Below are 72,089 nucleotides of genomic sequence, written 5' to 3' on the forward strand. Positions count from 1 at the left end.
TTTTCACCTTCTCAAAAAGTTTGCTCAATTCCCAATGCATTATCACTATGCTTTCAACCATCTGAAAGCACAAGCAAATTCCAATGGGAAATCCTGTCTGATTGTTGGTTGAGTTGTCACCTATAGTAAAACACTGCACTTTCAACCATTCCAAATCACAGCAAAGTTCAAATGGGAATACAATCTTAGCTATTTCGTTTGTTTATACAGCGACGTAATGCATTATCTCTGCGCTCCGTCTAATAGCTCAACCAAATGACCTGGATTGCATTAAAGTGCATGGTGCAAGGGATCTCGTTTGAGATTCTGTGCAGATTCTTATAGCAATTGTGAAGATTTCCACAGACCTGCGACCCTGAACATGCACCCTTTCTATGACTACATTAAGACGATGTGTTGTTACAGTAACCTCAAAATGGGGCCATGGATGTGTTACTTGTTTTACGGTTGAATAAATACTGTTACATTAGTTTGTAATAGCCTCAACATTAAGCAATTTACCGTCTTACAAAAGTCATATTCAATTGTATTTGGTTGACAACCCAACCAAATATCAACATTTAATGGAGATGTATCTACTGCTTGTATTGTTAGAGCTGAGCTGCTGGCTTAGTCTAATTATTTTATTTCTTTAACCTTTATTTTTGGTTGAGATGGAGACGTGAAAGCAACAAATCACTTGTTAACTTGTTGCGAGTTAATAGGCTATTTACCTTATTGCAAATGTGATATTGAATTGCCTTTGGTTATCAACGCAACCAAATATCAACATTTGAAGGAGAAGATTATTCTGCTTGGACATCTGTGCTTTAATTCCAGTTTGTCTAGAAATGAATCATTTATATTTGGACTCACGTCTACATTTCAAACACAAATCAAAGTTAAAGAATAGCACTAAATCAAGTCAAATCCAACTTCAAATGCACTTTAAAACAGTTTGACTTGATTGAATCATATTCTTTAACTTTGGTTTTTGGTTGAGATGGAGACGTGAATCCAACACATGTATTATTAACTTGTAGATTAGATTGAAAATCAAACAAAGCTTGAAACCCTAGGCCTATATGTATTGTCTATTTACAGTTGAAACCCTGGGCCTATATGTATTGTCTATTTACAGTTGAAACCCTGGGCCTATATGTATTGTCTATTTACAGTTGGAAACCCTGGGCCTAAATGTATTGTCTATTTACAGTTGGAAACCCTAGGCCTATATGTATGGTCTATTTACAGTTGAATCCTGGGCCTATATGTATTGTCTATTTACAGTTGAAACCCTGGGCCTATATGTATTGTCTATTTACAGTTGAAACCCTGGGCCAATATGTATTGTCTATTTACAGTTGAAACCCTGGGCCTATATGTATTGTCTATTTACAGTTGAAACCCTGGGCCTATATGTATTGTCTGTTTACAGTTGAAACCCTAGGCCTATATGTATTGTCTATTTACAGTTGAAACCCTGGGCCTATATGTATTGTCTATTTACAGTTGAAAGCCTGGGCCTATATGTATTGTCTATTTACAGTTGAAACCCTGGGCCTATATGTATTGTCTATTTACAGTTGAAACCATAGGCCTATATGTATTGTCTATTTACAGTTGAAACCCTGGGCCTATATGTATTGTCTGTTTACAGTTGAATCTTGGGCCTATATGTATTGTCTATTTACAGTTGAAACCATAGGCCTATATGTATTGTCTATTTACAGTTGGAAACCCTAGGCCTATATGTATTGTCTATTTACAGTTGAATCCTGGGCCTATATGTATTGTCTATTTACAGTTGAATCCTGGGCCTATATGTATTGTCTATTTACAGTTGAAACCCTAGGCCTATATGTATTGTCTATTTACAGTTGGAAACCCTAGGCCTATATGTATTGTCTATTTACAGTTGAATCCTGGGCCTATATGTATTGTCTATTTACAGTTGAATCCTGGGCCTATATGTATTGTCTATTTACAGTTGAATCCTGGGCCTATATGTATTGTCTATTTACAGATGAATCCTGGGCCTATATGTATTGTCTATTTACAGTTGAAACCTTGGGCCTATATGTATTGTCTATTTACAGTTGAAACCCTGGGCCTATATGTATTGTCTATTTACAGTTGATCTTGGGTCTATATGTATTGTCTATTTACAGTTGAATCCTGGGCCTATATGTATTGTCTATTTACAGTTGAATCCTGGGCTAAATTTTATACAAGGAGTGTCCATGTTGAAAATGAGTTACTGTGATGACATAATCCTGTGGTTGAAATTGTACCCTCAAAACAACATGTCAATCCTTTTTTCAAATCCAATGTATTTGCCACCTTGATTCCACGTCATAATGAGTTGACAAATTACTTTGAAACAACATTGGTAATAAATCCAGTTCGTGCCCAGTGGGAGTATATTGTTGAGAAGCAATAGTCTTGTATTAAAGTGGAAGTTCAGTATTTTATAACTTAATGTTAGATGGTTCTTCACCCTGAAAGTAGTCTATAGGTCAGGAGAAACTGTAATACATGGTTCAATTCTATTTTAACAGCCACTACTAACTTTAGCCAACGCTAGTTAAAAAACAATTGCGGTCTCTCTCACCTGTCTATTCTCCAGCAGCTGGCTCTGTCTCCATCTCTCTCTCCTCCTCTGCCTTTTCCTCAGACTCTTCATCCTGTTCCTCTCTCTTTTAGTCATCCTCCTATCCATCGCTGCTGGAGCAGGGGACAAGGGCACAGCTGTAGTCAGCGTCTGAGTCACCACCCCTATCACACCACTACCCCCTGCCTCTCCTCCCTCCTCCTCTTCCTCTTCTTCTCCCTCTTCTTCCTCATCCTCTTCCTCTTCCAGCTCTAAGCTGCTGTGGGAGAAGAGGCGTGTTTGAGTCCTTCTTCTCTCGGACAATTGGCCAATCCCAATCCCGGGCTCTACCCAGAATGCACCTGGCTCTCTAACCGTGTACATGCCACATCGCGTTTCCGTGATGTCCATCCTTTGCGGCAGTCTCCTTGGTGACAGAGTGGAGGTTCTGATTCGGATGGATGGGCGGAGTAGGGTGGGAGAGATGGAGCCGGAGGCTTGGCGTGGAGACCTGAGGGTGGTGCTAGATCGTTGGTAACTGGCGTGGGGTTGTCCAGGTGAGGGTAGTCCTCTCTGCAGTCTCCCCTGACCCTCTGGAGCCTCCATGGTGTTAGTCTGAAGAGGGTTAGAGTTACTGTTTGGAAAGCTTTGTGTCCTGCCCCTCCGGTCCTCTCTGTCCCTGTCCCTGTCCCTGTTTCTATCCCAGTCACTAGCTCTCTCTCTCTCTTGGTCTCTGGTCTCTCTTTCTCTATTTCTCTGGCTGTCTCTTTCTCTGTCCCTGTCCCTCTCATGGTCTCTATTTCTCTCACCTGCACTCTCTTTATCTCTATCCCTCTCTCTCTCTCTGTTTCTATCTTCTGCAGTCCCTCGTTCTCTGTCCCTCTCCCTATCACAGTCCCTATTCCTCTCTCCTGCTCTCTCTCTGTCTATCTCTCTGTAGTCCTCACTACGAGCCGTTCGATGTGCCTTTCTCCCAGGTAGCGTCGGCCTTGATATCTGCTCCACCCCGGCTGAGCGAGCCTCGCTCTCTGGTCCACCTGGATCTACGTACCTTAACCGAGGCCTGACCTCTAGACACAGGGCTTCAGCCACACACCCCAGCTCACAATCACTGTCTTCTCCACTACCACCACCACCCACGTCATCACCAGCAGCAGCACCATAAAGACTAGTGGCTCCCACACGCGAGCACATGACCCAGCTCTCTCAGCCCTCACCAGTACACCTGGTATATGCCCACCCAGACTACCCTCTCTTCTAATCCAATCACTCCAGATGGCCACCTGTCTCTCTGGTCCTCTCTCCCTCTCTCTCTCTCTCCAGTTGATATTACTCCCTGTCCCTCTCCCTGGTCTGGTTGTTGGTGGTTCTGGATGCCCGGGCCTATAGCTCTCTCAGGGCTCAGGGGAGCGTTCGAGCACACCTTCGACCACCAGATGTTCACAGATTTGAGCAGAGCAGAGTGGCCACCTGCCCTACTCTGGTGACCCCCTGGGACATACTGCACTGTTGACAAAGCTATAGCCCCCCTGGTGAGCCCCAGCACAAAATGGGTGCATTCAGTCTCCCAATTGTCCTGTGGGGCCTATAGAAAAACATGCAGTCACACAGCACAACAATGCAGCCATTGAACACAAAAACAGAAGGCAAAATAACCAGAGTTTTTGTTTTCAACAAACTTGGTCAGCTCTTTCACTTTCTGGTTAATCAGCAGTGTGTGTGTGTGTGTGTGTGTGTGTGTGTGTGTGTGTGTGTGTGTGTGTGTGTGTGCGCGCGTGCGTGCGTGCGTGTATATGTGTAAGTACATTTTAGTGGAATTTCAACAAGGCAGAAACAATAAATAGATGAGTACATTAACTTGTGTATTTTAATCGTAATGGTTCATGTTGCATTACCATAAATACTTTAATCAATGAGTAACTGGTGATCTAATAACTTTTGAGGGGGGAATAATCTATTGATTTAAGAGACAACATTTCTTTAAATAGCATTTAAGTGGGTGATGTTAGTGGGTGGTGGGCAGTCAAGGTGTTTGTTTGGGAAACTGAAAATGAAAATTGCCAATATTATAATCATAAATTAGAAGGTGCGATTTGAAATGGTTATATTTTTGTAGTACATGTAAAAGCAATGAGTGAGAGGCCCATTCAATCTGTGAGAGAATAGCCCAGCCAGTTCCTGTGCAGCAAATCCTCGACGATGTAAAATGCAAAGGCTACCAGCGTAGAGGGCCTACCACATGCCACCACTAGTCCGTTGGTGGGAAACAGAATCAGAATCGTTCATAGTGTAACGTACACAAAGTCCGCGTGTTGGGCAGGACTTTATTTTACGGTATAGACATTATGTAGGCCTACTTAACGACATGGTGGAATGGTAATTACACAATAATAATTAATGTAGGCCTATTATTACTTGTTTCTATGGGATTTACCACTTGACACTCATACGATCCCATCTATGAGCAGCATGTAGGCATTTAGCCTATCGGCAACAGACAGTGAAGATGACTACCACGACAGAGAAATTACAAAGTAGAGAACATTCAAAAGAAAAGCTTGCGTGTTCAGAAGGTGTGAAATGTTCATCTTACTTCAGCATTTATGTTTAAGCAGAACACGGGTATGGAAATCATAAGTAATATAACAGGCTAATATAACACTGTTGAAAAAAAATCGATTCCAGGTCTATCATTGGTTTAATAGGCTATTGAGTATGTTTGGAAACATGAAAACTCATATGCGGGTGTTGGTTTGTTACACGACCTTGGCTAAAGAAAGCATGGGATATTAAGAAAAGCGCGTGAGCGAGTTCTCGCTCTCTCTCTCTCACTCTTTCCTCAATAGTGCTTTAGAAACCACACTGAGCTCTGGCATAGTTCTCCTTCCTTGCAGAAGATGGCAGCAGATTTCTGTTCTGGACTCGTGCATGGAGCTGTCCATGGTCTTTGAAACACCACGCGGTCCACTTATTTTGAGGATGGACCATTTTTTTTCAATCACACTATTAAGAATTACATATATTATGAATTAAATACCATTTATACTTCAATTATTATATATCACATTGTGGAATGTTCATGTTTTATCCCAGATAATTATGTCTTATTTTTATTTTGTTGTCATCTGTTGAAGAGAATTACTCCCCCTCTATCCAATGTCCGATGAGATGAAACGCATTTTCAGTTTGGATTCAATAAAATAAAAAATCAATCGACAAAAACCAAGTTACTTGTAAATGCAGAAATAGTTACTCGTAATGCAGAAAACGGCTTTAGTTGCTTGCATAATTTGATGAGGCTACAGAGGTAGATAAGAATCGAAAGGCTATGAGAATAGGTTCAAAAAGAAGATACACAAGTCGAAAATGAAACAGAAGAGGAAGGAAACCAGGGGAGAAGCTTTGCTTTTTATCTGTCGTCTGCCACCACCGAGACGAAACACTGCCAGGGAGAGCAGGGCAACAAAACTCCGCGGCGACCTCATGGCAGTCTGACGTACACCTACCGCTGCTGGTATAAATGAATTCACGGCGTCACCAGGCGCAGATGATTTGAAGGACCAGTGAGCGCCCCGGCCGTCAACACACACATGCAGACACACACACACACACTCACACACACACACAGCAATCTGCGTCATGCGTCGCCGGAATGAAGGAACGGGCACGGGAACTCCGATGGACCCCGTTAGTACCCACACCGGCTGCAGCACGAGGGACTGACCGAGCCTCCAGATTCCCCCCTTTGGCTCCCCTGTCCTATCCTACCGGGCGCGCCGTGTGTGTCTCGGACCCTGAAGAACTATGGATTTTATCAATAACGGCAGTGAAAATAACAATACGACCACAGCCTTTCCCGATGTTGTGGATGTCATTCCAGAGTGGGGTGACAATGACAAAGAAAAGGGGTCTAGAAGTGTTCCCGAGGTGGAGCTGAGTTACCAGGTGATCACCTCTCTGCTGCTCGGCGCGCTCATCCTCTGTTCCATATTCGGCAACGCGTGCGTTGTCGCGGCCATCGCGCTGGAGAGGTCTCTCCAGAACGTGGCCAACTATCTGATCGGCTCGTTAGCCGTCACGGACCTCATGGTATCAGTTCTGGTACTACCCATGGCGGCCCTCTACCAAGTCCTGAACAAATGGACTCTGGGACAGGAGATATGTGATATTTTCATCTCTCTGGACGTGTTGTGCTGCACGTCGTCCATTTTGCATCTGTGCGCAATTGCCCTGGACAGGTACTGGGCTATCACAGACCCCATAGACTATGTGAACAAACGGACACCCAGGCGAGCGGTGCTGCTGATCAGCGTGACTTGGCTGATTGGGTTCTCAATCTCCATCCCGCCCATGCTAGGCTGGAGGAAAGCCGAGGACAGGGCGAACCCGGACGCCTGCACCATCAGCCAGGACCCGGGCTACACCATCTACTCCACGTTCGGAGCTTTTTACATCCCGCTTATCCTCATGCTGGTCCTCTACGGGCGGATATTCAAGGCAGCCAGGTTCCAGGTTTGGAAAACTGTGAAGAAATCGGAAAAGGCAAAAGTGTCGGACAAGTGCTTGGCCGTGTCGCCGGCTATTTTCCACAAGAAGGTCAACGTAGATGCGGGGGGAAAGAACTGGAAACACAGTGTGGAACCTACATCCAAGCCTTCGTGCGTAAACGGCGCGGTGAACCACGGGGAGAACTGCGAGTCGTTGGAGATCATAGAAGTTACCAACAATTCTAAGAACCACCTGCCTCTCCCCAACACTCCACAGTCCTCACATGAGGTTGAGAACAGGAACGAAAAGAACGCTGAGGCTAAGAGGAAAATAGCTCTGGCCAGGGAGCGGAAAACGGTAAAGACGCTCGGTATCATCATGGGGACTTTTATTTTCTGCTGGCTACCGTTTTTCATCGTGGCTCTGGTCTTGCCTTTCTGTGCGGATAGCTGTTACATGCCAGAGTGGCTGGGTGCCGTCATCAACTGGCTGGGCTATTCGAACTCTCTCCTAAACCCGATCATTTATGCCTACTTTAACAAAGACATCCAAAGTGCTTTCAAAAAAATTATAAAATGCAAATTCCATAGACAGTGAGCCGTTCATCAGTAAAGTGTTTACGTTTACTTCATTCCAATGATGGAGTTTATGAAACGCACAAAAACAACGTGTTATTTTCAGGGACTGTCTCTAGCCGACGGTGTGAATTAGAAACAGAATAGCCTATGGGTCATATACAGTGAGACGTGGAGAGAGACATGCAGTATATTTGTAGGCCTATTATGCTGTGTACGCTGCTCCTGTGTAGCATATTCGATGTTGTAGATATCTGCAAGGCATCGTTGTATTCCCATGTAAGACGTGTTATTCAAATACAATTCACAGAATTCATGCATTCCATTCACGTGACCTGGTCTCAGAGCATTTCGTATTATTCTGTACGTAAATCCGAGACACTATATTTAGTATGATATGTTACGTTTCCGTCCTACATCATACCAGCTTTGTAGCACTGAAACAATAAAAAACTATCGAAATACTACAACTTCTGCGTGTAATGTCCACTCTTTAAGCACAAACATAGAGGTAAGCTTCCAATGACAGTTGAATAAGAAATCAAAGAAAGACAATATTTGAGATTAAATTATTTGAATATAATCTGTTATTCTGGAATTCAGGTGATTAATTTCAAGCACGGCCAATTACGCACAGACAGCCAATTAGGCATTAGGCATTTTTTAGGCAATGTTGAATGAAGCTTAGCTCTAATACCAACACGGACAGTTAACGCATAAGTATATATGAGACAAATTTAAGAATATAGTTGACTGAATATGAAATTATTTTCAGAGGTGTGAGATATTGATGTTATTGGGTGAGAAACCTATGTATGGGTGTTGCATTGATCTGCAAAGTAAATGGGTATCGAGCTAAACAGTTGCAACAGTTACATCTTCCATCAACTCCATCTAATGCAAAATTAGATGTGCAATTTTCAAAAACGGAAACAGCCATTACAGTTCAGATAAGGTTAAAAGGATGGGATCTTTCTGTCGCACGCACACACACACACACACACACACACACACACACACACACACACACACACACACACACACACACACACACAGGGGCTTGTGCCATTGGAATGGGTTCAGAGCTAGCTATAAAGGTAACAATAACTTGAGGCACCTTGAATTGCATTACAATAACGATTCTAACCACATACATAATGCAGTACATTGATTCTAACCATACATTTAAATGTATTATGTAGATCAGAACTTTTCATATAAATATGTAACAGATCCTAAAATTACTCCGAAATGCATTGCGTTCGAATCACAAACTCTCTATGGCACCTAAAATGAATACATCAGAAAAAGACAAACAGTGGAATAGGTTACACATTATTTTACAGAACCATCACTAACTCCCAGGCAACACAGCTGTTTGGCCTATCCTCATAGCAATAAAGCTAGCAGCTGTAGTCATAATGTGGGTGGAGGTGGTAGACTGGAGGAGCATGGATCATGTCTATTCTCCCCCTTACATTAACCATAAGGAAAATATACACCTGACCTCAGGGCAGTGAAGTAACTTAAAGGTCCAATGCAGATGTTTTTGTCTCAATATCAAATTGTTTCTGGGTAACAATCAAATACGATTGTTTTTTAGTAAAAATGGTCAAAAAGAAACAAAGCTTCTGTCTCAAGCGATAATTTAGCTAGGACTGTCTGGGAGTGGTCTGAGTAGGGAGGGACTGAAAACTAGCTGCTATTGAAACTGGAACTCTCTTTCTTATTGGTCTATTTACTTACCGCCTGGTAATGTCACCAGGCAGGCAAAACTCCATTCTACCAAAACAGGCTGACATTTCAGCCAGTCTTTTCAAACAGCTCTTACACTAAAATGGCATTATCATAATTTTCACAATTTCACAGTATTATTCCATCTTCATAGTGTAGAAAAATATATATACAGTGGGGAGAACACGTATTTGATACACTTACGATTTTTGCAGGTTTTCCTACTTACAAAGCATTTGTCATTTTTATCATAGGTACACTTCAACTGTGAGAGACGGAATCTAAAACAAAAATCCAGAAAATCACATTGTATGATTTTTAAGCAATTAATTTGCTTAAAGTATTTGATCACCTACCAACCAGTAAGAATTCCGGCTCTCACAGACCTGTTAGTTTTTCTTTAAGAAGCCCTCCTGTTCTCCATTCATTACCTGTATTAACTGCACCTGTTTGAACTCGTTACCTGTATAAAAGACACCTGTCCACACACTCAATCAAACAGCCTCCAACCTCTCCACAAAGGCCAAGACCAGAGAGCTGTGTAAGGACATCAGGGCTAAATTGTAGACCTGCACAAGGCTGGGATGGCCTACAGGACAATAAGCAAGCAGCTTGGTGAGAAGGCAACAACTGTTGGCGCAATTATTAGAAAATGGAAGAAGTTCAAGATGACGGTCAATCACCCTCGGTCTGGGGCTCCATGCAAGATCTCACCTCGTGGGGCATCAATGATCATGAGGAAGGTGAGGGATCAGCCCAGAACTACACGGCAGGACCTGGTCAATGACCTGAAGAGAGCTGGGACCACAGTCTCAAAGAAAACCACACTACGCCGTCATGGATTAAAATCCTGCAGCGCACGCAAGGTCCCCCTGCTCAAGCCAGTGCATGTCCAGGCCCGTCTGAAGTTTGCCAATGACCATCTGGATGATCCAGAGGAGGAATGGGAAAAGGTCATGTGGTCTGATGAGACAAAAATAGAGCTTTTTGGTCTAAACTCCACTCGCCGTGTTTGGAGGAAGAAGAAGGATGAGTACAACCCCAAGAACACCATCCCAACCATAAAGCATGGAGGTGGAAACATCATTCTTTGGGGATGCTTTTCTGCAAAGGGGACAGGCCGACTGCACCGTATTGAGGGGAGGATAGATGGGACCATGTATCGCGAGATCTTGGCCAACAACCTCCTTCCCTCAGTAAGAGCATTGAAGATGGGTCGTGGCTGGGTCTTCCAGCATGACAACGACCTGAAACACACAGCCAAGGCAACTAAGGAGTGGCTCAGTAAGAAGCATCTCAAGGTCCTGGAGTGGCCTAGCCAGTCTCCAGACCTGAACCCAATAGAAAATCTTTGGAGGGAACTGAAAGTTTGTATTGCCCAGAGACAGCCCTGAAACCTGAAGGATCTGCTGCCGTGTGTGCAAACCTGGTCAAGAACTACAGGAAACGTATGATCTCTGTAATTGCAAACAAAGGTTTCTGTACCAAATATTAGGTTCTGCTTTTCTGATGTATCAAATACTTACAGTGCCTTGCGAAAGTATTCGGCCCCCTTGAACTTTGCGACCTTTTGCCACATTTCAGGCTTCAAACATAAAGATATAAAACTGTATTTTTTTGTGAAGAATCAACAACAAGTGGGACACAATCATGAAGTGGAACGACATTTATTGGATATTTCAAACTTTTTTAACAAATCAAAAACTGAAAAATTGGGCGTGCAAAATTATTCAGCCCCCTTAAGTTAATACTTTGTAGCGCCACCTTTTGCTGCGATTACAGCTGTAAGTCGCTTGGAGTATGTCTCTATCAGTTTTGCACATCGAGAGACTGACATTTTTTCCCATTTCTCCTTGCAAAACAGCTCGAGCTCAGTGAGGTTGGATGGAGAGCATTTGTGAACAGCAGTTTTCAGTTCTTTCCACAGATTCTCGATTGGATTCAGGTCTGGACTTTGACTTGGCCATTCTAACACCTGGATATGTTTATTTTTGAACCATTCCATTGTAGATTTTGCTTTATGTTTTGGATCATTGTCTTGTTGGAAGACAAATCTCCGTCCCAGTCTCAGGTCTTTTGCAGACTCCATCAGGTTTTCTTCCAGAATGGTCCTGTATTTGGCTCCATCCATCTTCCCATCAATTTTAACCATCTTCCCTGTCCCTGCTGAAGAAAAGCAGGCCCAAACCATGATGCTGCCACCACCATGTTTGACAGTGGGGATGGTGTGTTCAGCTGTGTTGCTTTTACGCCAAACATAACGTTTTGCATTGTTGCCAAAAAGTTCAATTTTGGTTTCATCTGACCAGAGCACCTTCTTCCACATGTTTGGTGTGTCTCCCTTGATTGGTGTGTCTCCAGGCTTGTGGCAAACTTTAAACGACACTTTTTATGGATATCTTTAAGAAATGGCTTTCTTCTTGCCACTCTTCCATAAAGGCCAGATTTGTGCAATATACGACTGATTGTTGTCCTATGGACAGAGTCTCCCACCTCAGCTGTAGATCTCTGCAGTTCATCCAGAGTGATCATGGGCCTCTTGGCTGCATCTCTGATCAATCTTCTCCTTGTATGAGCTGAAAGTTTAGAGGGACGGCCAGGTCTTGGTAGATTTGCAGTGGTCTGATACTCCTTCCATTTCAATATTATCGCTTGCACAGTGCTCCTTGGGATGTTTAAAGCTTGGGAAATCTTTTTGTATCCAAATCCAGCTTTAAACTTCTTCACAACAGTATCTCGGACCTGCCTGGTGTGTTCCTTGTTCTTCATGATGTTCTCTGCGCTTTTAACGGACCTCTGAGACTATCACAGTGCAGGTGCATTTATACGGAGACTTGATTACACACAGGTGGATTGTATTTATCATCATTAGTCATTTAGGTCAACATTGGATCATTCAGAGATCCTCACTGAACTTCTGGAGAGAGTTTGCTGCACTGAAAGTAAAGGGGCTGAATAATTTTGCACGCCCAATTTTTCAGTTTTTGATTTGTTAAAAAAGTTTGAAATATCCAATAAATGTCGTTCCACTTCATGATTGTGTCCCACTTGTTGTTGATTCTTCACAAAAAAATACAGTTTTATATCTTTATGTTTGAAGCCTGAAATGTGGCAAAAGGTCGCAAAGTTCAAGGGGGCCGAATACTTTCGCAAGGCACTGTATGTCATGCAATAAAATGGAAATTAATTACTTAAAAATCATACAATGTGATTTTCTGGATTTTTGTTTTACATTCCGTCTCTCACAGTTGAAGTGTACCTATGATAAAAATTTACAGACCTCTACATGCTTTGTAAGTCGGAAAACCTGCAGAATCGGCAGTGTATCAAATACTTGTTCTCCCCACTGTATAAAACACAGGAACAATCAAGTTGTTGACTGCACTGGGCATTTAACCTAACTTTGGGGCTATATGTGTTCATCCTGTTGTTGCCACCAGGGTTTAAACTACTCTGAGGGGGTTCCCTGTAAAAGTGTAGTCTGAGTACCAGTCTTTTCAGCTAACATTCCACTCCTTGCCACTCCTGTCATTAGCTTCTTAGAAAAAATAGCCATGTCATTTTTATTCTAGCCTTGAAAATACAGTATTTCAACATCGTGTCTAGACGATAAAAGGCTACTCTAATCACTTGTGCTTGGCTGCCAAACCTACAGTAGTCCCCATAGGCCTAATATTTAAACTGAGGAAATGTTATCATAATCATTATTTTAGCGATCCACGTTAGACGTCCCTCCTAATGAAAAGAGCCCCCATCCTGCTGATGGACAGCTCACATCACTTGAAATGTGCTTATGTATGAGAAAGTGAACATGCAATTTCCAAATAGAAGCTCAGTGGGGAATCAGGGATTCCTTTCTTTGCGATCTATTGCCTACCTCAACCGCCAGGATTTCATTAAATATGCCTACCCACTGGGCATACCACGTCACTTCAACGTGGAAATATGGTTCATATTTGGTTGAGATGTCGATCAAAGAGATTTCAACCTTTATTCACCCACTCCAAAAGACAGCCAGGAGTTTGTTGAATTCCCATTGTGTTATCACTGTGCGTTCAACCATAGTCCGAGTCGATATTCATGTAATAATAAGGAATTCCCCTCGACCACGCCAACAAATGTGGGAAAACAAACATTCTTTCTCATTGATCCCCAGTGTAAAAGAGGCAACTTTGTAGTTGATTTTAAGTTCTACAGAAATAACTAAACATGCCGAAAAGATGTTGTAACCAGGTCAAAAATGTCCAACCTACAGTTTGGAATGCTCCCACGTGGGGAAATAGAGCCCGCGAAAAGAGCCCTGTGGCATCAGGCTACTTCTCGGAGTGGAAGAGTGGTACATTGTTGAGAACTGGTATCCAAGTAGGCTACACGTAGCTAGCTATGTCTGTGGAAAAGGTTTCCTCCCAGGTAAGACATTTAACTTGTTTAGAATAGTCCATTTGTTACTTAATTCACTACTTGTAGCTGTATAGTCCGTTTGTTTGTGTTGTTTGTCTTTGGCTAGCTTAACCCTCCTGTTGTGTTCGTTTCAATTGAATTAGTTCTGTGTTCCCGGTCCAAAATGGCCACCCCATTATAGCTGATTATACATCCATAACAATAGAGTACATATATTATCACCTAATGTTGTGTTACATATTTTTTTTATCAACTTAAGCTCTTGTGAACATCACAAGTTTTGAACTTCTATTTGCTATCAATGGCGTGTAGGCCTCATTGACCTGAGCTCATACAACTTGTTTTTGAGTTTAAAAAAAAACAATGTATGGATTATTTTGACTATAACAAATACTCAGATGAAACATATTGTGCTATTTATCACAAGCTACTTTGTGTCAAAGTTTAACAAGGACTCTCTCCTCCTCACCAGTGTCATGATCAAAGATATGACCAAAGAGCCTCATACAGTTTGGTCATTGTGCTGCCGCAGAATGAATTGTGAGCAAGGCCTCAAAAAAGCTTTATATACCAGAGGTGCGAGAAAAGTTCTATATATTATTGAAACAATGTTGTGATTGTTTGTGAGAATGCCAACAGATGTGGTTCCGGTGGGGGAAGATTCTATTGGGGAAAGGTTCCTGTGGGGGTTGCCATGGAAGCCAAGAAGGGGACTGAGGTGTGTGTGTGTGTGTGTGTGTGTGTGTGTGTGTGTGTGTGTGTGTGTGTGTGTGTGTGTGTGTGTGTGTGTGTGTGTGTGTTCTCAAACCCACATACACGTGGGGGTCTGGGAGAGGAAGTGTGTCCATCTGATGAATGGGCATGTGCCTGAACTCAATTTTATACACTAATTGCAGTCTCACCCATTCATTTCTAATGACTGGTCAAAATGACCGGGAACACCACGTGTACAAAAGTTATATAAAACACCAAAAATGTTATGAAAATCATCCAAATGTGTTTTGTGTGTTCAGCTGCCCTGTGTGGACAAAGTCATGGAACCTTATGACAATCAGATTAAATCAACTACAAGTCCGTCCAATCGACCGGAACACAGCAGGAGGGTTAATGTTCAGGTTGGTAGGTAGCTATCACTCACTCACATGGCTGCTAGCACTGTCATGAAAAGGGGTATGAGGGAAGAGGGAAGGAATACAATATTACGTTTGTAGTGAGAACGCTCGGGAGGAGGCAATATTAAAAGGTCATTTTTAGACGGTGTATTTTTCTTAAATGTAGTTTTGTAATTTACTAAAACAACCAGACAACAAGAAAATGTCACTTAATAAAGGTAAAGTTTTTGCTGTGAACCAATGTGGTAACCTAGGTAACCACAGGTTGTTTTCCCCACAGGCGGGCAGGGACGTGAAGTTCTGTAATACCAAATGGGAGTATCCAAAAGCCCAACCAAATTCCAATGGAAAAACTATATCTGTTTTTTTGTTTAGTTGTCATCTAAATAGCACTGCACTTTCAACCATTTAAAAGCACAACAAAGTTAAAATGTGGATACAATGTCAGATATTTTGTATTCATACAACCCCTTATTGTATAAATATTTTGTATTTATACAACCCCTTATCACTGTGCTTCATCTAATGGCAAAACCAAAATACCTGGATTGTATCTGAAATTACATTAAAAGTACATAGTGCAAGTGATCAGTGCTGTTCGAGATTCTGCGCAGAATATTATAACAATTGTGAAGATCTCCACCTGTGACCTGTGACCTTTGCATGCTATCTTAAAACATGCACACTTTCTATGATTAAATAAGAAGACATTTATGGTTACAGTAGGCTAATCTCCAAATGTGGCCATGGATGTGTTATTTATTTTATGGTTTAATAAATACTGTTACATTAGTTTGTAAAATAGCTTTAACTTTAGGCTATTTACTGTATTATAAAATTATCAAAAGTATTATTGAATTGTGTTTGGTTGACAATACAACCAAATATCAACATTTATTAAAGGAGATGTATATTTTGCGTCAATTACTTAGTCTGGCTTTAATTCCAGTTTGTCTACAAATTAATAATTGATATGTTGGATTCACATCTCCATCTCAACCAAAAATCAAAGTTAAAGAATATGACTAAGTCAAATCAAACTTCATTTAAAGTGCATTTAAAGGTTGATTTGATTTAGTCTTATTTGTTAACTTAGATTTTTGGTTGAGATGGAGACATGAATCCAACATATAAATTATTCATTTGTTGTCAAACAGGAATGAAAACCAGTTTAAGTCCGTGGCACAGATGGAACCCTCCCAACAGAAGATATATGTCCTTCAAATGTTGATATTTGATTGTGTTGACAACCAAACACAATTCAAAATCCAGTTTGTCTACAAAATAATAACTGATATGTGGTATTTATGTCTCCATCTCAACCAAAAATCTAAGTTAAAGAATAGGACTAAATCTAATTTATGTAATAAAGAAAATCTGGACATTTTCCCACTAGTGGTGGGTTTCCACCAAATTGACTTGTTGTGGATCAAATCAGTGCGTGATGACCTACTGCACATTAAGTCTTAATGTAACGAACATAAATCTAAAGTTCAATGTGTTTATATCACATTTTCAACCCTACTGATGGTTTTGTCACAAAGCTGTTGAGTTAAATAGCAAATGTGCCTACTCTGGTCTTGGCATGTGCGCTTTAGCCAACTGCTCACAGATACAGTGTGGGTAGGCTGTGCGGTTAAGCTAGTACACATGTTGAGATTTATTATGGATAAGAGCCAGAATATTTGTATTCGTCAAACAGCAGTCAAGCTTGAGATCCTCATGTCAACAGAATAAAACTTGTGATATTTCTCAGAAAGGAGTATCAAGATCTCTGTGCGCTTTCACCACCCTGTGAAGTTCATCAGAAATAATTTTATCTGTAGCCTAATAAACTGCATTATTTCCCGAGTTGTAGTGGGAGGACCACCCACCATATCATCATGTAACTAAGTTTACTTCGATATGATGGTTATTATATTGAACAAAAATATAAATGCAATTTGAAAATTCAGAATATTTTACTGAGTTACGGTTCATATAAGGAAATCAGTCAATTGAAATAAATTCATTAGGCCCTAATGTTACGAGATTCTTCCTGGGAAGGCGGCTCTGGCTGCTCCATGCTGACTGGCGGCTCTGGCTGCTCCATGCTGACTGGCGGCTCTGGCTGCTCCATGCTGACTGGCGGCTCTGGCTGCTCCATGCTGACTGGCGGCTCTGGCTGCTCCATGCTGACTGGCGGCTCTGGCTGCTCCAGGCTGACTGGCGGCTCTGGCTGCTCCAAGCTGACTGGCGGCTCTGGCTGCTCCATGCTGACTGGCGGCTCTGGCTGCTCCATGCTGACTGGCAGCTCTGGCGGCTCCTTGCAGACTGGCGGCTCTGGCGGCTCCTTGCAGACTGGCAGCTCTGGCGGCTCCTTGCAGACGGGCAGCTCTGGCGGCTCCTTGCAGACTGCCAGCTCTGGCGGCTCCTTGCAGACTGGCAGCTCTGGCGGCTCCTTGCAGACTGGCAGCTCTGGCGGCTCCTTGCAAACTGGCAGCTCTGGCGGCTCCTTGCAGACTGGCAGCTCTGGCGGCTCATGACAGGCAGGAGACTCCGGCAGCGCCGGACAGGCGGGAGACTCTGGCAGCGCTGGACAGGCGGGAGACTCTGGCAGCGCTGGACAGGCGGGAGACTCTGGCAGCGCTGGACAGGCGGGAGACTCCGGCAGCGCTGGCGAGGTGGAAGGCTCCGGCAGCGCTGGACAGGCGGGAGACTCCGGCAGCGCTGGAGAGGAGGAAGGCTCCGGCAGCGCTGGAGAGGAGGAAGGCTCCGGCAGCGCTGGAGAGGCGAGGCGCACTGTAGGCCTGATGCGTGGTGCTAGCACCGGTGGTACTGGGCCGAGGACACGCACAGGAAGCCTGGTGCGGGAAGCTGCCACCGGAGGGCTGGTGCGTGGAGGTGGTACTGGATAGACCAGAATTTCACCCTCAAAACATTTTACGTTGATTACGTTTTTCAAATCCAATGTATTTTCCATGTAGATTCCTCGTCACAATATGTTGACAAATTACATTTGAACAACGGTTGATTCAACCAGTTTGTGCCCAGTGGGTAGGCACTATGCTTTTTTTATGGTACCTTTAATTAAACTGACTCGTTTACTCATTTACCAATGTTGTTAAACTTACATTTATTGTCACAAAACGTGCATCAGACAAAAATATTTATTTGTCTCTGGTTTGCATAGCACAGGTGGTGGCTGCCTAAGTACACTTGGCCTAATATACAGTCTAGGCTAGCATATGAATTTGTATTTGTATTTATTATGGATCCCCATTAGCTGCAGCCAAAGCAGCTGCTACTCTTCCTGGGGTCCAGCAAAATTAAGGCAGTTTATTACAATTTTAAAAACATTACAATACATTCACAGATTTCACAACACACTGTGTGCCCTCAGGCCCCTACTCCACCACTAGCGCATATCTACAGTACTAAATCCACGCGTATTGTTAGGTTCTAATTTTCAGAGTAAATAACTCACGGGCACTAGAGAAGCTTACCCAAGTTGAATTCTTCCCAAAGGGTCGATACAGCTGTAATTCAGACAAACAACATTTCACACAAGCACTGATATTTAACCCTTTCTCCTAGGCTGAGTCTCCTCCTCCACAACTGAACAGCCACTCTGTTGCTAGACAGAACCTTAGTTTTATCTGTTCTTCCTCACTTCATCTAACCCAAAGTGCTCACTCCTCCCCAACTCAAGGCCGTCATGGTTATTGATACCAGAATGTGTCTCTTCTGTTCCCAGAGGATCCCTGATGGCTAACAATAACATATCTTGACATAATGTAAACGTTATACATTACCCTCTCTCCCTCAGTGGCATTGTTATGTTCTATGGATTCCACCCCGTCTCCCCTACACATTCCAAAGCCATCTAACTCCTACAGATAACCATTAACTTCTGATGTAAAAACCAGTCTCGTTCACGGTTGGATACTATCTTTATGAGCATAACAATGTTTTAAGTTTCACCCAGAATCTAACAGTATGTATAGTGCATATGTTATTGTGTGTGTGTGTGCATGTGTCTGTGCCAATGTTTGTGTTGCTTCACAGTCCCCGCTGTTCCATAAGGTGTTTTTTAATCTGTTTTTTTTGTCTAATTTTACTGCTTGCGTGAGTTACTTGATGTTCCATGCAGTCATGGCTCTGTGTAGTACTCTGTCTCCCATAGTCTGTTCTGGATTTGGGGACTGTGAAGAGACCTCTTGGGGCAAGTGTTTTGGGGTATGCATGGGTGTCCGAGCTGTGTGCCAGTAGTTTAGACAGACAGCTCGGTGCATTCAACATGTCAATACCTCTCATAAATAAAAGTAGTGATGAAGTCAATCTCTCCTCCACTTTCAGCCAGGAGAGATTGACATGCACATTATGAATATTAGCCCTCTGTGTACATCCAAGGGCCAGCCATGCTGCCCTGTTCTGAGCCAATTGCAATTTTCCTAAGTCCTTTTTTGTGGCACCTGATCACACGACTGAACAGTAGTCAAGGTGCAACAAAACTAGGGCCTGTAGGATCTGCCTTGTTGATAGTGTTGTTAAGAAGGCAGAACATCGCTTTATTATAGACAGACTTCTCCCCATCTTAGCTACTACTGCATCAATATGTTTTGACCATGACAGTTTACAATCTACTCCAAGCAGTTTAGTTGCGGTTTAGGGTTTAGTGAGTGTTCTGTTCCAAATACAATGCTTTCAGTTTTTAGAAATATTTAGGACTAACTTATTCCTTGCCACCCACTCTGAAACTAACTGCAACTCGTTGTTGAGTGATGCAGTGGATTACAAGACCAGCCTATAAATTAACTTCTAATTTACACATCTTTGTCTTCACTGTTCCTTTCTTGCACAATTCATGCATCTCCCCTGGCATCTAAACGGGCATCTCCACTGGCATCTCCCCTGGCATCTAAACGGGCATCTCCACTGGCATCTCCCCTGGCATCTAAACGGGTATCTCCACTGGCATCTCCCCTGGCATCTCCACTGGCATCTCCACTGACCTCTCTTCCATCCTCTCTCTATTCTTCTTATAGCTCTTGAACCAGTAGCCTAGCGCAATGTGTGTCCCAGAAGAAGCAATACAGTTTGGTCGCTTATTTTGAGCAATTAAATATCTACAGTACCATCGGAAAGTATTCAGACCCCTTGACCTTTTTCCACATTTTGTTAGGTTACAGCCTTATTCTAAAATTGATTAAATAGATTTTCTCCCCTCACCAATCTACACACAATACCCCATAATGACCAAGCAAAAACAGGTTTTTACTAAGTACTTTGTTGAAGCACCTTTGGCAGCGATTACAGCCACAAGTCTTCTTGGGTATGGCGCTACAAGCTTGACACACATGTAGTTGGGGAGTTTCTCCCAATCTTCTCTGCGGATCCTCTCAAGCTCTGTCAGGTTGGATGGGGAGTGTCGCTGCACAGCTATTTTCAGGTCTCTCCAGAGATGTTCGATCAGGTTTAAGTCCGGGCTCTGCCTGGGCTACTCAAGGACATTCCACAGAGGAACTCTAGAGCTTTGTCAAAGTGACCATTGGGTACTTTTTCACCTCCCTGATCAAGGCTCTTCTCCCCCGATTTCTCAGTTTGGCCGGGAGGCCAGCTCTAAGAAGGTACTGAAGGTACTTGAAGGTACTTGTGTTATTGGGGACCTTCAATGATGCAGAATTGTTTTGGTACACTTCCCCAGACCTGTGCCTCGACACAATCCCGTCTTGGAGCTCTACAGACAACTCATGGCTTGGTATTTGCTCTGACATGCACTGTCAATTGAAACAGCAGAGTGAGCACCCCCCTATGCACATCGATGGGACAGTAGTGAAGAAGGTGGAAAGTTTCAAGATCCTCGGCATACACATCACAGACAAACTGAAATGGTCCACCCACACAGACTGCGCCTCTTCAACCTCAGGAGGCTGAATATATTTGGCTTGTCACCTAAAAGCCTGACAAACCTTTACAGATTCACAATTGAGAGCATCCTGTTGGGCTGTATCACAGCCTGGTACAGCAACTGCACTGAGCTCAACCGCAAGGCTCTCCAGAGGGTGGTGCGGTCTGCACACGTGAGGTCAGTACAGGTGCATCAAAGCTGGGGCCGAGAAACTGAAAAACAGCTTATATCTCAAGGCCATCAGACTGCTAAACAGCAATCACTAACTCAGAGAGGCTGCTGCCTACATTGGGACTCATATCACTGGCCACCTTAATAAATTGATCACTAGTCACTTTAAACAATGCCACTTCAATAATGTTCAATAAACATACAGTGCCTTGCAAAAGTATTCGGCCCCCTTGAACTTTGCGACCTTTTGCCACATTTCAGGCTTCAAACATAAAGATATAAAACTGTATTTTTTTATGAAGAGTCAACAACAAGTGGGACACAATCATGAAGTGGAACGTCATTTATTGGATATTTCAAACTTTTTTAACAAATCAAAAACTGAAAAATTGGGCGTGCAAAATTATTCAGCCCCTTTACTTTCAGTGCAGCAAACTCTCTCCAGAAGTTCAGTGAGGATCTCTGAATGATCCAATGTTAACCTAAATGACTAATGATGATAAATACAATCCACCTGTGTGTAATCAAGTCTCCGTATAAATGCACCTGCACTATGATAGTCTCAGATGTCCGTTAAAAGCGCAGAGAGCATCATGAAGAACAAGGAACACACCAGGCAGGTCCGAGATACTGTTGTGAAGAAGTTTAAAGCCGGATTTGGATACAAAAAGATTTCCTAAGCTTTAAACATCCCAAGGAGCACTGTGCAAGCGATAATATTGAAATGGAAGGAGTATCAGACCACTGCAAATCTACCAAGACCTGGCCGTCCCTCTAAACTTTCAGCTCATACAAGGAGAAGACTGATCAGAGATGCAGCCAAGAGGCCCATGATCACTCTGGATGAACTGCAGAGATCTACAGCTGAGGTGGGAGACTCTGTCCATAGGACAACAATCAGTTGTATATTGCACAAATCTGGCCTTTATGGAAGAGTGGCAAGAAGAAAGCCATTTCTTAAAGATATCCATAAAAAGTGTCATTTAAAGTTTGCCACAAGCCACCTGGGAGACACACCAAACATGTGGAAGAAGGTGCTCTGGTCAGATGAAACCAAAATTGAACTTTTTGGCAACAATGCAAAACGTTATGTTTGGCGTAAAAGCAACACAGCTGAACACACCATCCCCACTGTCAAACATGGTGGTGGCAGCATCATGGTTTGGGCCTGCTTTTCTTCAGCAGGGACAGGGAAGATGGTTAAAATTGATGGGAAGATGGATGGAGCCAAATACAGGATCATTCTGGAAGAAAACCTGATGGAGTCTGCAAAAGACCTGAGACTGGGACGGAGATTTGTCTTCCAACAAGACAATGATCCAAAACATAAAGCAAAATCTACAATGGAATGGTTCAAAAATAAACATATCCAGGTGTTAGAATGGCCAAGTCAAAGTCCAGACCTGAATCCAATCGAGAATCTGTGGAAAGAACTGAAAACTGCTGTTCACAAATGCTCTCCATCCAACCTCACTGAGCTCGAGCTGTTTTGCAAGGAGGAATGGGAAAAAATGTCAGTCTCTCGATGTGCAAAACTGATAGAGACATACCCCAAGCGACTTACAGCTGTAATCGCAGCAAAAGGTGGCGCTACAAAGTATTAACTTAAGGGGGCTGAATAATTTTGCACGCCCAATTTTTCAGTTTTTGATTTGTTAAAAAAGTTTGAAATATCCAATAAATGTCGTTCCACTTCATGATTGTGTCCCACTTGTTGTTGATTCTTCACAAAAAAATACAGTTTTATATCTTTATGTTTGAAGCCTGAAATGTGGCAAAAGGTCGCAAAGTTCAAGGGGGCCAAATACTTTCGCAAGGCACTGTATGTTTGAAATTTACTGCTCGACTGAGGGACCTTACAGATAATTGTATGTGTGGGGTACAGAGATGAGGTAGTCAAACACTATTATTGCACACAGAGTGAGTCCAACTTATAGTGACTTGTTAAGCACGTTTTTACTTCTGAACTTATTTAGGCTCGCCATAACAAAGAGGTTGAATACTTATTGACTCAAGACATTTAGGCTTTTAATTTTGAATTCATTTGTAAACATTTCTAAAATCATAAGTAACTTTGTGTGTAGGCCAGTGACACAAAATCAACATTTTCTAAGTGTTATAACACAACAAAGTGTGGAAAAAAATCAAAGGATGTGAATCCTTTCTGAAGGCGCTGTATGTGCCAAGCACATACGGACATCTTCACATGTTCACGGGCAACATCTATGAATACGGATAATAGTGAAATACATGTTTTTCAGTTGTTCACTACATCGTTCCTCTCTCAAAAAGACCATTTCAAAACAGAGAAAAGGTAAAGAAAGGACTTGTCGAGATCTTGTGTAAGCACTAACACCTAACAGACACTTCACGGTCAAAGCCCAGACATATCTCACAAGGTGTAGAAAGTCACAACAAAGGAATGTTATTCACCGAAGTACTTGACCTCCACTTTACAAATCTGTGGGATCTTCGTTCTGTCACATGTATTTCAAACCTCTGGCAAAAGACTCCAATCAATAATTTTTAGTTCAAAGACCCGACTCTCTCTTTGTTGGTTGCCTTTTCACTTCCTTGGAGGATCATGTCATCCCCTTTTAAGGCAAACTTTGAAAGGGGAACATATCTGAGCACCGGGGTGGGAAGAAGGTGGCAGCATACAAAACAGTGGCTCTGTGACACGAGAAAAATCAAAACCACTTGAAACAAAACTCCTCTGAACCCACCTGAGGCAAAGTGATTATTTAGCAGTGAGTCTTTTGAGTGCTGAAAGAAGATAGAGAGGGAAGAGAAAGGAGAGGAGAGGAGGGGAGATTGGCAGGAAGAGAGGGCGACGTTTGCTGAATGCAAAAGGCAAGTGGGTGGATGCTCTCTTCACATGGGGCATGTTTAGTTGTGTGTGTGTGTGTGTGTGGGCGTGCGTGCGTGCATGTGTGTGTGTGTGTGTGTGTGTCCTCAGGACAGCCTCTGGCATTGGTACACAAACAATGATGGGTCAATACAGCTCTACACCTGACTCACACACACACACACACACACACACACACACACCTCTCTTTCTTTCCACCGAGTCTGATTTCCCTCCTTTCAAATCAAATAAAAGTGTATTTTCCAATGCACAGGATACAACAGCAGTGAACAGCACAATGAACTGTTCACATGCGGTATTCAATATCAAGGTAAATAAATAGAATATCCAGAATATAATCTTGAAAAGAGCACACAATCAATACCAGGTCAGATAAAATAAAAATACACGAGAATGCTACACTATATACACGGAGTATACCAAACATTAGGAACACCTTCCTAATATTGAATTGCATTCACCTGTATTCACCTGGTCAGTCTGTCATGGAAAGTGTTCTTAATGTTTTGTATACTCAGTGGTGTACAAGGTCAGTGCAGTAGCATATCAAATTGCAGATTATACTGGTGGTAGTTGAGGTAGATATGTACTTGTAAACAGGGGTAAATGTGATTGGGCAGCAGGATAAATAATAATAAATTGTAGCAGCAGTATGTGTGTGTGTGCATGTGTGATCGTGTGTGTATCATTATCACTGAGACTGAGAAATAATGAAGCAGTTTTTCAACCGCTCCCTCACATCAACTCGCATGCATGCAGACACGCTTACACAATCTTGCACACCTACTACTACTACACACACACACAAACACACACACACACACACACACACACACACACACACACACACACACACTTGAAAGGGGTTAGATGTTGGTGTGATGAAAGTGATATATAGACAACTGAACAGACAGTGAAGGGAGAAATGAGGCAGGGCATTTCCGTAAGAGACATTTATGAATTCAAAGGGAACATTGGAAACACGCTGAAGGATTCACAGCTCATGGTTTCTGATAACAACCTACACACATTAAACTCTCTAGATAATGATATATTATGCACAGGTTTTACAAGAAGGATGTACTGGGATATCTTACAGTAACTCTGGAAGTTCTCACTCATTCCGTTCTCAGTGAATTGCTGCGTTATAGATTGAGCTCCATGAAGAGTTTGTCTCCGTATGTCAAGGATGGTCAAAGTCAAAGATCAGAACCGACCTGCAAGGCATCTGTATAAAGAGGAAGGAGATAGATGAAGAATAAATAGGAGGTTGATGCCTGTGTGTGTGTGGGAGGACACACACACTGGCAGTTCTGTTGAGTAATGTGAATGGACAGCGGCAGTGCAGGCCCTGTGGCAGAGTCTTAGTCTGCCCATTAGTCTCTGTCACAGATGGGCATAGGCCTGCTGATCTAAAGGATAAGAGCTGACTCACACTTCATCATCCACATACAGCCACTTTACAGGACACTTATTAGATAAGCACAACTCAGATTGCAGCCTAAGGCATATGTTATGTTTATCTGACCACTCTGCCTTAATAGATAGCCCACACATACACATGTGCTGTACAGGCACGCACATACACACATTTCCTGCATGCACCTATAAATCTGCACACACTGCCCATACACTAGGTGTGTGTGTGTATGTCTGTGTGTGTGTGTGTGTGTGTGTGTGTGTGTTTATTTAAGTCAGGGAGTCACTAACGCATCTATTCGCAACGTATTTTGGAGATCATTCCAAATATGTGGAGCAAGAAAAGTAAAGGCTGATTTACACCAAAGGAGTCTCCAGAGTTAATCAACCCTGTGAACGGGTTTGATAACTTGCCATTTGAAATCTTAACAGTGAAGTTAGGTAAGTCGTCGGAAGCTTTTGGAGCAGGGCTTTTGTAAACAAAAAGAGCGTAATGATGTGAACTACGTGACTTCAAAGAGATCCATCACACCTTTTGGTAAAGAATACAATGAAGAGTAATAAAACTACTCAATGAAGAGTAATAAAACTACTCAATGAAGAGTAATAAAACTACTCAATGAAGAGTAATAAAACTACTCAATGAAGAGTAATAAAACTACTCAATGAAGAGTAATAAAACTGTATCCTGTTAGAAAACGAAGGGCACTATGGTAGATGACATCCAAAAGGTGTAAGAGTAGTAGTAGCTGCACTTTGACAAATAATATCACCATCATCAAGAACAGATTTAAAAAAAATTTAAAAAAAGGTTGACTGAATAATCTGCTTCCTACTGATTTAGAGAAAGGCACCGTCTGTTTCTGTAGAAAAAGACAACTTTAAATCTTAGCTTCTTAACCAGCTCATCTACGTGTTTTAGAAAACGTCAAATCCATATCAATCCAAATGCCTAAATATTTACTTGTGGGAACACGCTTGATTTGGAGTCAACATGTAGTTGATCTGAAACATTCCTACGAGAGTTTAAAAATAAGTATTTTCTTTTGCCCGTATTAAGCACAAGTTTTAAATCAGCAGGGTATTCCTGCATAGCTGTAAAATCTGACCGTGTTTTTGACACAGCCAGATCGACAGTCGGGGCTACAAGCATACATAATAGTATCATCTGCATATGGGTGAAGTTCACAATTTTTAACAGATTGACCAATGGTGTTTATATAAATAGTGAAGATAAATCAATCCCTGCGGGAACACTTTTACAGTATGTACTCCAAGAAATTCAGACTTAACCTCACCGATCATGATGGCCTGAGTTTTGTCACAAAGATAATCATGAAACCATGAACAGGCGTCAGAGCTCAGGCCTATCAAGGAAAACGTATTCAATAAAATATCACGGTCAACACTATCGAAAGCTTTCGACAGGTCCACAACAAAGCAGCACATTTCATTTTAGTGTCAAAAGCATTGACAAGGTCATTGACAACTAAAGTGGTTGCTGTAAATAGTGCTGTGCCCAGGCCTAAATCCTGATTGGTTTACATTCAAAATACATTTCTCAGATAAAAAAGAGCAAAGTTGTACATTTACCAAGGATTCAAGGATCCTAGCTAGACAAGGAAGCCTTGAAATGGGGTGTTAATTATTAAGATACCTGGCAGCACAATAGCTGATTTTTGAATATTTCCTGATAACAACGTTAAATAAAAAATATGGGTTATTGAGCCAACAATGATGGGCGCTGCACACATACTGTATGCAGACCGGGATCCAATTGGTCGGCCCCTGTGGATTTCTAGTTGTCTATTGCTAGCAAAGCATCCAGGACTTTTTTTTGTAAATCGCCTAAAAGAAAAGCTTTGACTATCATTTCTCTGATCATTCATCAAGTTTCCCCTATCAGCATCTAGCCCAATATCATTGTGAATAAGCTTAGAAGTTCTTTCAAAGAGATAAATTGTGATTACATAAAATTGTGATTAAATGCATTTTTTCTGTAATGAGGCTTGTGTCTGAATTAATTTGTTGTGGCAGGGAGGAACCCTTCAGGGATCTCACAGTGGAAAGGCAGTGGCACAACGACCAGCCTGAGGAGTAGAAAAGGAGAAGGTATTAGTTTGGGATACGCTGCAATGTCTCAATTTGCTTACTCTGGATGTCCAACTCAGACATACAGTATATTCTCCAATAAGCTGTCAGTTTCCGCATTGAAAATTTGTCAGGTCAATATTATCCCGGAAATATGCAAAATAGATGCAGCTTCTACATGTAGATGAAATGTTCACTGTTGTCTCTCCAGGTGGTAGGCGTCAATCTGAAAAAAAGTCAGTTTCCCTGTATGGCGGAAAGTGGTAGACGCCGTTTTGGAAAAATTCACACACAAAAAAAAAATCCACACCAATAGAACAGCGAGGAATCAACTAAAAGACAATCAATCCACACAGTGTGATAGTTAGCTTGAATCACACAGTTTGTAGGATCACCACAGTTATAGGCAGCAAGCCAGAACCCAACTACAGACCAAAAACAGACCAGCACCAGGACCCACAATAAACACAGCCAAGGAACAAAACTCGCCAGCATAACTTACTCGATTCAATTCTGGGGCCCATCAAAAAAGCTACGTAATGGAGGACTTGTTACCAGTATGATAGCCAGGAGAGAAGCACATTGGAGGGGATGTAGTTTCCAGTACCTGCCGGTGAATCGCCGGGAGGGAGGCTAGCGCCACACCGGGCTGTGGTGAGTAGGCTAAATCAGGTGGAGTTCAAGTTCAGCAGTAGTCCAAAAACATCCAAGGCTCAATGTCAAGTGGAATGATGGAAGTAGCAGTAGGCAGGTGTCTGCTCAGATAATGTCCCAGTGCGGAGTATTGTGCCCAGGTATATCCAAGTAGGCCTCAAAAGTATCAGCAGACCTGTTTTGTATGTCTCCTTAAAAACTCTAAATGCAATATTGCACTATTATCCAATGTGTTCACAGCCAGATGAAACGAAGGTAAATGGAGACAATAATCCACGAAAAGCTTTTCAGCTGCTAACACTGATCAGAGAAAAAAAGACATGCTTGCTTCCATGAATGTAAATGCGAGTACGTGATAATGCATGATGTGATGAATAGTGACTGACAGTCTGTTTAGGATCCACTTAGTTACATAATTCATTCTCAAATCTCAATTATACCGTAAGCCTAACAAATGGCATTGCTAAATCCCTGTGCTCAGTGTGGCAGTAATCCGGACCCATTGTGGACCAATGTCAGTTATAATAACAGATTAAAAACACAACAGGGAGAACACAGCACACAATTTGTTTCAATATTGTTTGTCCTTTCCACAGAAGTTTATACCTGGAACCAAAAAAGGTTATCCTATGGGGACAGCTGAAGAACTCTTTTGGAACCTTTTTTTCTAAGAGTCACATATCACACGCTCTTATATGTAGAGACAATGCACTACAGTATATTTAAAATGAGCCTCTGATACCATTGCCCTTGGCCTGTCTGTGGACCTGCCCCAAATGGCACCCTATTCCCTACATAGTGCCATTCATTTGACCAGGGCCCATGGAAAAGAGGGTGTCATTTGGAACTCTGTCTGCCTGTCTGAGTGGAAGTCAGATGATCAGTTGACCTGAATGTTGGTTGACCAGCTGTGTGTGTGTGTGTGTGTGTGTGTGTGTGTGTGTGTGTGTGTGTGTGTGTGTGTGTGTGTGTGTGTGTGTGTGTATGAACATGTACAGTAAGTACAGTGCCTTTAGAAAGTATTCACACCCCTTGACTTATCCCACATTTTGTTGTTACAGCCTGAATTTAAAATAGATTTAACTGAGATTGTGGGTCACTGGCCTACTCACAATACCCCATAATGTCAAAGTGGAAGATACAAAGATACAGGCGTCCTTCCTAACTCAGTTGCCGGAGAGGAAGGAAACCACCATTAGGTCAATGGTGACTTTAAAACAGTTACAGTGTTTAATGGCTGTGAAAGGAGAAAACTGAGGATGGATCATCAACATTCTAGTTACTTCACAACATTAACCTAAAATGACAAAATGAAAAGAAGGATGTATAATACAAATATTCCATAATACAAACATAATACAAATATTCCAAAACAAGCATCCTTTTTGCAATCAGGCACTTAAGTAAAACTGCCAAAAATGTGGCAAAGAAATGTACTTTTTATCCTGAATACAAAGTGTACCGCTCTTCTTATTTTCAAGCATGGTGGTTGCTACATCATGTTATGGGTATGCTTGTTATCAACAAGAATTAGGGAGTTATTTTTTTAATAAAGATAAATGGAATAGAGCTAAGCACCGGCAAACTTTCAGCAGGATAATAACCTAAGACACAAGGCCAAAAATACGCTGGAGGTGCTTACCAAGACATTGAATGTTCCTGAGTCGCCTAGTTACAGTTTTGGCTTAAAACATCTTTAAAATCTGTGGCAAGACTTGAAAATGGCTGCAACGATCAACAACCAACTTGACAGAGCTTGAATAATGTACAAATATTGCACAATCGAGGTGTGCAAAGATCTTAGAGACTTACCCAGAAAGACTCACAGCTGTAATCGCTGCCAAAGGTGATTCTAACATGTATTGACTCAGGGGTTGAATACTTATGTAAATGAGATATTTCTGTATTTCATTTTCAATACATTTGCAAACATTTCTAAAAACTTATATTCACTTTGTCATTATGGGGTATTGTGCACAGATTGGTGAGAGATCAAATATATTTCATCAATTTTGAATTCAGGCTGTAGCACAACAAAATGTGGAATAAGTCAAGGGGTATGAACACTTTCTGAAGGCACTTGTATGTTTCGTGTCTTTGTGTGTGTGTGTGTGTGTGTGTGTGTGTCTTTGTGTGTGTGTGTGTGGGGGGGTGTTCTTCATTGGTATTCTCACAAATAAAATCATTCTGCTATAACATATCTTCCTCTCATCAGCACTGTGTGGCAACTAATGCATTTTTTTTTCTTTCAAACACCTAAAGCATCCTTCATATTACTATATGAACAAACTAAAACACAGGAAAGGCGTTCTCATATTTCGTACCCAAATAGCATTGGCCTGCGAATTGCACGCAGAAAAGCAAATGTTGAAACCTTTTTTCATTGTGCACTAGCTTTTTTTGGTAACAAATCCTTTCATGACACAATTTACATGAATATCACAAATCATTCTTTGTATTTGCAAGCTTGGTTCTGGGGTGTATCATGAGCGCCACATTGCTTTTGATTTATCACTGCTGCTTAGTGAGATTTATCTGTGCAACACTGTCAGACATATTCTGCTGCACAATGGCAAATCTGGACAGACACCGTTCTCTATCACAATGGTAATTTGTTTACCTTATTCATATTCCAGGCACATAACATTGCTACTCTCCACTTTATAAAAGAAAACTGAAAGGTCTCGTGGATTTTAAATGTCCTCTCATCAAACAGCCACAACAAAAGCCTCTTGATCTCAAACTCAACCTTGGATTCGTATGGCTGTGCCTTCCCCGGTTGGCAGTCGACCAGGGAACGCACACCAGCACAAAATACACATGAGATACTGGGAGCATCAGAAGGGTAGTTGCCTGGTCTCCTTACTTTGAATGTTTGGTCTATTAAAGGTTTTTCATAGTCGCAATCTGCCACTACAGCTACTGCAGTGGCACAGCTGCTTCCCCTACTCTTGGACTCTTGAACTGCTGTTTGTTAGGACAGGGGATCTTAAATATCTCCATACAATGGATCCTGCAATATTTTGGCCTGTTTTTCCATCACCGTCGAACATAGGTATCTCACAAACAGGGAGTGTGGCCTGTTTGTGCTGTAGTACAAGGTCAGCAATTTCATTCCGCCTTTGCATGACAGTGGAGAGGTTATCATGGCTGGTATAATGGCTGATACCCACAGTGTTGATCGCTAGACCTTGCTGTTGGCTGCTGAAGGGTGTGGTTAATGACTGTTTTCTGAATGGGTTTTGATGGCTTTGTTGTCTGTTGTAGTAAAAATCCTTTGTAGTGGGGGTCTTTGAAACTGCACCTAATCCTGCAGGTGATGGTTCAGGATCCTGGCTCTCAAAAGAAGAGTTCATGCCATCTTCTTGGCTTAGTAAATTGGCTGCCACAGCATGGGATCGGGAAGTTGACTCAACTCTCCAGGACCTTCAGTCTGGCATTATATGCGGCTATTTCCGTTTCCAGTTAAATTTTTTCCCCCATCCTAACATTCAGTTGAGCTTTCTCCAGTTCAGTTGAGCTTTCTCCAATACATGTTTGTCCTGTAATGACACTTGGCGAGCGAGTAGTGCTGCTCTCTCTGCCTCAGCTTTTAGGCGTGCAGAGGACACTGAGGACGATGCAGCCTTAGAATATTTGGTTTTCCTTTCATGTTGACAATTTGGAAATGCTGCCATGTTGTTCAATGAGCATTTGTGGCTTCACTTCAGCATTTTCTCCCACCTCTTTCAGGAGTCCCCATTCTTGGTTGATAATAGTTTCTGCTCTCCTGTTCCTTTTATTCTCCTGTGACTAACTCTAGCACAGATTCATGAGCATTCTTAAAGTCCCTGAAAACAACAAACGCTTCAAGACCTTCATTCAGTTTCAACATTTCCTCCATCAACAAGGCCTTTTATTTCATTCATTTTGTGTGCACATACTCCAAGTTTCCCTCTCCAGTCTGCATAGAAGGAATTTAAAATGCTCCTCCGCCCTCTCCAGTGGGGTCTTCTTTGGGAATTCATCGGGCCATTTCACTTTTAATTTGCTCAATTTACAATGACACAGCTGTTGATTTGATTGTTAAACGTAATGCCCCTTTAGACCTCCTTCAATGCTTTAAAACACAGTCATCCGTTTCAGCATATTTACCCATTTTGCATTGAACATGTGCAAGTCCTGCATTTAGATGCGTTCAACTTTTCATCCTATTATAGGTTGTGTCCCCTTTATTTACATTTAAACACATAGTATCTTTAGATCCTTTAGTTGCGTTCCATTGATGCGTTGCATTTCTACACTGGGCCTAATATTAGACGTTTGATTAGGCTACATTGTGCATTGGATCTCGGTGTTTCCCAAACTCAGACTTTTTAATTGTTTTCACAGCGCCGTGTTTTTTTGAATTCCATTCCCAAGTTAGTCAAACTTTCCAATTCGAAGCACATTTTCGCTTCCATAATATGCCTGATCAAGCGATTGCATTGAACAGGGCAGCTCATTCATTTGCAGTGGTCACTCGAGGCTGGCGAATTCCTTCCAAGCAAGCTGTCCTTGCGGTCCGAAATGCAATGCTAAATAGAACAATATCCAGCATGTCGGTACCGGCGCTTTCCTTCCGACAGTAAGTAATCCTTCACGGAGTCTTTTGACTTGATTGTAGTGGCTTCCTTACCAATTGACCATAGCCACTGCCCAAGCCTGAAGCGGGGTTGTTTCGGACGTATACAGTCCACATTCGATGAAACTCAAACGGCAAAAACATACAATGAGATCCAGGGATATGGTGCAAAAAAATAAATACAATATTTATTCTTCTTATATCTAACAAAAAATGATTCTCCAATAAATTTAAAGCACAGATTACTTGACATGAAAAAATACGTATGTATGTATATATGGTCAAAAGACTATACAGCACCCGCGTCCAGCTAGGACTCTCCCACCAAAGGCCCAACTTCCTGCCTTTATCCTATCACTAACACACTTACCACAGTACAATGAATGGGCAAGAGCGGGGCCAAAAATATATCTCAATCCAGTAAGTATGAATCATAAAAGGTACACTACCGTTCAAAGGTTTGGGGTTACTTAGAAATGTCCTTGTTTTTGAATGAAAAGCAACAAAAAAAATTGTCCATTAAAATAATATGAAATTGATCAGAAATACAGTGTAGACATTGCTAATGCTGTAAATGACTATTTTAGCTGGAAACTGCAGATTTGTTTTATGGAATATCTACATAGCCGTACAGAGGCCCATTATCAGCAACCATCACTCCTCTGTTCCAATGCCACGTTGTGTTAGCTAATCCAAGTTGATCATTTTAAAAGGCTAATTGATAATTAGAAAACTCCTTTGCAATTATGTTAGCACAGCTGAAAACTGTCGTCCTGATTAAAGCAATAAAACTCTTTAGACTAGTTGAGTATCTGGAGCATCAGCATTTGTGGGTTCGATTACAAGCTCAAAATGGCCAGAAACAAAGACCTTTCATCTGAAACTCATCAGTCTATTATTGTTCTGAGAAATGAAGGCTATTCATTTCTCATTTCACGACACAACAACACATAAAATCTCACATAATTCTGCCCAAAAACAATGACAATTTCTCTCAACCAGTGGCATATGGGCTTTTTAGGTGTGCGCTGATGCTGCCCTGTGATAAGCAGTGCTCACTTTGTCAAAGGCAGGGGCGCTAAATATTATGCTTGTCCATTCCTAGCACGCCTCTCCACTCCAGGGTGCTGTTGGAGAGATACATTGCTGCGGTGCTCCACCAAAGTTCCGTCAAGAAACTAATCGAACATCAATCCTGTTGCAGAGAGAGGATAAGGTAGAAAGAGTATGTGGACTTTTCTGTAGCCTACAGGCTGGAGATCAAATGTGTGACAATGTAATGTGATGGACCCTTTTTTACATCATGCAGATTTCTCCAAACAAATAGCCTAACCTAAATGGTGCCCAATCAAATAATACATGTGCTGTCACGTTAACAAACAACATATGCTAAAAACAGGACAGGTCAAAGTAAAATGGACAATATGGAACGGACAATCACAACTGTTGCCCAACAGCCTGTTTTACAAATAGTGGGCCTACCACGTGGATGGGCATTCATACAATTCCATTGCTGGCTGACATGGTAGGCTACACCTCAGTAAGCATGGACCAACAACTTTAAAAAATAATTACCCTCTTTATCTCCCCAATTTTTTTTATCTTGGCTCATCGCTGCAACTCCCCAACGGGCTTGGAAGAGGCGAAGGTGGATTCATGTGTAATCCGAAACATGACCCGCCTAACCACACTCCTTAACACCCCCCAGCTTATCCCAGAAGCCAGTCGCACCAATTTTTCAGAGGAAACACTATTCAACTGGCATCCGGGGTCAGCCCGCAGGCACCCGGCCCGCCACAAGGAGTCGCTAGAGGTTAAAAGCCCCACCGGCCAAACCCTTCCCTAACCCAGACATAGATTTTTGGTTCAGTCCAGACCAGATCTGAACCAATCATAGACATCTGTGTTTGGTTCAGATTTGGTTCAGTTTGAACAAGCATTGATTTGGCCCAAACATAGAGGTCTATAAATGATGTCTTTTCAACTTTCATTCAGAACTAAAAATGAACCTGATTTCAACTTCTGGAAAAAAATCATATTTTTCAAAGTCTGGAAAAGATGCCTTTTCAACGTCCATGAAAATATATATTTTAAATGTCTGGAAAATACTTATTTTCAACTTTCATTCAGAAACTAAATTTAACCTAACTTCAATGTCTGCAAAATACGTATTTTAGACGTCTTTTCCATGTCATTTTTCTTACTATGACTATTCTCGTTTACTGGGACTATTCTAGTTTTGATGGGGGCGGAATTTTTTGGTCTAGCCTAGGGCGGCAAAAAGGCAAGGACCGGCCCTGGTACCGACTGTGTATGAAAAGTTATTAAGAAATTCACGCTCACTTAATAATTAATTGGAGATGAAGCTCTATCAAAGTAAAACTTCAGACAAGATTGTTTTCCAGAATTGCATTAGGTGCTCTCCATTGCTAATGTAATTCCTGAGATGTGCCAATTCCATCAGACCACAAGAGTGTGAAGTGGATAGTAATTCCAACTTCATTGACCTATATATAATAAGTTTGGGCTCAATGTCTTCAGAAACCAATATACAGCACAGGAAGTTAACAGTTAGGGCAAACAGACACCTCCATTTAATAATAATAAAGTGTGTGACTGGATTCATAATAGCTTGAAGCTTTTAGCCGACGATGACGGCACTAAGCTGAACCTGCACAGGAGTCGAGGTCACTTCCTTCATGACAGATACTTTTGTGTATGTGTATATGTGGACACCCCTTCATCTTATTGGATTTGGTCATTTCAGCCACACCTGTTGCTAACATGTGTATAAAATCGAGCACACAGCCATGCAATCTCCATAGACAGACATTGGCAGTAGAATGGCCTTACTGAAGAGCTAATTTACTTTCAACGCGGCACAGTCATATGATGCCACCTTTCCAACAAGACAATTAGTCAAATTGCTGCCCCGGTCAGCTTTAAAGTGCTATTATTGTAAAGTGGAAATGTCTAGGAGCAACAACGGCTCAGACGTGAAGTGGTAGGCCACACAAGCTCACAGAACGGGACCGCCAGTGCTGAAGCGCATAGTGCGTAAAAAACATCTGTCCTCGGTTGCAACACTCACTCCTGTGTTCCAAACTGCCTCTGGAAGCAACGTCAGCACAAGAACTGTTCGCTGGGAGCTTCATGAAATGGGTTTACATGCCCGAGCAGCCGCACAGAAGCATAAGATCACCATGCGCAATGTCAAACGTCGGCTGGAGTGGTGTAAAGCTCACTACCATTGGACTCTGGAGCAGTGGAAACACGTTCTCTGGAGTGATGAATCACACTTCACCATCTGGCAGCCTGACAGACAAATGTGGGTTTAGCGGATGCCAGGAGAACGCTACCTGCCCGAATGCATAGTGCCAGCTGTAAAGTTTGGTGGAGGAGGAATAATGGTCTTGGGCTGTTTTTCATGGTTCAGGCTAGGCCCCTTAGCTCCAGTGAAGGGAAATCTTAACGCTACAGCATACAATGACATTCTAGACAATTTGTGGCAACAGTTTGGGGAAGGCCCTTTCCTGTTTCAGCATGACAATGCCCCCCATGCACAAAGCAAGGTCCATACAGAAATGGTTTGTCAATATCAATGTGGAAGAACTTTACTGACCTACACATAGCCTTCACATCAACGCCATTGAAGACCTTTGGGTTGAATTGGAGCGCCGACTGCAAGCCAGGCCTAATCGCCCAACATCAGTGCCCGACCTCACTAATGCTCTTGTGGCTGAAAGGAAGCAAGTCCCCGCAGCGATGTTCCAATATCTAGTGGAAAGCTTTCCCAGAAGTGTGGATGCTGCTATAGCAGCAAAGGGGGGACCAACTCCATATTAATGCCCATGATTTTGGAATGAGGTGTTCAATGAGAATGTGTCCGCATACTTTTGGTCATGCAGTGTAACTCCTGCAAATCAATGCACAGGTTTCTTTAGTTTAGCAGACATACTGTACATACTAAATATGTATATATTCAATTATCCTTATTTTCTTATCTAACCTCTAGGTTAGTCTCATTGAGATGACATTTATTTTTCACAAGATACTCCACTCTTTCCTCTCCTCTCCCTGAAGTGCCTCTCTCTCAGGCCTACATGTCGTATCTCCAGACTTTTGTGTTTCCTCTTATCAGAAACAATAAACAGTTGCTTGCAGCCAACACACACAAAAGTGGTTGCCATGGGAAAATCCCGGTGTTCAATGCTAAGCCAGTGTTCCATTCCCAGCTCAAAAAAGGAGCAATTATCTGATGACATCAAAGACCGGCGATGACATAGAAAGGAAGCGCAGAGCCAGGCCACAGACGAGCTATTCAACAAACTCCATCTTTCATCGAATCAGATGGCTTATTCATCACAAAACCATTTGATGTTTCCAATTATTTTAATGATTACTTCATTGGCAAAGTGGGCAAACTTAGGCAGGAAATGCCAACAACGAACAGTGAGCCATCATATTCATGCATCAAAAAAAAAAATGGAATGAAAGAAAAGCATTAAGTAAGTTTGAATTTGGTAAAGTTAGTGTGGGAGAGGTGGACAATTATTGTTATCGATCAATATTGACCAACCTCCTGACATTGACAACTTAGATGGAAAGCTACTGAGGATGGTATAGCCACTCCTATATGCATTATCTTTCATTTGAGTCTAGAGGATAATGCCAAAGTCATTCCGCTACCCAAGAATAGTAAAGGGGCCTTTACTGGTTCTAACAACCGACCTATCAGCTTGCTGCCAGCTCTTCGCAAACTGTTGGAAAAAAGTGTTTGACCAAATACAATGCTATTTCTCTGTAAGCAAATGTAAAACAGACTTTCAGCATGTTTATAGAGATGGGCACTTAACATGTACTGCACTGGAGCAAATGACTGATGATTTGTTGAAAGAAAAAAATGATAATAAGAGCTGTACTGTCAGCTGTACTGTCAGATATCAGTGCGGCCTTTGATATTATTGACCATAACCTGTTGTTTTATGTGTTATGGCTTTTCAACCTCTGTCATATCATGGATTCAGAGCTATCTACTGTACCTAACAGAACACAGAGGGTTTTCTTTAATGGAAGCTTCTCTAATGCTAAACTTGTAACGTGTGGTGTATTGCAGAGCAGGTCTCTTGGCCTCTACTCTTTTCTATTTTTACCAATGACCTGCCACTGACATTTAACAAAGCCTGTGTGTCCATGTATGCGGATGATTAAACCCTATACGTGTCAGCAACCACAGCTAGTGAAATCACTGCAACCCTAAACAAAGAGCTGCAATCCCTTTTTAGAATGGGTGGCCAGTAATAAACTGGTCCTGAACATCTCTAAAACTAAGAGCATTGTATTTGGTACAAATCTTTCTCGACCTCAGCTGAATCTAGTGATGAAGGGTGTGGCAGTTGGGCAAGTTGAGGAGACTAAATTACTTGATGTTACCTTAGATCGTAAACTGTCATAATCAAAACATATTGATTCCATGGTTGTAAAGATGGGGAGAGGTCTGTCCGTGATGACGAGATTTATTTATTTTTAATTTTGACACCACGCTCGACAAAGCAAGTCCTGCATGCTCTAGTTTTGTCTTATCTTGACTATTGTCCAGTCATATGGTCAAGTGCTGTAAAGAAGGACCTAGTTGAGTTGCAGCTGGCCCAGAAAAAAGCAGCATATTTTGCTCTTTATTGTAAGCATAGGGCTAATATCAACAATATGCATGCCAGTCTCTCTTAACTAAGAGTTGAGGAAAGATTGACTGCATCACTTCTTGTTTTTATTAGCAATATTGTGTTGGAAATTCCTAATTGTTTGCATAGTCAACACTGACACACACACTTACCCCACCAGACATGCCACCAGGGGTCTTTTCACAGCTCCAGGTCCAGAACCAAATCAAGGAAACGTACAGTATTATACAAGCCATGATTATATGGAACTCCCTTCCAAGTGAACAGACCTGTTTTAAAAAAAAAAAAAAAGCAATACCTTATGGCACAATGCCTCTCCCCCATGTACCCTACTTGTTGTGTGTATGTACTGACATGTACCTGTATGTGTAACTGAGATGCAAACACACACACTACATGTTAATGTTTTTGAATGTATGTAAATTATAAGGTATTTTGTCTGTTATGTCACCACTGGTCACCACACAAAAAAACAGGTGGACGTGCTTTCGCCTTATTTGGGTGTGTCATCAAATTAAACTCGGTTACTTTCGTAACCTCGGTTCCCTGATAATATGAGTGAGATGTATCGAAATGGGATTCAACGGAGGTTGATCAATAACAGGAAGGACCAATCACACAACGTCTGTCGGAGACAGACAGGTTGAGTGGCGAATGAACCAGAAAGTATAAGTAATTAAATACTATACTGACTGTTCTCTAGATCGATAGAGAGGGTTCTCCATTAATTGAGCTGAGTTGCTGTTGGCTTGCTGAAAACAATCCCAAAAACCAAGTAGGCTAAGGGAGTAGTGAGCCAAGAAAGACTGTTCTCCTAGGAAACCAACCACATGAAGCCTCGGGGTTGAATCGCAAGAGTACGACAGGACTCCACCAAGACAAAAGGGAAAAGTTATCAGGTTTTATTCCCTGCCTCGCTCAGCTAGAGGGATGGCACCCCCTAGTGGTGTTCCGTGAAGGTGCACTCATAAACCTGTTCTGTGTGAACGCAATAGACAGATTTGAGGCAAAATACTGCATGGCATGGGAAAAGGACCATGATAGATTCCAACTGGCAATCTGTCATCCTGCTCCGTTGTCTGATGCGACCCGAGGGAAAGCGGACATGCTGACTTTCGTCCTTAGCTGGAACCTGAAAAGGCGCCGATGGGTGAGTCTAGGTGAGGAGAGCTCTCCTCCATTTCCCGTGTGAGCAAGGCCATGAAAGTGAGGTTCTGCACAAGGAACATACACTACCATTCAAAAGTTTTGGATCACTTAGAAATGTCCTAGTTTTTGAAAGAAAAGCAAAAATGTTTATCCATTAAAATAACATCAAATTGATCAGAAGAAAGTTATTTGTTTCTAACCATTTTGAGCCAGTAATCGAACCCACAAATGCTGATGCTCCAGATACTCAACTAGTCTAAAAAAGGCAAGTTTTACTGCTTCTTTAATCAGAACAAAAGTTTTCAGCTGTGCTAACATAATTACAAAAGGGTTTTCTAATGATCAGATAGCCTTTTAAAATTATAAACTTGGATTAGATAACACAATGTTCCATTGGAACACAGGAGTGATGGTTGCTGATAATGGGCCTCCCATTATGTATGCCTATGTAGATGCCTATGTATGCCTATGTATGCCTATGTAGATATTCCATTAAAAATCAACCGTTTCTAGCTACAATAGTCATTTACAACATTAACAATGTCTACACTGTATTTCTGATCAATTTGATGTCTCAGCTGTGGGGCCCGGGTCTACGGGGCAGGCAGAAGTTGAAGGCTTCGCCTTCTTTTTTACGTACAGTGCCTTGCAAAAGTATTCATCCCCCTTGGTGTTTTTCCTATTTTGTTGCATTTCAACCTGTAATTTAAATAGATTTTTATTTGGATTTCATGTAATGGACATACACAAAATAATATACACAAAAAGTGAAATTAAAAAAATGTACTTGTTTAAAAAATTAAAATAGAAAGGTGCATCCAGTTGAAGTCGGAAGTTATTTATTTATTTATTTATTTATTTCACCTATATTTAACCAGGTAGGCTAGTTGAGAACAAGTTCTCATTTACAACTGCGACCTGGCCAGATAAAGCAAAGCAGTGTGACACAAACAACAACACAGAGTTACACATGGAATAAACAAACACACAGTCAATAACACGATGCAATCTCAACCACACTGCACACTGCCCTAACCCATCTGGACAAGAGGAATACCTATGTGAGAATGCTGTTCATCGACTACAGCTCGGCATTCAACACCATAGTACCCTCCAAGCTCGTCATCAAGCTCGAGACCCTGGGTCTCGACCCCGCCCTGTGCAACTGGGTACTGGACTTCCTGACGGGCCGCCCCCAGGTGGTGAGGGTAGGCAACAACATCTCCACCCCGCTGATCCTCAACACTGGGGCCCCACAAGGGTGCGTTCTGAGCCCTCTCCTGTACTCCCTGTTCACCCACGACTGCGTGGTCACGCACGCCTCCAACTCAATCATCAAGTTTGCGGACGACACAACAGTGGTAGGCTTGATTACCAACAACGAAGAGACGGCCTACAGGGAGGAGGTGAGGGCCCTCGGAGTGTGGTGTCAGGAAAATAACCTCACACTCAACGTCAACAAAACTAAGGAGATGATTGTGGACTTCAACCTCAGGAGGCTGAAGAAATTCGGTTTGTCACCAAAAGCACTCACATTCTACAGATGCACAATCGAGAGCATCCTGGCGGGCTGTATCACCGCCTGGTACGGCAACTGCTCCGCCCACAACCGTAAGGCTCTCCAGAGGGTAGTGAGGTCTGCACAACGCATCACCGGGGGCAAACTACCTACCCTCCAGGACACCTACACCACCCGATGTTACAGGAAGGCCATAAAGATCATCAAGGACATCAACCACCCGAGCCACTGCCTGTTCACCCCTCTATCATCCAGAAGGCGAGGTCAGTACAGGTGCATCAAAGCTGGGACCGAGAGACTGAAAAACAGCTTCTATCTCAAGGCCATCAGACTGTTAAACAGCCACCACTAACATTGAGTGGCTGCTGCCAACACTCTGACACTGACACTGACTCAACTCCAGCCACTTTAATAATGGGAATTGATGGGAAATTATGTAAATATATCACTAGCCACTTTAAACAATGCTACCTTATATAATGTTACTTACCCTACATTATTCATCTCATATGCATACGTATATACTGTACTCTATATCATCGACTGCATCCTTATGCAATACATGTATCACTAGCCACTTTAATTATGCCACTTTGTTTACATACTCACCTCATGTATATACTGTACTCGATACCATCTACTGTATCCTGCCTATGCTGCTCTGTACCATCACTCATTCATATATCCTTATGTACATATTCTTTATCCCCTTACACTGTGTATAAGACAGTAGTTTTGGAATTGTTAGTTAGATTACTTGTTGGTTATTACTGCATTGTCGGAACTAGAAGCACAAGCATTTCGCTACACTCACATTAAAGTCTGCTAACCATGTGTATGTGACAAATAAAATTTGATTTGATTTAACACAATAGAAAAAGTATATATACAGTGTGTGCAAATGAGGTGAGATAAGGGAGGTGAGGCAATAAATAGGCCATAGTGGTGAAATAATTACAATTGAGCAATTAAACACTGGAGTGATAGATGTGCAGATGATGAGTGTGCAAGCAGAGTTACTGGGTGCAATGGAGCAAGAAAATTAATAAAATAAATAACAGTATGGGGATGAGGTAGTTGGATGGGCTATTTACAGATGGGCTATGTACAGGTGCAGTGATCTGCTCTGGCAGCTGGTGCTTAAATTTAGTGAGGGAGATATGACTCTCCAGCTTCAGTGACTTTTGCAATTCGTTCCAGTCATTGGCAGCAGAGAATTGGAAAGAAAGGCGGCCAAATGAGAAATTGGCTTTGGGGGTGACCAGTGAAATAAACCTGCTGGAGCGCGTGCTACGGGTGGGTGCATACACCTTAGCCAGATACATTTAAACTCAGGTTTTCACAATTCCCTGTCTTAGGTCAGTTAGGACCACCATTTATTTTAAGAATGTGAAATGTCAGAATAATAGTAGAGAGAATGATTTATTTCAGCCTTTATTTCATTCATCAGATGCCCAGAGAGTCAGAAGTTTACATGCACTCAATTACTACTTGGCAGCATTGCCTTTAAATTGTTTAACTTGGGTCAAACGTTTCAGGTAGCCTTCCACAAGCTTCCCACAATAAGTTGGGTGAATTTTGGCCCATTGCTCCTGACAGAGCTTGTGTAACTGAGTCAGGTTTGTAGGCCTCCTTGCTCGCACATGATTTTTTAGTTCTGCCCACAAATGTTCCATTGGATTGAGGTCAGGGCCTTGTGATGGCCACTCCAATACCTTGACTTTGTTGTCCTTATTAAGCCAGTTTGCCACAACTTTGGAAGAATGCTTGGGGTCATTGTCCATTTGGAAGACCCATTTGCGACCAAGCTTTAACTTCCTGACTGACGTCTTGAGATCTTGACGTCTTGCTTCAATATATCAATATGATTTTTCTTCCCCATGACGCCATCTATTCTGTGAAGTGCACCAGTCCCTCCTGCAGCAAAGCAACCCCACAACATGATGCTGCCACCCCCATGCTTCACGGTTGGGATGATGTTCTTTGGCTTGCAAGCCTCCCCCTTTTAATTCCAAACATAACGATGGTCATTATGGCCAAACAGTTCTATATTTGTTTCATCAGACCAGAGGACATTTCTCCAAAATGTACGATCTTTGTCCCCATGTGCAGTTGCAAACCGTAGTCTGCCTTTTTTATGGTGATTTTGCAGCAGTGGCTTCTTCCTTGCTGAGCAGGTTATGTCAATATAGGACTTACTGTGGATATAGATACTTTTGTACCCGTTTCCACCAGCATCTTCACAAGGTCCTTTGCTGTTGTTCTGGGATTGATTTGAACTTTTCGCACCAAAGTACATTCATCTCTAGGAGACAGATTTTCCCATGATGTCATGCAAAAAGGCACTGAGTTTGAAGGTAGGCCTTGAAATACATCCACAGGTACACCCCTAATTGACTCAAATGATGCCTATCAGAAGCTTCTAAAGCCATAACAGAAATGTCAGGAATTTTCCAAGATGTTTAAAGGTACAGAACTTAGTGTATGTAAACTTCTGACCCACTGGAATTGTGATACAACAATTTCCAACAATTGTTGGAAAAAGTACTTGTTATGCCCAAAGTACATGTCCTAACCGACTTGCCAAAACTATAGTTTGCCAAACAACTGTATGAATTCACCCCCTTTTCTATGAAGCCACTAAATAAGATCTGGTGCAACTAATTACCTTCAGAAGTCACATAATGAGTTACATAAAGTCCACCTGTGTGCAGTCTAAGTGTCACATGATCTGTCACATGGTCTCCATATATAAACTCAAAAATCCAAATAACTTCACATATCTTCATTGTAAAGGGTTTAAACACTGTTTCCCATGCTTGTACAATGAACAATAAACTATTAATGAACATGTACCTGTGGAACAGTCATTAACACACTAACAGCTTACAGACGGTAGGCCATTAATGTCACAGTTATGAAAACTTAGGACACTAAAGAGTCCTTTCTACTGACTCTGAAAAACACCAAAGGAAAGATGCCCAGAGTCCCTGCTCATCTGCGTGAACGTGCCTTAGGCATGCTGCAAGGAGGCATGAGGACTGCAGATGTGGCCATGGCAATAAATTGAAATGTCTGTACTATGAGACGCCTAAGACAGCTCTACAGGGAGACAGGACGAACAGCTGATCATCCTCACAGTGGCAGACCACGTGTAACAACACCTGCACAGGATCGGTACATCCAAGCATCACACCTGCGGGTCAGGTACAGGATGGCAACAACAACTGCCTGAGTTACACCAGGAATGCACAATCCCCCCCATCAGTGCTCAGACTGTCCGCAATAGGCTGAGAGAAGCTGGACTGAGGGCTTGTAGGCTGGACTGAAGGCAGGTCCTCACCAGACATCACTGGAAACAACGTTGCCTACGGGAACAAACCCACCGTTGCTGGACCAGAAAGGACTGGCAAAAAGTGTTCTTCACTGACGAGTCACGATTTTGTCTCACCAGAGGTGATGGTCGAATTCGCGTTTATCGTCAAAGGAATGAGCGTTACACCGAGGCCTGACCTCTGAAACGGGATCGATTTGGAGGTAGAGGGTCCGTCATGGTCTGGGGTGGTGTGTCACAGCATCATCAGACTGAGCTTGTTGTTATTGCAGGCAATCTCAATGCTGTGCATTACAGGGAAGACAACCCCCTCCACATGACGCTCCAGCCATGGCCACCCTTCCCGCAGGCTCATCCTGACATGACCCTCCGGCATGACAATGCCACCAGCCATACTGCTCGTTCTGTGCGTGATTTCCTGCAAGGCAGGAATGTCAGTGTTCTGCCATGGCCAGCGAAGAGCCCGGATCTCAATCCCATTGAGCACGTCTGGAACCTGTTGGATCGGAGGGTGAGGGCTAGGGCCATTCCCCCCCAGAAATGTCCGGTAACTTGCAGGTGCCTTGGTGGAAGAGTGGGGTAATATCTCACAACAAGAACTGGAAAATCTGGAAAAGTCCATGAGGTGAAGATGTACTGCAGTACTTAATGCAGCTGGTGATTACACATGATACTGACTGTTACTTTTGATTTTGACCCCCCTTTGTTCAGGGACACATTATTCAATTTCTGTTAGTCAAATGTATGTGGAACTTGTTCAGTTTATGTCTCAGTTGTTGAATCTTGTTATGTTCATACAAATATTTACACATGTTAAGTTTGCTGAAAATAAACTTAGTTGACAGTGAGAGGACGTTTATTTTTTTCTGAGTTTATATACCTGCTCTGAAAGGTCCCAGAGTCTGCAACACCACTAAGCAATGGGGCACCACCAAGCAAGCAGCACCATGAAGACCAAGGAGCTCTCCAAACAGGTCAGGGACAAAGTTGTGGAGAAGTACAGATCAGGGTTGGGTTCTAAAAAATATATCAGAAACTTTGTACATCCCATGGAGCACCATTAACTCGATTAATAAAACATTTAAAGAATATGGCACCACAACAAACCTGCCAAGAGAGGGCCGCCCACCAGGCAAGGAGGGCATTAATCAGAGAGGCAACAATTAGACCAAAGATACAGAAGTGTAGGCCAGAAAAAAGCCATTGCTTAAACCTCTTTGGGCTGCAATCCCGTTAACGGGATGATATGACAACAGCCAGTGAAAGTGCAGGGCGCCAAATTCAAAACAACAGAAATCTCATAATTCAAATTCCTCAAACAAGGCCTCCCAGGTGGTGCAGTGGTCTAGGACAGTGCATCGCAGCACTAGCTGTGCCACCAGAGACTCTGGATTCGCGCCCAGGCTTTGTTGCAGCCGGACGCGACTGGGAGGTCCGTGGGGCGACGCACATTTGGCATAGCGCCGTCTGGGTTAGGGAGGGTTGGCTGGTAGGGATATCCTTGTCTCCTCGCGCACCAGCGACTCCTGTAGCGGGCCGGGCGCAGTGCGCGCTAACCAAGGTCGCCAGGTGCACAGTGTTTCCTCCGACACATTGGTGCGGCTGACTTCTGGGGATGCGCGCTGTGTTAAGAAGCAGTGCGGCTTGGTTGGGTTGTGTTTCGGAGGACGCATGACTTTCGACCTTCGTCTCTCCCGAGCCCATACGGGAGTTGTAGCGATGAGACAAGATAGTAACCACTAATAATTGGATACTACGAAATTGGGGAGAGAAAGGGGGTAAAATTCAACAAAAAAATAAAATAATTAAATCCTCAAACATATCTTATACTGTTTTAAAGGTAGTCTTGTTGTTAATCCCACAAAAGTGTCCGATTTCAAATAGGCTTTACGGCGAAAGCACCACAAACGATTATGTTAGGTCACCACCAAACCACAACAAAAACAGCCATTTTCCCAGCCAAAGAGAGGAGTCACAAAAAGCACAAATAGAGATAAAATTAATCACTAACCTTTGATGATCTTCATCAGATGACACTCATAGGACTTCATGTTACACAATACATGTATGTTTTGTTTGATAAAGTTCATATTTATATAAAAAAAACAGAGTTTTCTTTGGCGCGTTACATTCACTAGTTCCAAAAACATCCAGTGATTTTGCATAGCCACATCAATTCAACATAAATACTCACCATAAATGTAGATGATAATACAAGTTATACACATGGAATTATAGATATACCTGTCCTTAATGCTGTGTCAGATTTTTTAAATCTACGGAATAAGCAAACCATGCAATATTCTGAGATGGCGCTCAGAACAATCAAGTCAAATTAGTTAACATAAACCATAAATGACATGCTAAATATTCCCTTTCTTTGATGATCTTCATCAGAATGCACTCCCAGGAATCCCAGGTCCACAATAAATGCTTGATTTGTTCGATAATGTCCGTTATTTATGTCCAGCTACTTTTGTTAGCGCGTTTGGTACACATATCCAAACGCTGGAGCTGGTCGACCATTTTTTCTGACAAAATCTTCAAAAAGTTATATTACAGGTTGAAGAAACATTTCAAACTAAGTACAGAATAAATCATTAGGATGTTTTTATCATAAATCTTCAATAAAGTTCCAACCGGAGAATTCCTTTGTGTCTTGAGGAGGAATGGAACACAGGAAGATATCATGCGGTAGGCGCATGACCTGGAACTGGCTCTCTGCCAGTAGTCTTGACTCATTCCCCTCTCATTCAGTCCCATATCACAGTAGAAGCCCCATTCAAATTTCTATAGACGGTGTTGACATCTAGTGGAAGCCCTAGGAATCTTCATTCATATCTCAAGGGGATTTCAATATGGAATGGGCTGAATATATACCAACCTCAGATTTCTCACTTCCTGTTTGGATTTGTTCTCAGGTTTTTGCCTGCCATATGAGTTCTGTTATACTCACAGACATCATTCAAACAGTTTTAGAAACTTCAGAGTGTTTTCTATCCCATACTAATAATAATATGCATATATTAGCAACAAACTGAGGAGCAGGCCGTTTACTCTGGACACCTTTCATCTAAGCTACTCAATAGTGCCCCTGCAGACATAAGAAGTTAAAGATAAAATCAAGCAAACACGTTTGGTGTTCTCCAAAAGGCATGTGGGAGACTCCACAAACATATGGAAGAAGGTACTCTGGTCAGACGAGACTAAAATTGAGCTTTTTGGCCATCAAGGAAAACGCTATGAATGGCGCAAACCCAACATCTCTCATCACCCAAAGAACAACATCCCCACAGTGAAGCATGGTGGTGGCTGCATCATGCTGTGGGGAACTGAAGGAATGATGGATGGCACTAAATACAGGGAAATTATTGAGGGAAACCTGTTTCAGTCTTCCAGAGATTTGAGACTGGGACAGAGGTTCACCTTCCAGCAGGACAATGACCCTAAGCATACTGCTAAAGCAATACTCGACTGGTTTAAGGGGAAACATTTAAATGTCTTGGAATGGCCTAGTCAAAGCCCAGACCTCAATCCAATTGAGAATCTGTGGTATGACTTAAGATTGCTGTACACCAGCAGAACCCATCCAACTTGAGGAAGCTGAAGCAGTTTTGCCTAGAAGAATGGGCAAAAATCCCAGTGGCTAGATATGCCAAGCTCATAGAGGCATATCCCAAGATACTTGCAGCTGTAATTTCTGCAAAAGGTAGCTCTACAAAGTATTGACTTTGGGGGGGGTGAATAGTTATGCACGCGCAAGTTTTCAGTTTTTTTGTTTTATTTCTTGTTTGTTTCACAATAAAACATATTTTGCATCTTCAAAGTGGTAGGCATGTTGTGTAAATCAAATGATACAAACCCCCAAAAAATACATTGTAATTCCAAGTTGCAAGGCAATAAAATTGGAAAAAAGTCAAGGGGGTGAATACTTTCGCAAGCCACAGTATGCCACACTTCTTCGGTGTTACCGGGGCCTCCAGGAGGTTTACTTATTTTTGTTTGACAAGCTGGACAAGCTTAACCAGAGTGCCCTCTCTCCTACCATCCCCAGACTCATGGTACAACCACAGACTTGGATGTTATTACAAGAGGTGCAGAGTAGAGGTGTGAACGTTAAAACGATGAAACTTTTCAACACAATTTGGATCCTTAACTTTAAGAAAAATCCCAAACCGAAAAACAATGTTTTTTTCCAAAACACATTTTTTATTGCAGTGCAGTTATCACAAAACATTATTTAGATGATAGGCTATAAATGCCCGGTGAAAGTTGTGCTAGTCATTGTTGATAAGTCACGGCTTGCTTTCAAACACTGAAGAGCTCAAACTCCAAGCGAGGGCACGAGTGCTGCCTGAGCATGTTCCTTTCCTAGGCAGTTGACACATAGAAGATGAAAATCCTTCCCTGCAATCATGGAACCGCAAGTGCAAGAACGTGGAGGCTTCAACCACTTGGCATGGCTCGCCCTGGGATGGGCTAGCAGTGGCCATTGCATAGAACAGGGCTTGCTAATACAGAGACACCTGTTGTGAAAACAACATGGTAGCACAGAGTCTTTGAATAGGTGTAAGCTAGCTTGATAGAAGCCTTGCAACTAATGGCTAGCTAGAGTGAGCACAGTATGCACTCTATAGCCACAAGGCTAGTAAGGTGTTAGCTAGCTAGCAGCTAACTTGTGTGGCTAAGGCGCTGTAGCTAGCAGAGTACTAGCTGTAGGAACCGCATGAGAGCGGTGTTCGACTTTGGGTTGACATTCTCCCACGACCGTATACCCGTAAGGTTAAAACAGTCATTCTAGTTAACACAAGTGAGTGAATCATTGCATTCGGAAAGTATTCACTCCTTGGCTTTTTCCACATTTTGTTATGTTACAGCCTAATTCTAAAATATATGAAATCTTTTCTCAATCTACACACAATACCCCATAATTATGAAGCAAAAACAGGTCTTTAGAAATCTTTGCCCATTTATCAAAAATAAAAACAGAAATACCCTATAAGTATTGTGCCACGAGACTCGAAATTGAGCTCAGGTACATATTTTTTTCCATTGATCATCCTTGTGATGTTTCTACAACTTGATTGGAGTCCACCTGCTGGTAAATTCAATTGATTGGAAATTATTTGGAAAGGCACACACCTGTCTATATAAGGTCCCACAGTTGACAGTGCATGTCAGAGCAAAAACCAAGCCATGAGGTCAAAGGAATTGTGCGTAGAGCTCTGAGACAGGATTGTCTCAAGGGACAGATCTGGGGAACGGTACTAAAAAATGTCTAGAGCATTGAAGGTCCCCAAAAACACAGTGGCCTCCATTATTCTTAAATGGAAGAAGTTTGGAACCACCAAGATTCTTCCTAGAGCTGGCCACGCGGTGAAACTGAGCAATCAGGGGAGAAGGGCCTTGGTCAGGGAGGTGACCAAGAATACGATGGTCACTCTGAAAGAGCTCCTTAGTTCCTCTGTGGAGATGAGAGAACCTTCCAGAAGGAAAAAGATCTCTGCAGCACTCCATCAATCAGAACTTTATGGTAGAGTGGCCAGACGGAAGCCACTCCTCAGTAAAAAGGTACCTAAAGGACTCAGACCATGAGAAACAAGATTCTCTGGTCTGATTGAACCAAGATTGAGGAAACGTCTTGAGGAAACCTGGCACCATTCCTACGGTGAAGCATGGTGGTGGCAGCATGCTGTGGGGATGTTTTTCAGGGACTGGGAGACTAGTCAGGATTGAGGGAAAGATGAACAGAGAAAAGTACAGAGAGATCCTTGATGAAAACCTTTTTATTTATTTTATTTATTTCACCTTTATTTAACCAGGTAGGCAAGTTGAGAACAAGTTCTCATTTACAATTGCGACCTGGCCAAGATAAAGCAAAGCAGTTCAACACATACAACAACACAGAGTTACACATGGAATAAACAAACATACAGTCAATAATACAGTAGAAAAATAAGTCTATATACAATGTGAGCAAGTGAGGTGAGATAAGGGAGGTAAAGGCAAAGAAGGCCATGGTGGCGAAGTAAATACAATATAGCAAGTAAGACACTGGAATGGTTGATTTGCAGTGGAAGAATGTGCAAAGTAGAGATAGAAATAATGGGGTGCAAAGGAGCGAAATAAATAAATAAATACAGTAGGGAAAGAGGTGGTTGTTTGTGCTAAATTATAGATGGGCTATGTACAGGTGCATCTATGAGCTGCTCTAACAGCTGGTGCTTAAAGCTAGTGAGGGAGATAAGTGCTTCCAGTTTCAGAGATTTTTGTAGTTCGTTCCAGTCATTGGCAACAGAGAACTGGAAGGAGAGGCGGCCAAAGGAAGAATTGGTTTTGGGGATGACCAGAGAGATATACCTGCTGGAGCGCGTGCTACAGGTGGGTGCTGCTATGGTGACCAGCGAGATGAGATAAGGGGGGACTTTACCAAGCAGGATCTTGTAGATGACCTGGAGCCAGTGGGTTTGGCGACGAGTATGAAGCGAGGGCCAGCCAACGAGAGCGTACAGGTCGCAGTGGTGGGTAGTATTTGGGGCTTTGGTGACAAAACGGATGGCACTGTGATAGACTGCATCCAATTTATTGAGTAGGGTATTGGAGGCTATTTTGTAAATGACATCGCCAAAGTCGAGGATCGGTAGGATGGTCAGTTTTACAAGGGTATGTTTGGCAGCATGAGTGAAAGATGCTTTGTTGCGAAATAGGAAGCCAATTCTAGATATAACTTTGGATTGGAGATGTTTGATGTGAGTCTGGAAGGAGAGTTTACAGTCTAACCAGACACCTAGGTATTTGTAGTTGCCCACATATTCTAAGTCAGAGCCGTCCAGAGTAGTGATGTTGGACAGGCGAGTAGGTGCAGGCAGCGATCGGTTGACGAGCATGCATTTAGTTTTACTTGTATTTAAGAGCAATTGGAGGCCACAGAAGGAGAGTTGTATGGCCTTGAAGCTCGCCTGGAGGGTTGTTAACACAGTGTCCAAAGAAGGGACAGAAGTATACAGAATGGTGTCGTCTGCGTAGAGGTGGATCAGAGACTCACCAGCAGCAAAAGCGACATCATTGATGTATACAGAGAAGAGAGTCGGTCCAAGAATTGAACCATGTGGTACCCCCATAGAGACTGCCAGAGACCCTCCGATTTGACACACTGAACTATGTCTGAGAAGTAGTTGGTGAACCAGGCGAGGCAATCATTTGAGAAACCAAGGCTGCCGAGTCTACCGATGACGATGTGGTGATTGACAGAGTCGAAAGCCTTGGCCAGGTCAATGAATACGGCTGCACAGTATTGTTTCTTATCGATGGCGGTTAAGATATCATTTAGGACCTTGAGCGTGGCAGAGGTGCACCCATGACCTGCTCTGAAACCAGATTGCATAGCGGAGAAGGTATGTGGGATTCGAAATGGTCAGTAATCTGTTTGTTGACTTGGCTTTCGAAGACCTTAGAAAGGCAGGGTAGGATAGATATACAGTGCCTTGCGAAAGTATTCGGCCCCCTTGAACTTTGCGACCTTTTGCCACATTTCAGGCTTCAAACATAAAGATATAAAACTGTATTTTTTTGTGAAGAATCAACAACAAGTGGGACACAATCATGAAGTGGAACGACATTTATTGGATATTTCAAACTTTTTTAACAAATCAAAAACTGAAAAATTGGGCGTGCAGCAAACTCTCTCCAGAAGTTCAGTGAGGATCTCTGAATGATCCAATGTTGACCTAAATGACTAATGATGATAAATACAATCCACCTGTGTGTAATCAAGTCTCCGTATAAATGCACCTGCACTGTGATAGTCTCAGAGGTCCGTTAAAAGCGCAGAGAGCATCATGAAGAACAAGGAACACACCAGGCAGGTCCGAGATACTGTTGTGAAGAAGTTTAAAGCTGGATTTGGATACAAAAAGATTTCCCAAGCTTTAAACATCCCAAGGAGCACTGTGCAAGCGATAATATTGAAATGGAAGGAGTATCAGACCACTGCAAATCTACCAAGACCTGGCCGTCCCTCTAAACTTTCAGCTGATACAAGGAGAAGACTGATCAGAGATGCAGCCAAGAGGCCCATGATCACTCTGGATGAACTGCAGAGATCTACAGCTGAGGTGGGAGACTCTGTCCATAGGACAACAATCAGTCGTATATTGCACAAATCTGGCCTTTATGGAAGAGTGGCAAGAAGAAAGCCATTTCTTAAAGATATCCATAAAAAGTGTTGTTTAAAGTTTGCCACAAGCCACCTGGGAGACACACCAAACATGTGGAAGAAGGTGCTCTGGTCAGATGAAACGAAAATTGAACTTTTTGGCAACAATGCAAAACGTTATGTTTGGCGTAAAATCAACACAGCTGAACACACCATCCCCACTGTCAAACATGGTGGTGGCAGCATCATGGTTTGGGCCTGCTTTTCTTCAGCAGGGACAGGGAAGATGGTTAAAATTGATGGGAAGATGGATGGAGCCAAATACAGGACCATTCTGGAAGAAAACCTGATGGAGTCCACGAAAGAACTGAGACTGGGACGGAGATTTGTCTTCCAACAAGACAATGATCCAAAACATAAAGCAAAATCTAAAATGGAATGGTTCAAAAATAAACATATCCAGGTGTTAGAATGGCCAAGTCAAAGTCCAGACCTGAATCCAATCGAGAATCTGTGGAAAGAACTGAAAACTGCTGTTCACAAATGCTCTCCATCCAACCTCACTGAGCTTGAGCTGTTTTGCAAGGAGGAATGGGAAAAAATGTCAGTCTCTCGATGTGCAAAACTGATAGAGACATACCCCAAGCGACTTACAGCTGTAATCGCAGCAAAAGGTGGCGCTACAAACTATTAATTTAAGGGGGCTGAATAATTTTGCACGCCCAATTTTTCAGTTTTTGATTTGTTAAAAAAGTTTGAAATATCCAATAAATGTCGTTCCACTTCATGATTGTGTCCCACTTGTTGTTGATTCTTCACAAAAAAATACAGTTTTATATCTTTATGTTTGAAGCCTGAAATGTGGCAAAAGGTCGCAAAGTTCAAGGGGGCCGAATACTTTCGCAAGGCACTGTATGTCTGTAGCAGTTTGGGTCAAGAGTGTCCCCCCTTTGAAGAGGGGGATGACCGCAGCTGCTTTCCAATCTTTGGGAATCTCAGACGACACGAAAGAGAGGTTTAACAGGCTAGTAATAGGGGTGGCAACAATTTCGGCAGATAATTTTAGAAAGAAAGGGTCCAGATTGTCTAGCCCGGCTGATTTGTAGGGGTCCAGATTTTGCAGCTCTTTCAGAACATCAGCTGACTGGATTTGGGAGAAGGAGAAATGGGGAAGGCTTGGGCGAGTTGCTGTGGTGGGTGCAGTGCTGTTGACCGGGGTAGGGGTAGCCAGGTGGAAAGCATGGCCAGCCGTAGAAAAATGCTTATTGAAATTCTCAATTATAGTGGATTTATCGGTGGTGACAGTGTTTCCTATCTTCAGTGCAGTGGGCAGCTGGGAGGAAGTGTTCTTATTCTCCATGGACTTTACAGTGTCCCAGAACCTTTTTGAGTTTGTGTTGCAGGAAGCAAATTTCTGCTTGAAAAAGCTAGCCTTGGCTTTTCTAACTGCCTGTGTATATTGGTTTCTAGCTTCCCTGAAAAGTTGCATATCACAGGGGCTGTTCGATGCTAATGCAGAACGCCCATGAGATGTTTTTGTGTTGTTTAAGGGCAGTCAGGTCTGGGGAGAACCAAGGGCTATATCTGTTCCTGGTTCTACATTTCTTGAATGGGGCATGCTTATTTAAGATGGTGAGGAGGGCATTTAAAAACAAATATGATGAAAACCTGCTCCAGAGATCTCAGGACCTCAGACTGGGGCGAAGGTTCACCTTACAACAGGACAACGACATTAAGCACACAGCCCAGACAATGCAGGAGTGGCTTTGGGACAAGTCTCTGAATGTCCTTGAGTGGTCCAGCCAGATCCCGGACTTGAACCCAAACGAACATCTCTGGAGAGATCTGAAAATAGCTGTGCAGTGACGATCCCCATCCAACCTGAGAGAGGTTGAGAGGATCTGCAGAGAGGACTGTAAGAAACTCCGCAAATACAGGTGTGCCAAGCTTGTAGCATCATACTCAAGAAGACTTGAGGCTGTTACTGCTGCCAACGGTGCTTCAACAAAGTACTGAGTAAAGGGTCTGAATACTTATGTTAGGCAACGTTTTTTTTTTAAACATATACATAGTTTTAATGATTATGTTGAAATTAGATTGACTTAAACCCACCTACAGGTTGCTAAATCAATGTAGTTATGGTAGAAGTTGGATAAATTTGAGGGTTAAAATCTTCCTAGAATGACACTGGGTTGACAGAGGGACATGTCAAAATGCTGAATTTTTGCACTTGAGGACGCCTTTATTCCAGGGGCGCAACTTTCACTGGGGATATGGGGATATGCAAAAAGAGCTCTAAAATACTATTAGGCCTATGATATGAATTATATGGAGGATGCACTGTTTATGTGTGTTAATGTCTAGGTGAATGTGTGTTTCTATGAAACTTTCCCTTGAAAACAAAAACAAAAAAAGTTGGCAAGGAAATTTTTGGGGAGAGAGTCAAAAAAAAAATACAAAAAATAATCGCCCATTAAAAAAAACATCTCTCGAGCTTAAAGTGACGGATTGTGATGGAGATTTTTTTATTATGTTACTTAAATTGACGCACAGGTGATTCTTAAGATTTGAAATATAAAAGGGACGCAAAAGGCATGGAACAACCCTTGAATCCGCTGTCAAGTCTTTTCACATAAGTTTGAGCCCAAACATGTACATGCTCATAAGCCTCAACGCTGATAATACGCCCGCCTGACTGCGTGCACATGCACACACACATACAACATGTGTTACTATCATTGTGGGCACCTAAAATTGATTTTCCCTAACCTCAACCCCTAACCCTAAACCTAACTGTAACCCTTATGCCTAAATAACCTTTGTCCTCGTGGGGACCTATGAAATGTCCCGACAAGGGACAATTTTCCTTGTTTTTCTATCCTCATGGAGACTTTTGGGAATTACCGGTATTCACGAGGATAGTAATACAAGCCCACCCACACACGTACACATTCACGCGCACACACACACACAGTGTGTAAACATGGATGTTATCAAGTACACAGGCAAAGTTTGCCTGAAAATAACTTATGGTCAGAAATGAACAAGGCATACTCTCAGACCTTGAGTAAATCTTTGGCTTTGATAAACACAAGAGGAAAGGCTGTACCTTCACTGTCCATATGGCTAGGCCAAGTAATCACACACTCCATATCTCCTGTTTGTTATCCTTATCAGTCTTACCCCCTTTCACTCTCCTTCTTCTCTCACTCTCTCCCTCCCCCCCTCCGTCAATCCATTCTCTATCTTTATAGGAACTGCTTCTCCATCCCAATCATCTGTAATCTAAATTCCTTTAGTGGTGAGGCGGGGCAAATCAGTGGTCCTCGACTGGACTGGACACACATGCATATAGAAGCATGCGCCCACGCTCACGCTCACATGCACTTACTCACACACACTTACAGTACACACAAAGCAGAGATGAAATCAGGCAGTAGGCCCTTCAGACGTGATCGCTGTGGACCTTATTATCTGCATGATATGGATTGTAATTGCTCTTCATGAAACTCCTAAAGCTTTCCGGATACATTGTGTGTGTTCTGTTTGTTTACTCAGCCACTTACTTCACAGTAAGTAGGTGTGTCATAGGGGAAACAGAGAGATGTTCCTTCCTGCAATTTCAAAGAAGATAAACTCACTCTTAAGCATTTTCCTTAGCGATGCTTCATTTGAGAATTTGTTGTATAAATTAAAGTAACTTTCAGCAAAACTTTTATTTTCACCTTACTCTGAAGACTTTGATTATTATTCACTGAGAGAAATTATAAACAGCATTGTTACCCCTGTATTTGGTTTATACCCTGGCTACCCAATCCACATCGCTCTGTCCAACTGACATTTCTTCTCCATGATGAGTCTGGATTTGTCTCTGTCTTGAGGATCTTTATAATGCGAACACATTCTGACCGGTCTGATTGGTCCCAAAATACTGATTGATGGGTTACATTTTACTCGTATCCCCATTAGCTTTTGCCGAAGCAGTAGCTATTCTTCCTGGGGTCCACACAAAAACATAAAACACAACAAGTAACAAAACGCTGATACACTGATAGACAAGAACAGTCACACAAATAAAAAATATAACAATATACAAACAATACAACTAAAGAATAATGTGTGTAGATCATTTTTTATTATTGTGTGTTTGTGTGTGTGTGTTTGTCATTTCACAGTCCCTATTGTGCCATGAGATGTTGTTTTATAAAAACATTTAAGGTCATTTTGCTGTTTGCATGAGTAATTGCAGATGGGATTTCCATGCGACCGTGGCTCTGTATAATACTGTGCTTTGCCGTGAATTAGTTTGAGACTTGGGGACTGTGAAGAGACCTGTGGTGGCATGTCTTGTGGGGTATGTATGGGTGTCTGAGCTGTATGTTATTTGATTATGCAGGCAATCTAGAATTGTCATCACAGTATAATTTCTCATAAAAACTAGAAGAGAACACATTAGTCTCTTGTCAACCCTCAACAGAAAAGACTGGCAATTTGCTCCAATGGTCACACCTTTCATGCACAACTCCAGTTGAGGTTAAGGTCTTAGAGAAAGTTTTGAGCCAAATACAATTTCGTTTTAGATGTATTTACGACCAGTTTATTATGAATCACCCATTCTGATACTCACTGTAACTCCTTATTTAGAATTTCAGTGAGCTCACTGGCTTTGGGTGCTGCATGTAGAGTGTGGAATCATCCGCATACAGTCATTCTAGCTTTGTGTAAATCCAGTGGCAAATCATTTGTAAAGGCCCAAGGCGACTTTGAGGGACACCTCACGGTACATATCTGACGTTAGAGAAGCTTCCAATGAAGAACACTCTCTGGGTTCAATTGGGATAAATAACTATCTTGGATAAATAGCCATGTGATGGCAGGTGATGTAAAGCCTTAGCAAGTGAGTTTTTTGAATAACATTTAATAACATGCAGTGCCTTAGACCACTGCACCACTCAGGCTCCCGAGTGGCACAGCGGTCTAAAGCAGCGCATCTCAGTGCAAGAGGCGTCACTACAGTCCCTGGTTCAAATCCAGGCTGTATCACATTCGTCCAATAAGGTGGTGCACAATTGGCCCAGCGTCGTCCGAGTTTGGCCATCATTGTAAATAGGAACCTGTTCTTAACGGACTTGCCTAGTTAAAATAAAGGTTAAATAAATGATAAATAACATAAAAGTCTGTACTGAAGTCTGTACTGAAATCTAAAAATACAGCTCCAACTATGCATTTATTTTAACCAATCATCAGTCATGTTTGAGTCAGTGGAGTACATGTTGAGTGCCATTCTCTATATGCATGTTGAAAGTCAGTAGTTAACGTGTTCTCTGAAAAATAGTATTGTATTTGGTCAAACACAATTCTCTCCATAAGAACAGGGTGCAAATGCATTGGGTGGCTGTTAAAGCCAGCAAAGGGTACTTTGCTATATTTAGGCAGTGGAATTACTTTAACTTCCTTCCACGCCCGTAGACACACATACTCCTTTAGGGTTTGGTTAAAGATATTGCAAATAGGGGTGGCAATACAGTCAAATCAAATGTCTTTTGTCACATGCTTCATAACCAACAGGTGTAGACTAACTAGAAATGATAAGACTAGGAATAAATACATAATGAGTAATGATAACTTGGATATATACACGGGGAACCAGTACCGAGTCGATGTGCAGGGTTACGAGGTCATTTAGGTAAGTATGTACATATACAATGCCCCCCGTAATTATTGTGACAGTGAAGTAGGGCTGGGCGATATGTTTAAAAAAAAAAAAGTTTTTAATAATAAAAGTTCTAAATTTGCTTTATGAGTAGTGCGTGACCCTAGGGTGGCAACACATACATCCTAAGTGATTTCAAATGGGTCTTTCTCCATTCTGATTGTTTTATACTGTTCAATTCAACTTCAACCCCAAAAAAGTAATCATTTCAATAATTTTCTGCATTTGAGATAATTTCCACACTGCCACTTAAAACTTCTTATGGTATAGGGGACGCTTGCGTCCCACTAGGGGGAAAAAAACAGGGAAAATGCAGCACGGCAAATTCAAATAATGATATAAAATCAAACATTCATTAAATCACACATGTAAGATACTAAATTAAAGCTACACACGTTGTGAGTCCAGCCAACATGTCAGATTTTAAAAAGCTTTTCGGCGAAAGCATTAAGAAGCTATTATCTGATGATAGCACTATGTCAATAAAGAGGGTAGCATATTTCAAACCTGCAGGCGCTACACAAAATGCTAAAATAAAATATAAAACATGCATTACCTTTGACGAGCTTCTTTTGTTGGCACTCCAATATGTCCCATAAACATCACAATTGGTCCTTTTTTTCGATTAATTCCATCCATATATACCCAAAATGTCCATTTATAAAGCACGTTTGATCCAGAAAAAAACAGCTTACAAAAACAGAACGTCACTACAAAACATTTCAAAAGTTGCCTATAAACTTTGGCAAAATATTTCAAACTACATTTGTAATACAACTTTAGGTATTTTTAAACGTTAATAATCGATCAAATTGTAGACGGGGCAATCTGTATTCAATACAGCAAGTAAACAAACCATGCTCCTTTTTACGTCTTGCGCAACATTCAATAGGGTAACCTTGTTCCAGGATGTGCTTCTTCTTCTTTGCACAAATGAATAACCTCAACCAAATTCCAAAGACTGGTGACATCCAAGTGGAAGTGGTAGGAACTGTAAAATGGTCCCTATCAAATATCCCTTGGCAAAGACAACAAAGGGAACGGTCAGAGGCAAAAAAGAAAATAATTTCTGAACAGTTAGTCCTCGGGGTTTTGCCTGCTACATAAGTTATGTTATAGTCACAGACATGATTGAAACAGTTTTAGAAACTTCAGAGTGTTTTCTATCCACATCTACTGATCATATGCATATTATATATTCCTGGCATGAGTAGCAGGAAGTTGAAATTGGGCACGCTATTTATCCAAAAGTGAAAATGCTGCCCCCTATACCTTATTAAGGGCTGCACAATATGGGCAAGCAATCTGGGCTTCATTTTTAACCAAATGATGCAATTTGACTCTCGATTTAATGCAAAACACTTGGATTAACTGTTGGAATCATGGAAATAGAATGTCTATTCTAATTATATAGTTAGAATATAATAGTGGGCACTTTTAATACAGTGTTGTTTGACATGACAACGAATGAAAATGTCAGAGGAGTTATTGTGACAGGGTAGGAACTAAAGTGTTGATAGGTGTTTCCTAGAGGACCCTATAATCTTTGGCTACTTTTAATTTTTCTCTTTGCTACTTAATGTAGCTAACATATTCTTGCTTTGTGTATTCCTCTTTAATTTAGAAGATACTGTTGCACAAACAACATGCTGATTTAGGTCTACACCATCACTAGTATTATCAGGCTGTATAGCTAATTACGATTGCTCTTACTCAGTACATTTATTAGCTAGCTAGCGATTAGCATTAGCGGCTAACAAGATTTAGGAACAACTTGCTAAGAAAAGACAAACTAGCTGTTTGCAGATGTTAGAAACACAAGCTAATAGTGTAATTATAGAATGCTAGTAGATTTATATTAAGAAGCAAAGTGACAACTCCATTGTTGTCATCAACATATGCTGCATTGACCATGTAGACTGAACGCAACTGTCTGGTGGTCGAGGAACAACAAATGCGCTCCTTTAGTGATGAGCTGGGGCTAGGTCTGTGTGGAAAGTGGCGTGGAGAGAGATAACTCAAGTAGCGAAGTAAACTATAAAAATGGACGTTACACACTGCGATCACATTTAGCAAACCAAACATTCAAATACCGTTATAAAACTTAAAGTAAAAACCCAAACCGGTCCATACCGCCCGGCCCTACAGTGAAGCATTTTTTATTATTTTGTCTACACATAAAAAGTTTGGATTTGAAATAAAACAATGATTATGAGGTTAAAGTGCAGATGGCCAGCTTTAATTTGAAGGTATTTTCATCCATATCAGGTGAACCGTTTAGAAATTTCAGCACCTTTTGTACATCGTCCCCCCATTTTAGGGGAGCAAAAGTATTGGGACAAATTCCATTATATGTTTATTACAAAGTAAAATATAAATAAATGGTAAATAATGTGTCTGTGTAAATTCTGGAGTCACTTTTATTGTAAGTAAGAATATAATATGTTTCTAAACACTTCTACGTGCTATCATGATAACAGATAATCCTGAATTAATCATGAACAAGTGACAAAGTTACAGAAGCACAAATATCATACCCCCCCTAAAAATGCTAAGCTCCCCTTGTCAGTGGTGAGAAGTTAGCATGTCTTGGGGTTATGATATTTGTGCGTCTATTGGACAAATTCAGGTACAGTATGTTTATCCCCATTTCGTTCTGTTTGCTTCCGTTTAAGAATTAACCGAATGAATACACCCCTGATCACACGCAAACACAGTTTACTTTCATAGCAGCCATATACAAACAGCATGATCACTTTGCTCATTGTAATTCCTTCCCACATCTACGCACTCTCCTTCTCTCTCACTTTTTCCCTTCGCTTGTGGACTTCAGTGCACAACAGATCAGCTGTCTGTGACCATGCCAAAAAACCTTTCAAATCAAATCAAAGTTTATTTGCCACGTGCGCAGAATACAACAGGTGTTGTGTTCACCTTACAGTGAAATGCTTACTTACAGGAAATAAAACAACAGTAAAAAAGACAAGCAAAATACAGTAGCGAGGCTACAAACAGACACCGGTTAGCCAGGCTGATTGAGGTAGTATGTACATGTAGATATGGTTAAAATGTTAAAGTGACTATGCATATATGATGAACAGAGAGTAGCAGGAGCGTAAAAGAGGGGTTGGCGGGTGATGGATGGCAGGACACAGTGCAGATAGCCCGGTTAGCCAATGTGCGGGAGCACTGGTTGGTCAGCCCAATTGAGGTAGTATGTACATGAATGTATAGTTAACGTGACTATGCATATATGATAAATAGAGAGTAGCAGCAGCGTAAAAAGGGGGGTTGGGGGGCACACAAAGCAAATAGTCCGGGAAGCCATTTGATTACCTGTTCAGGAGTCTTATGGGTAAAAACTGTTGAGAAGCCTTCTTGTCCTAGACTTGGCACTTCGGTACCGCTTGCCACGCGGTAGTAGAGAGAACAGTCTATAACTGGGGTGGCTGGGGTCTTTGACAATTTTTAGGGCCTTCCTCTGACAGAGCCTGGTGTAGAGGTCCTGGATGGCAGGCAGCTTAGCCCCAGTGATGTACTGGGCCGTACGCACTACCCTCTGTAGTGCCTTGCGGTCAGAGGCCGAGCAATTGCCGTACCAGGCAGTGATGCAACCAGTCATGCTCTCGATGTTGCAACTGTAGAACCTTTTGAGGATCTCAGGACCCACGCCAAATCTTTTTAGTTTCCTGAGGGGGAATAGGCTTTGTCGTGCCCTCTTCACGACTGTCTTGGTGTGTTTGGACCATTCTAGTTTGTTGTTGATGTGGTCACCATGGAACTTGAAGCTCTCAATCTGCTCCACTACAGCCCCGTCGATGAGAATGGGGGCGTGCTCGGTCCTCCTTTTCCTGTAGTCCACAATCATCTCCTTAATCTTGGTTACGTTGAGGGATAGGTTGTTATTCTGGCACCACACGGCCAGATCTCTGACCTCCTCCCTATAGGCTGTCTCGTCGGAGGCCTACCACTGTTGTGTTATCTGCAAACTTAATGATGGTGTTGGAGTCGTGCCTGGCCATGCAGTCATGGGTGAACAGGGAGTACAGGAGGGGACTGAGCATGCACCCCTGTGGAGCTCCAGTGTTGAGGATCAGCGTGGCAGATGTGTTGCTACCTACCTTTTCCAAGCCAAACCTTCAAATCATAACTGCTAACCGCTACACACATCCTACATCGTTGTCACCATATTATGTAACGTCATAGTTAACATACTCTAGCTATTAGAACTAACACATTAGCAAACTCACAACAATCATGCAGTACAGTGTACAGTCAGCAAGCACTTTATCACCGGCTTCCAGTGTTGGCTAGTCATAGCCCGGTAGCTAACATAGCATCACTCTCTGTTTGACCCGGGTGTTTGAGTAGGCTACACAAGCTAGCTAGCTAGCGAAGTAAGTGATAATGAAAAAAATAATACTAAATATAGCTAGCTCTCTGTCTCCCTCCTCTCTCTTGCATCTCCTTCATTTTTTTAAGAAATGTATTTTTTTCAAAACTGTTCAACTATTATATTTATCTCTATGAGTAAACTACTGACCACATGTTATGCACTGCAGTGCTAGCTAGTTGTAGCTTATGCTTTCAGTACTAGATTCATTCTCTGATCCTATGATTAGGTGTACAAAATGTCAATACATGTCCTCCAAAAGTTGTCATAATTACTGTGTAAGTCTATGGAAGGAGGTGAGAACCATGACCCTACTAGGTTTTGTATTGAAGTCAATGTCCAAAGAGGAGGACGGAAACTAGCTGTCCTCCGGCTACACCATGATGCTACCCTACTGAGTGCTGTTGAGGCTACTGTTTATTTAGTGCCTTATTTGGGTAGCCGGAGAGTAGAGCATTGTAGTAGTCTAATCTTGAAGTGACAAAAGCATGGATTAGCATTTCTGCCAATTATTTTAACAAAAAGTTTCAGAATTTTTCAATGTTGCAAATATGGAAGAAGGCTGCTCTTGAAATATTTTTTATATGTTAGTTAAAAGAGAGATCAGGGTCCAGAGTAATGCCGGTGTCCTTCACAGTTTAATTTGAGACGACTGTACAACCATCGAGATTCATTGTCAGATCCGACACAGTAAGTCTTTGTTTCTCTGTTGCCATCATCCACTTCCTTATGTATGAAACACAGGCTTCCAGGGTAAGCAATTTTGGGGCTTTACCATGTTTTATCAAAATGTAAAGCTGTGTGTTGTCTGCATAGCAGTGAAAGTTGATATTGTGTTTCCAAATGACATCACCAAGAGGTAGCATATAGTGAAAATAATAGTGGTCAAAGAATGGAACCTTGAGGAACACTGAAACTTACCATTGATTTGTCAGAGGACAAACCATCCGCAGAGACTAAATTATATATTTTCGACAGATAAGATCTATACAAGGCGAGAACTTATCTGCATGGACCAATTACATTTTAAATCTCTCCGAAAGAATGTGGTGATCAATGGTGTCGAAAGCTACACTAAGGTCTAGAAGCACGAGGATCGACGCAGAGCCTTGATCTGACGCCATTATAAGGTCATTTACCACCTTCACAAATGTGGTCTCAGTACTATGATGGGGTGTAAAACACAGACTGGAACATTTCATATACATTATTTGTCTTCAAGAAGGCAGTGAATTGCTGAACAACAGCATTTTCAAAAACCTTTGAGTGTAATGGGAAATTCAATATACAGTACCAAGCAAACGTTTGGACACACCTACTCATTCAAGGGTTTTTCTTTATTTGTACTATTTTCTACATTGTAGAATAATAGTGAAGACATCACAACTATAAAGTAACACATATGGAATCATGTAGTAAACAAAAAAGTATTAAACAAATCAAAATATATTTTATATTTGAGATTCTTCAAAGTAGCCACCCTTTGCCTCGATTCCAGCTTTGCACACTCAGATACAGATAGGCTCTGGCTTTTGCAACCATTTTCCTTTTTCACTCACAACTCATCACATCATCCCCCATACATACCCACATACTATGCTTTCTATGTCCCCTCTTTGCTGTGTTTTTATCTCTACCATGCTGAATCCTGTCGAATTCTGGGCATTTCGGTACTTTTGTGTGTTCCAGTTCCTTATATTTGAAGATTTATTGTTTCATTAATTGTCCTTTCTTCTAATACTGTTTTTTATCTATTTATAAATATTATAAATAGAAAGTCGAAAACAAATTAGGATGGCAGTTTCAGACTGAATGTGTGTAGAGATCGATGGAGCAGAGGAATTCAATTCAGCGCGAGTCGTCAGGTGATGCTTTAATCCATTCTTTCATTTATTCCATGAGCCAGCTCATCTCTTTCTGCCTGTCTCTTGGGTAATCTTGATTTACTTTGATATTTGCATTGTTCTTGACTTTAATCTCATCTAAAATTACTTTTACTCCTTGCATAAAGAGTGTGAGGAGAGGAGATGTAAACAGGGCAATGCTGAGAGCACCTCACCAAAAACAGACTGAGATCTGTAAAGTTGCATCCTTTATGAGTCCTTTTAACAAAGCTATTTATTTAGGTCAAACAACCTACCAATTGTATCCTTGGAACATGGATCTGTGGATCTGTTTGACATTTTGAGTGTATCTCAAACTCAGCTCAAGAAGAAAATCAAGGAAAATCTCAGTCCCAATTATTGGAGTGGGTTGGTTCAGTTGTTCAACGCTCAGAACAGAATATGTGCTATGCTTGGCAGTCGCTTTTTCTCTTGCTCTTCAATCTCTTTAAAGACTCTGATGTTCACCCACTACCCCCCCAGCCCAAACGCCTACTCCGACATAAAGTGATTTACAGGCTGGATGGCATAGTCTGATTTCCAGTTTGGCTCACAGGCCCATCTCCGATTATCCTGCTTATAAAACCTAGTCAAGATCAGAAGGAAAGAGATGAGATGTGCCTGTGTGTGTGCACACGCGGGTGTGCGTGTATGCATGTGTGTGCAAGTGTGCGTACGATGAGAGAGATGCAAAACTGTTGTGTCATTTATACAGCAAATTGGGTCGTGGGCTTGATGTGAATTTGATGGAGAGGATGCCTCCTCTGCTCTAAAAATGTCAATCTCTCCATTACTTTTGATAATACTAGTTGACAATGACAACATCAACTTGAAGCCATCCAGGATTTTATCAAGGTCCTAAATATGGCACATACATTTTGTAATTCAAGGCCTTTTTCCCATTCACGTTTGTGCTCTATAATGTATTTGTTTGACTTTCACATTTGTATTCAAATAGTTCCATGAAATAAGTGGTGCTAGTGTCTGCTCAGCAGGATAGCTCCTTTCTCATTAGCCTTCAAAGCGAGAACGTTAGACATGTCCTATCTGTGTGTGTGTGTGTGTCTTACCTACAGCGGTCTCACACACCCCTCTCTGTTTCCTCCCTCTGCACTAACCCTCAGTTCTCTTTGTTTCCGTGGCTTTATTTCTATGAATATATTTGGCTACAAGGCCACACCCTCAGATGAATTAGTTTCTCTCTGAAATCCAATTACTCATATTTGTTATTATTCTCTGAGAATATTATTCAGAAAGGTAAAGCAATTTCCAATTTCTTATCTGTGTATGTGTGTGTGTGTATGTGTTTTGGGTACCTATTTGATTGTTTGTGGTTGTCTGTGTTTGTTGGTGGTTGCTTTGGGTTGTTTTGGGTACTATGGGGTTGTTTGGGGTTGTTTTGAGTATATGTTTGTGGTCATTTTGGTTTCCTTTGGGTTGTTTTGGGTACTTTTGGGTTGTTTTGTACCTGTTTGTGGTTGTTTTGTACTCGTTTGTGTTGTTTTGGGTACTTTTGGGATGTTTTGGGTAGCTGTTTGGGGTTGTTTTGGGTTGTTTTGAGTTCCGGTTTGTGTTTCTTTTGGGTTGTTTTGGGACACTTTTGGGTTGTTTTGGGGTACTTTTGGGTCATTTATGGTTCTTTTGGGTTGTTTTGGGTACCTATTTGGGGATGTTTGTGGTTGTTTTGGGTACCTGTTTGGGGTTGTTTGGCATTGTTTGTGCTTTTTTTGTGGTTGTTTTAGGTGCCTGTTTGCGGTTGTTGGTTTTTGGTTTTTTGGGGTTGTTTGGGGTTGTTTTGGTTACTTGGGATAATTAGTATGACCCGCAGCTGAAGTCTTATTGATGAACTAAGCAGGCATGGTCGTTAAGGAATCCACAACAAAAAAGTTCCTTCAGATTCCGTCCCTGTTACAAGCACAAACTCTAGGGTGAAAACACCATTTTTAGCTGCCAACTGCAGAGGCTACATTCAATGTCACATTGTTACAATTCACATGTTAAAATGTTGCACTCCCAAGAGTTGTAACAATCTCTCCTGCTATGTGAGGGATTTTACAATGTGCCCTTTACGTGATCTAGTATCTTAACTGAAAAACAAAGTTCATGACTTAGCTAGCCACACGCCAGGATTCCCTACGTTACATTGCAGTCGATACCTGTAGCTAGGAAGCTGCTGAGTCTGCTGTTTTGTAATAGCCACTTTCATCTCCTTCCTACAGACACCTGACCTGACTAAATGGAACAGGACACTCATAGTCATGGCCCCATCACACAATTAATTGAACATTACAGGCTCTTAAAATCTACAGATTGCACTCCTTAGCCGTTATGATCTGTAATCATTCACCTTTATGACAGCCAACCAAAAATAATCCCTTAGGGGCCAATTATAACACACTGCGCATGCACTGCAAGTTAGGTTAATGCCTTAGTTGGGGAAATACAGCACAGAGTTGCTACACTGCAATCTTTATGTACAGTGTTGTTCTGTGAAAAAACAAACCATGTCATAAGGAGAGAGATGAGAGAGAGTGTCAGAGGGAGAGAGAAAGAGACTGCTGTCATCGCTTGCAGCTGAGGCTTTAGGGGCCGATTCAGACTTTACAGAATCGATGCCTTTCCTACGCACGCCTTTCCTATACCTTTCAGTATTTGGAATTCAGACATACATTATTCAGTTGCGTAACACACTCTGCAGGCGTGGCTACCTTGCATGCTCTGAATAAATGTAATATAAAGGATATTTATCTAAAGCCAACCCTTTAAATACGGTGTACCTTTCAGTTTGAATTTTGTCAACAGACTCACTAGAAGAAAGCGAGAGAACGGATTCAGAATATTAGGGATCAATTATAGAAAGACATCTAAATATATGCATATTCGTCTCTGTTTCAACGCCAATTGGTAGATTTGAAAAAAAACTGATTTTGTTTTTATTTAGGTTTTAGGAGAGTTTTTATTAATCATAAAAACAGGTTTGGAGAGCCTTTACACAAGAAAGAAAGAAAATTGCCACATTGTTCTTCAACCCATGGGAATGTTGGAAAATTAGTGTACAGTGTAAAATAGTAGGCTATACCCTCGTCTATTGCCTTCGCCAAGCACGGAACTGTGTGATGACATGGCAAAGTATTGCACCATGCGTGGGGTTCAAACTGTTAGGGCTTGGTCTGCGCTCCATAACGATTTAATTAGCCTATATGTCTTTTTTCTAAATAAACAAAATATAAATAATATAATAACAAAAATATAATTTGTAATATAGTATTTTTTTTTAAAATCATATTAAAATGTGTTTTATATACACTGCTCAAAAAAATAAAGGGAACACTAAAATAACACATCCTAGATCTGAATGAATGAAAAATTCTTATTAAATACTTTTTTCTTTACATAGTTGAATGTGCTGACAACAAAATCACACAAAAATTTGCATTGGAAATCAAATTTATCAACCCATGGAGGTCTGGATTTGGAGTCACACTCAAAATTAAAGTGGAAAACCACACTACAGGCTGATCCAACTTTGATGTAATGTCCTTAAAACAAGTCAAAATGAGGCTCAGTAGTGTGTGTGGCCTCCACGTGCCTGTATGACCTCCCTACAATGCCTGGGCATGCTCCTGATGAGGTGGCGGATGGTCTCCTGAGGGATCTCCTCCCAGGCCTGGACTAAAACATCCGCCAACTCCTGGACAGTCTGTGGTGCAACGTGGCGTTGGTGGATGGAGCAGGACATGATGTCCCAGATGTGCTCAATTGGATTCAAGTCTGGGGAACGGGCGGGCCAGTCCATAGCATCAATGCCTTCCTCTTGCAGGAACTGCTGACACACTCCAGCCACATGAGGTCTAGCATTGTCTTGCATTAGGAGGAACCCAGGGCCAACCGCACCAGCATATGGTCTCACAAGGGGTCTGAGGATCTCATCTCGGTACCTAATGGCAGTCAGGCTACCTCTGGCGAGCACATGGAGGGCTGTGCGGCCCCCCAAAGAAATGCCACCCCACACCATGACTGACCCACCGCCAAACCGGTCATGCTGGAGGATGTTGCAGGCAGCAGAACATTCTCCACGGCGTCTCCAGACTGTCACGTCTGTCACATGTCCTCAGTGTGAACCTACTTTCATCGGTGAAGAGCACAGGGCGCCAGTGGCGAATTCGCCAATCTTGGTGTTCTCTGGCAAATGCCAAACATCCTGCACGGTGTTGGGCTGTAAGCACAACCCCCACCTGTGGACGTCGGGCCCTCATACCACCCTCGTGGAGTCTGTTTCTGACCGTTTGAGCAGACACATGCACATTTGTGGCCTGCTGGAGGTCATTTTGCAGGGCTCTGGCAGTGCTCCTCCTGCTCCTCCTTGCACAAAGGCGGAGGTAGCGGTCCTGCTGCTGGGTTGTTGCCCTCCTACGGCCTCCTCCACGTCTCCTGATGTACTGGCCTGTCTCCTGGTAGCGCGTCCATGCTCTGGACACTACGCTGACAGATACAGCAAACCTTCTTGCCACAGCTCGCATTGATGTGCCATCCTGGATGAGCTGCACTACCTGAGCCACTTGTGTGGGTTGTAGACTCTGTCTCATGCTACCACTAGAGTGAAAGCACCGCCAGCATTCAAAAGTGACCAAAACATCAGCCAGAAAGCATAGGAACTGAGAAGTGGTCTGTGGTTATCACCTGCAGAACCACTCCTTTATTGGGGGTGTCTGGCTAATTGCCTATAATTTCCACCTGTTGTCTATTCCATTTGCACAACAGCATGTGAAATGTATTGTCAATCAGTGTTGCTTCCTAAGTGGACAGTTTGATTTCACAGAAGTGTGATTGACTTGGAGTTACATTGTGTTGTTTAAGTGTTCCCTTTATTTTTTTGAGCAGTGTATATATATACATACATACATACATACATACATGTTTGGGGAGTAACAGATTACATGTAATCCATTACATGTAATCCATTACATGTAAGGGATTACAAAAAAAACAGTAACCGTTGTTACCAAATGTAAGTTTGTTCCACCTGAGGGAGTCTGAACACAAGTCAGAGACCACTATGATGACACACCAAATGTGTTTAATGGATCGCAGGAAAAGAGCAGGAATAGGATTTTGTAGGCTACAGTCCAAGCCATGTCTTCCAACTTGATTCCCCAACTTGAATAAACGCTTGGAGGTAAGGATGACATCTGTGGTGTAGGATACGACGATACGGATATCACTTATTATTGATATCTACATGTGCTTTACACCGCTGCGCCACTCGGGAGCCCCATATCCTATATGGGTTAGGTAAGAGTGGAAAGTTGAGCTTTCTTTTATTATGTGTATGAATAGGCTTAGTGCACATTGGAGATGTGGGCAGACTTGTAACAAAGAAACAACAATCCATTAAGGAATTCAGTAGGTATCAATTAATGATCCCCAATACTAAGCAATCAAATGGGGTGGAAATACAAAAATAAATGAAATAAATGAATAGCTGAAATAAATTAAGCACAGTTGAAGTCAGAAGTTTACATACACCTTAGCCAAATACATTTAAACTCAGTTTTTCACAATTCCTGACATTTAATCCTAGAAAAAATTCCCTGTTTTAGGCCAGTTAGGATCACCACTTTATTTTAAGAATGTGAAATGTCAGAATAATAATAGAGAGAATGATTTATTTCAGCCTTTATTTCTTTCATCTCATTCCCAGTGGGTCAGAAGTTTCCATACACTCAATTAGTATTTGGTAGCATTTCCTTTAAATTGTTTAACTTGGGTCAAACGTTTTGGGTAGCCTTCCACAAGCTTCCCACAATAAGTTGGGTGAATTTTGGCCCATTCCTCCTGACACAGCTAGTGTAACTGAGTCAGGTTTGTAGGCCTCCTTTCTCGCTCACACTTTTTCAGTTCTGCCCACAAATTTTCTATAGGATTGAGGTCAGGGCTTTGTGATGGCCACTCCAATACCTTGACTTTGTTGTCCTTAAGCCCTTTTACCACAACTTTGGAAGTATGCTTGGGTCATTGTCCATTTGGAAGACCCATTTGCAACCAAGCTTTAACTGATGTCTTGAGATGTTGCTTCAATATATCCACATTATTTTCTATCCTCATGAGGCCATCTATTTTGGGGACTGCACCAGTCCCTCCTGCAGCAAAGCACCCCCACAACATGATGCTGCCACCCCCGTGCTTCACGATTGGGATGGTGTTCTTCGGCTTGCAAGCCTCCCCCTTTATCCTCCAAATGTAATGATGGTAATTATGACCAAACAGTTATATTTTAGTTTCATCAGACCAAAGGACATTTCTCCCACATTTCTCCCGATCTTTGTCCCCATGTGCAGTTGAAAACCATAGTCTGGCTTTTTTATAGAAGTTTTGGAGTAGTGGTTTCTTCTTTGCTGAGCGGCCTTTCAGGTTATGTCGATATAGGACTTGTTTTAATGTGGATATTGTCACATTCTGACCTTTATTTCCTTTGTTTTGTCTTTATTTAGTATGGTCAGGGTGTGAGTTGGGGTGGGCAGTCTATGCTTGTTTTTCTCTGTTTGGTTTCTGTTTCGGCCTAGTATGGTTCTCAATCAGAGGCAGGTGTCGTTAGTTGTCTCTGATTGAGAATCATACTTAGGTAGCCGGGGTTTCACTGTTGGTTTGTGGGTGTTTGTTTCCGTGTGAGTGTTTGTTGCAACACGGTACAGTTTCGGTCATGGTCACCTTTATTGTTTTGTATTTCATAGTGTGCAGTTTATTTATTAAAGTAATCATCATGAACACTTACCACGCTGCATCTTGGTCCGATCCTTACTCCTCTTCAGACGAAGAGGAGATCTGCCATTACAGATATAGATACTTTTGTACCGGTTACCTCCAGCATCTTCACAAGGTCCTTTGCTGTTGTTCAGGGATTGATTTGCACTTTTCCACCAAAGAACGGGTTTGCTTCCTGAGCGGTATGACGGCTGCATGGTCCCATGGCATTTATACTTGCGTACTATTGTTTGTACAGATGAACTTGGTACCTTCAGGCGTTTGGAAATTGCTCCCAAGTATGAACCAGACTTATGGATGTCTAAAAATAAATTCGGAGTTCTTGGCTGATTTCTTTTGATTTTCCCATGATGAGTTTGAAGGTAGGTCTTGAAATACATCCACAGGTACACCTCCAATTGACTCAAATTATGTTAATTATCCTATCAGAAGCTTCTAAAGCGATGAGGTAATTTTCTTTAATTTTCCAAGTTATTTAAAGGCACAGTCAACTCAGTGTTTGTAAACTTCTGACCCACTGGAATTGTGATACTGTGAATTCTAAGTGAAATAATCTGTCTGTAAAAAATTGTTGGAAAAATGACTTGTGTCATGCACAAAGTAGATGTCCTAACCGACTTGCCAAAACTATAGTTTGTTAACAAGAAATTTGTGGAGTGGTTGAAAAACGAGCTTTCATGACTCCAACCTAAGTGTATGTAAACTTCCGACTTCAACTGTAATTTAATAACCACGCAAAGTAGTAAAGAGACAATTACGTTTTGTAAGAAAACATTTGTCATTTCTATTGGCTGTAAAGGACCCACACTAGGCATAATTAAGAGAAGGTTTTAATCAGGTGCCCAAAAGAGTTTATGGATGTGTATGAAGCAAATACTAACTTTCTAAATGTCTAATGAAGCTGGAAAGAAGAGATTAACA

The 72,089-nt window shown here is 41.9% G+C and overlaps 2 protein-coding genes and 1 long non-coding RNA gene across 3 annotated transcripts in view; 1 reads left to right on the forward strand and 2 right to left on the reverse strand.

Annotated features, from left to right (window-relative positions):
• rnf180a (ring finger protein 180a) overlaps positions 1–4,241 on the reverse strand; it is a 10,619-nt gene extending 6,378 nt beyond the window's left edge. The window contains exon 1 of the mRNA XM_021604989.3: positions 2,594–4,241. Coding sequence (XP_021460664.3) covers positions 2,594–3,766 — 1,173 coding nt within the window. The 5' untranslated portion in view covers positions 3,767–4,241. The remainder of the gene's footprint in view (positions 1–2,593) is intronic.
• Positions 4,242–5,724: 1,483 nt separating this feature from the next.
• On the forward strand, positions 5,725–8,105 carry htr1aa (5-hydroxytryptamine receptor 1A a). Its single transcript, XM_021606534.3, has one exon. It carries the CDS (start codon positions 6,377–6,379, stop codon positions 7,655–7,657), a length of 1,281 nt encoding a protein of 426 aa, XP_021462209.2. The 5' UTR covers positions 5,725–6,376; the 3' UTR covers positions 7,658–8,105.
• A 16,645-nt stretch (positions 8,106–24,750) lies between these two features.
• Positions 24,751–59,077, reverse strand: LOC149982859 (uncharacterized). Its single transcript, XR_016496678.1, has 2 exons — positions 58,687–59,077; positions 24,751–25,040 (listed from the first exon to the last, which is right to left on the reverse strand). It is a non-coding gene; the product is annotated as an uncharacterized LOC149982859 (long non-coding RNA).
• Between the last annotated feature and the right edge of the window lie 13,012 nt (positions 59,078–72,089).

This window comes from Oncorhynchus mykiss, chromosome 6 (assembly GCF_057628025.1).
Source record: "Oncorhynchus mykiss isolate SJ-2025 chromosome 6, ASM5762802v1, whole genome shotgun sequence".
NCBI lineage: Eukaryota > Metazoa > Chordata > Actinopteri > Salmoniformes > Salmonidae > Oncorhynchus > Oncorhynchus mykiss.

Excerpts from the sequence above, each read along its gene's own strand:
- htr1aa (XM_021606534.3), top strand. The coding sequence starts at position 6,377 with ATGGATTTTATCAATAACGGCAGTGAAAATAACAATACGACCACAGCC.